The sequence below is a fragment of the Peromyscus eremicus genome, chromosome 8a (assembly GCF_949786415.1).
Source record: "Peromyscus eremicus chromosome 8a, PerEre_H2_v1, whole genome shotgun sequence".
Classification (NCBI taxonomy): Eukaryota; Metazoa; Chordata; class Mammalia; order Rodentia; family Cricetidae; genus Peromyscus; species Peromyscus eremicus.
Window position 1 is genome coordinate 8,224,120 of NC_081423.1, and position 72,089 is coordinate 8,296,208.

The window sequence follows — 72,089 nt, forward strand, 5'->3', positions numbered from 1 at the left end:
GGCTCTGAGAAAAGCTCAAAGTCTCTGTCCCTTAGTGATGATCACCTAGATCAAAGGCATACAAGAAGGTGCATCTTCTGAGATAACCAGGAAGCAATGGTATTGACGACAGAGTCCATCACAAACAAGCATGTAAAAGTCTATCCAGCTTATCAGCAAGGGAGATTAGAATTGACCATTGCTGTGCCCTGAACTTTGGCTCTGAGAATTCTGTTGTATTCTTCTTTCATGTCTAAAGTAGCCATCCACCTCCCTATATTTTGAGGGACCCCCTCCCCACATACACACACACAACAATGACTTAAGAATTTCTTCCAATTCAGCAGTTCAGAAAGGTCTTTTGGGAGGGTGAGGGGTGCTTTCCTTAGACTAGAATAATCAAAAAGCATGCAGAAATTCTCAGGGAACCATCACTGACAAAAGAGGTAGGAGGCCTCTTTTGTCAAGGAGCAGAACATAGACACAAGGAGAAAGGGAGTTTGGATAGGCAGGAGGGGACAGCACAGAACTGCTTTCATTGATTTTTTTTTTTTTATAATTTCCTCATTCAGTTAATCCTTTGCTCTTCCTGACTACAACATAAGTAAGTGTGATGGTTAATCTCAACTGTCAGCTTGATGAGATCTAGAGTTTGGACTTTGGACATGCCTCTGGGGAATTATCATAGTTAGGTTAATTGAGTTGTGAAGACCTGCCCACTGCGGGTGGGTACCACTCCCTGGGTCAGGGCCCCAACTGTAAACAAGAGAAAGTGAGAAGGGCACACTCATTATTTTATGCTTCTTGGCTGTGGATGTGATATGACACTTGAACTATGAACCAAAATAAATACTTATTTTCTCCCATAAGTATCTTTTGTCAGAGCATTTAATCATAGCACCAGGAAAAGTAAGACAATAAGCAATACGTTTTCTCTTTAGTAGTTGAGGAGACTGTGGCCCAGAGAGGTCCAAAATGTTGGCAAATGACAGAGAGGCTAGAGACAGAATGCCCATCCTCTGTATTCCTTTACCGCAGGCGTCCAGCCAGTGTGTGGAGGCTGCACACTCTCTTTCACTGCTGAAGATAGATGCTTGCTAAATGAAAGCCACGCTGTTTGTGTTTGCATTCTCTGCAAATGTTTTTGCTCAACAACAAAAAGGATGAGTAGTTGTGACAGAAACAGTGTGGCATACCAGTCTAAAATATTAATTACCTGTCCCATTACAAGAAATACTGGCCAGTCACCACTCCATGGTGGTGAACATGGCACACAGCATCCTAAAGTTGACACGCTTCCTTCTAACCTTGATGCTTAGCATCAACTTTTCCCTGTGGTAATATTTTGTCTAAATATTTTCACCTTGAAGCAAATGTGCTCCCTGCTTTTTGTACCATAATAACTCACAGTAGAAATGGAGTCCGGGAGAGCAGAAGAGGATAAGTTCCCCAAGTAAATCTCCTGCAATTCTTTTCAGCACCACAGGGAACCATCTCACCTTTTACAGCAGGGGAAGAAAACTGTCACTGTTGTTAGTGTCCCCTCATCCATCAGCCTGTGAAGCACTGCCCAATAAAATCAAAGCACCCTGTCAGATCAAGAACACTGCACAAACATGGCTTTCTGAATATAGGTCTTCAGAAGGGTGAGCCAGCCCTGCCCCTTTTCTGATACAAAGAGTGTCTCATCTTTAGGAATGGGACTTCCAGAGATACTCTTCCTTCTTGGCTGTGTGGCAGAAGGAACTTGCTTGACCTCTCTGATCTGGATTTCCCCCCCCCAAAAAAAGTAAGAATAATAGTATAAAAAGAGTACCTTCCTCACACAATTACATAAAAAATTCAAGAGTTGCATACAATAAAATATATACTCATCTGCATTAAAGGATAGTGTGGAAGTGCTATGTGAGTTATTAGCATTGTTGATATCATCATTATTAAATATTATCTTAGTGCTGCTGAGTAGAAAATGAAGATCTTACTCTCACTGTAGGTATTGGGCTGGTATGGGATAAATCATGGATTTTTTCCCCCAAGCTAAACATGCCCTGAGCAACACAGAAGCTGTGATTTTGCTTCATCACAGTCCATACTCAAATGAAGGGTGGTGCACCAGTTAGAATCACTCCTGTGTGGTTGGCCCAGTGCTCAAGAAAAACAAAGGTGAATCACTTGTGGTGTTCCATCATAAATGTCTGACCAAATGGAAGCACCAGCATCTGGCAGACAGGGTTAATAACAGACACAATTACCCAGACTGCAGCTTACAAAACACTCTCCCAGATATGGGTGGTCTGTAAATCAGCTCAAGAAGAAGGTAGAGAGATCACTGAGGGAGATGGAAGACAGAAGAGGGGCTTCTCCAAAAGAAGAACGTAGGTGCAGGGCAGAGAAGATTTGAGATACCATCTGTGGAGCAGTTTTCTCTGGACATGAAAAACCTTGTGTCACAATCCTTTCCCAAAAGACTCAGGGAGCATCTGAGAGCTGGGTGGTAGGAAGAATTTTAAGCATTGGAAATCACAGAAGACTTCTGCAGTATAGTGTCTTCTGAACCTGACTGGACTTTGCACACAAACTCACAGAGGCTGTGTTTGCCTGCACAAGATCATCCCAGTTAAAAATTCCAGTGTAGACATGGAAGAAACTCGAGGGGCCCCACATCTATCTGAGGAGCCAGTGGTGATTTGTAAATGCTGGAGGAAAGGTAGTTTTCTTTAGGAGTGTGGCCACTGACAGGGTGACCATGCTCCAGTGGATGGTCCTATGCCCACGTAGGTATGGGCATCACTAATTAGAATATAATTAGCATCACTAATCAAAATCATACAAAAAAAAAAAAACTTAAGAAGGTGTCAGGAAACTGGGTGGGGGACATAGGAGAGAAATGGTCCAGGCAGTGCTTGAAGTGGGGAATGAGGGAAGGATAAGATCAAAATACATTATATATTAATGAAATTTTTAAAGAATAAATAGCTTTTTAAAAACCTCATTGAGTACCCTTCTATCTAGACCATAGCACACTGTAATTCTTCTTCAGATGCCCACTTCCAATTGTACCAAAAATAAAGCCTTGTATCAAATAAAACGTTACCAGACCAAAAAAATGTTGACCCTTACACATTAATTGGTATCAGATTAAGAAACAGCCATACTGTTTGAAACCTGGGGCCTATGCGGGGTCGCTTGGCTCGGCCTGGGAGGAGGGGACTGGACCTACCTGGACTGAGTCTACCAGGTTGATCTCAGTCCGCGGGGAAGGCTTTGCCCTGGAGAAGATGGGAATGGGGGGCGGGCTGGGGGAAAGGTGAGGGGGCCGGGAGGGGGGAGAACAAGGGAATCCGTGGCTGATATGTAGAACTGAATTGTATTGCAAAATAAAAATTAAAAAAAAAAAAGAAAAAAAAGAAACAGCCATAAAAATAAGAATTATCCTCTAGGGGGGTGGGACAGCTTTATTAGTGAGTTTATCATGGGCTGTATGTACTTCCACGGAAAATTATAATGTGCTACCATTGTTCTCTATAAACAAATAGGGGATGCCTTATTACTTATGATCTTATTAGCCAAGAAAATAAAGCTAACCACATCAGATCTGTGTGGCAAGCAAAGATATGTATTCTTTGGGTTGTAACTTTGAAAATAGTAAGTATAGCCCATTGTGAGTGTCCCTACCTTCTTGGTCAGTAGGGTTACACTCATCAGTGACATACATGTTGAGGTCATGGGATTGGTCATACTGAGGACTGCCATCATGACTTTTTCTAGAACTATGAGTCAAAATAAACCCTTCCTTCCTTAAGTTGCCTCTGTCTGGGGTTTTGTTACAGCAACAAGCAGAGTAACTAATGCATCAACCCGTCAACAGTTTGGACAGGTCAAGTAATTGACAGAATGGAAGTATTAGAGGCTTACACATATCCTGCTCCTGCTGGAAATGGTCAGCCATTTTGTTGTGACTGGTTAGGGTCATGTGATTGAGGCTGGTTAGGGTCATGTGATGAACTCTGCCCAAACTATGAGGGAGTCAATCACTGGGGTACTGTTATGAGATCTTCTGTTTGGGTTTTTCTCAATTACACCAAAGAATCAAAACTTTGGGTTCTGGAAACTGCAGTCCTGATGTGATGTTTCTGCACAGCTCCACTGTAAAGTCTCTCTACCACAGCAGGCTTTCAATGAGCAGAAACCAAACTTGCCTTTTGTTACCACTCAGTGGCTCTGATGTACAGGGAACTGACACACATCCTCTGAGGAGTGATTGGAAGTGGACACACAGCTGGCTTTGAATCCCAGTGATAACAAACCAGCAAATCAGAAGGGAAGACTGAGGCATGATCTTGAGGAATGGAATGCCCAGTGGACCCTCTAACCTATCAGCAAAGGAGGAACTGCATATAACAGACTGTGGCAAACCACATGTCCAAGGCTGGAGCCCATAAACTTCTAATAAAGTTTTATTGGCACACATCCATCCTCATTCATTTATTCATTGTCCATGGCTGTTTTGTACAGGGTGGAAGAAATGCAAGAGAAACCATAGGACCTGTAAAAATCTAAAATATTTACAACCTGGCTCCTTTTAGATAAGATTTGCTGACCTCGGCAGGAGGATTCTGTGGAAGTGCCCTGCTTCCCTGAACAATCTAGTTAATAATGCAATTTGCTTGGAGTGCAGCACTCAGAGCAAGCAGCTGGTCCTACAACAGTAGTCACTGTGAAGGGGAAAAAAAAACTACTGAAAATGAGACACTGGGTTGAAACCTTACAAAGCATCTTTGACCTACTTCCCATTCCTCTTATCCTCAGAGCTCAAGGCCCCACGGCTCCTTCCTTGTTTATGCAATTGATACTTTGGTCTTGTCGGTGGGTCTTCCGGCTGGCAGAGAGGATCACAGGTGCAACTCCCTCTCACTGAAACAAAAGTTTTCTTCCTGTTCTCTCTGCTAAAATCTATTCAGGGCTCTGAACTGCAGGCCAGATAGCAGAATGACAAATTCTCAGTTTTAAAATAGTGGTCATGAGGTCACACCAAACAAGATGTTTTAAATTTTTTCATGTGTATATGTGTATGGTATATATGTGTAAATATTCCTGTGTGTGTTTGCACATGTGCCTGCAGACACATGTGTGTGAGCATGCACGTGAAGACCAGAAGTTGATGTCCTCAATTGCTCTCTACATTATGTCTGTATTTGTGGTGTGTGTGTGTGTTTGTGTGTGTGTGTGTGTGTGTGTGTGTGTGTGTGTGTGTGTGTGTGTGTCTGTATGTATGTATGGGCTCAGGTGTGCCTGTGAAGGCCAGAAGTTGAGAATGAGTTTCTTCCTTGATTACCTTCCATTTTATTAATGAGTCAAGGTCTCTTGCCAGAGTTATCTTTGCTCAGGTAACACCCCTCTCTACCTTTTGACTTTTGAGAGATTACTGGTGGCTGCCATACCTGCCTGGATTTTATGTGACTAATAGAGATATGAACTCTGGTTCTCGCATTTTCATGCCAAGCACTTTATCCATAGAGCCAGCTCCATGATAGCCTAATCAGCTTGGATGGCTAGCCATATCTGAATGCATGTGCACCCTTGAGTGTTTTTTCCATCTGCTCAATGGGACTTCATTGAGCACTGATCGTTTTTCTACATAAAATTATCTTACATAAATAATGCATTATATAAAGATATACCAAAAGAGAAATATAAACACCAAACCAGCCACAAACCTTTTATCTATAAAGCTCTCCTGCTGGCAAAATATGCAAGGGTAATGTTGGCACAAAGCTTGTAGGAGTAACCAAGGAACATTTGATTTGACTTAAGGCCAACTCTATGAGATGAAATCAATACCTAACATTGTGAGGGGGACCAAGAACCAGAGACTAGATAGCTCAGAGAGTAGAGTAAACCAAATATTACTGTTCTTAAAAAAATGTAGTGACAAAATGACTCCTAATGATATTCTGACCAGAGCCTTATTCGGCCATTGTCAAAGAAGCTTCCTCAAGCAGCAGATGGAAACAATACAGTGACCCATATCCAGATATCACACACAAAGAGACAGAACTGCCTTGGAGCACACAACTCTTTGGATGGAATATTTCCATCAAATCCCTCCCCTTAGATCTCAGGAAACCCCACAGAAGAGGAGGCAGAAAGAGTGTAAGAGCCAGAGGGGATGGAGAATACCAAGAAAACAAGGCCCTCCGAATCAACTGAGCAAAGTTCGTATGAACTCACAGAGGCTGAAGCAGCAAGCACAGGGCCTACACAGGTCTGCATCAGGTCCTCTGTGTATGTATGATGACTCTCAGTTTAGCCTTTTTATAGGACTCCTAAGTGTGTGAACGAGTGGGTCTCAGATTCTTGTGCCTTCTCTTGGGTTCTTTTCCTTCTGTTGGTTTATCTTGTCCAACTTTGATGTGATAGTTTTTGTTTTATCTTATTATATTTTGTTTTGTTTTGTTTTGTTGTTATCTCTTAGAAGCCTATTCTTTTCTAGTGAGAGACAAAAAGGGAGTGGATACTGAGGGGAGGGGAGGTGGAGAGGAACTGGGTGAAGTAGAGGGAGGGAGACTGTGGTCAGTCTCATATATTGTATGAGAAAATAATCTGTTTTTAATAACAAGGAGGAACTACCATTTGAGGGCTGGAGGGATGGCTCAGTGGTTAAGAGCACTGACTGCTAATCCAGAGAACTCAGGGTCTGATCCCAGAACCTGCCACATAGTGACTCACAGTTGTCTGTTAACTACTATTTCAGGAGATCCAAAGCCCTCTTCTGGCTTCTGTGGGCACTAGGCATGCATGTGGTGCACATACATACATACATACAGGAAAACACCCATACACATAAAATAAAATATCCAGAAACCTTTTGAAATTCTAATCATTTAAATGGAAAACTGAACACATGGCACACATGCACATGAATACATAAGTACATGTATACGTATTACTTTTTCCTTCTATTCTCGGCTAGCCCCTTTCATGTTCTTATTTTCTCATGATCCTTATCACCACTGACATTTGTATGTAGGTTCTCATTTGTAAGTGTCCTGACTGTCTAATCATTATGATGATGAGACAGGCATATAGGCATATCGAGTTCAAAATCTTATTCTTTGGATCTAGAACAAGAGTTGGAAAACTTTGTCTAGAAAATACTTAACAGTAAGTATTGAACCATACAGTTTCATGAGACTTCAACTCTGCTGTTGCAATGGAAGGACATATTTAAGGTCAATATGCAAATGAGTGGGTGTAGCTAGTCACATGGCAATAAAACTATTCTTACAGGTGGACATTGGCTGCTTCTGAGAGTCACAGTTTGCTGAGCTAAGATACACACCACTCCCTGACATTAAGTAGGTACCTCAAGATATCTGTTACATTATTGGGATTAATGAGAATCTCAGGTATGTGGTTAAGTCACAAAGACCATGTGCATCTAGTTAGATGCTATCGAAGATACAGAATCAATATGACAGGAAGATTTTTAACAGCCTAAAAAAAAAAAACACACAAGATGATGCTAATCACTTTCTAAGCATTACCTCTTTTAATCCTATCAATGAATTGAAGAACGCCCTAGTATTATCAATCCCATTCTATAGTTAGGCTAATCAAAGTTTAACATATTTAAGGAGCTTTTCCCTGAGTCCCATATACAGCAATGGAGTCCCAGGAACCCAGATGGAAAAATATGATTAAAATTATATGCACTGGAACTTGGGCAGCTAAGCTGTAAAGTGTCAGTCTAGCACATGTGGGGCTCTGTGTTCAATCCCAGGCACAAAGCCAGCTCTCTCAGAACCAGTCTCACATCTATTGCAGGAACCTCTATTGGCTGAGGTCCTTATTGAATATGCACCAAACTAACCAATGCAAACATTGGGTGGCTGTTAAAAAGTTCCCTCTCAGAACTTTGACTTTTGCATTTGGATAGCTGAAGGTTTGAAAATCCCCTTTTCCTCCTATTGGTTTACCTGGTCCAGCCTTGATATGAGGATATATGCCCAGTCTTATTGTAACTTGTTATGCTGCGTAGAAACTAGTGTTTGTTTCTTTGAACCCATTAGGCTTAATCTCCACATCTCAAGTCCTTTCAAATTTTCTAAAGAGTGACCTTTTCCTAGAGAGAACAGCTTGTTGGAACCAGGCTGAAAAACACATGCAGCCACCTGCGTTATCCACAAAGTGAGCAAGTCATTTACTTAGAAGATAAAAAATAATAATGATGTCGATTACGGTATGGCTAGAAGAGGCAAGCTGTTGCTGACAGGGTAATGTGTGGCTGTCAAACTTCAAAGCAGAGGCACACTGTGCAAAGGTGGGACACACATTCATATCCCATTTCCAAAGCAAGGTTCTCACACAAAGTGTGACTTAGTCACAAATGGGATAATTTGCATCTAAGGTCTGCCATCTCCATCTATGTCATGATTCTACAACAGCTTGTGAGCACTGGGAAGAAACTGGCCAGGAAAAGCTTAGCTTCATGTCCTAAGTTTCCAACTTTCTGTAAAAAAGAAATGTTTTCCTCTTCTTCATTACCCTCTACCCATTTCTTTCTTAGTCAGCTCATTCACAAGGGCAATCAGATTATTGATAAGGATAGATGTCCCTTAATATTCATTGAGTTCCATTTCTGAGGTGAACATGGATTATTGAATGATCAGTCACATGAAAGTTGTTAGCTTTAACAACTGGTTAGCTTTAACTGTCAACTTGACAGAGCCTATAACGATCTTAACCGAGGAATTTGTCTAGATCATATTGGCCTGTGGGGATATGTGGTGAGTGTCTTGATTATCACTTGATGTGGGAGGGCCCAGTCCATTGTGTGTATAGGATGATAGGTGAAGTGAAAGCCACCTTTCAGTCAGCTAAGAAGCATCCTCCCTGGTTCCTACTGTATTTCCTTGGCTGTAGTGAATTCTTTGGCTGTAGACAATGCTGTGTGGAATTTTACCTCTGAATAAGGAATTCTCTTCTGAAGAGGAGTGGGCACATGAGTATCTAATAGAAACAAAAACCTAAAGGATTCGGGCTTACTGGCAATCCCGTCTAATGGAACTAGTAAGCACCAAGATCAATGAGATCCTATCTCAAAAATTCAGCTGGAGAATGAAAGAGGAAGGTGTTCAACACTCACCTTGACCCCTACATATGCACACCTCCCCATACACACAATTACACACACACACACACACACACACACACACACACACACACACACACTCCTGATCAATTACAAATATTTTTGTCCTAGGACGGAAGGTAAGTTCAATAGATGCGGAGTCCTATGTGCTGCATACCGCTCCCTGTTTCTAACACAAAGTACAAGTAGTTGCTAAAGGAAGTCCCCACTTACTCTGTCTTGGGTGACCCAGACTGGGATATGCCTGGCTTTTGTCCTCAGCTCTCTAAGAAGCTAGTGGGCATGCTAAGCTATTTAACTTGCATAATATAATAGTTATGACATGGCACTAAAGAATATTACTTTATTCAATTTTATGATGCTTAGTGCCATAAGTGGGACTTAACTGTAGATGGGTGCATGGAATTAGTTTCTTTATAGATGATTAAAATAAAAAATGTCCTAAATTTGTTCCACCCTCCTGAAGCCATCCTCACAGTCTTAAGTGCCACCTCCTAATATTTTTACCGCTCTTTCCCTGGTGTTTCTGGAAATTGCTTTCTGAGTGTAAAAATAGTATGTGGTGCTGTAATTGAAATGACAAATGTAGAAATACCAGGGAGATGGCAAGAAGGAAGGAGAAGAAATGGCTCTGGGAGAGAAAAAAGAATTTCCAGCTAAACTGAACACAATTGCACACAAAACATTCAAAACCTGCCTTCTCCTTCTAAAGTGCTTCATACCTACACCCACTTGTTTCTGAATTCTGTTTTATAGTCATACAGGGAATGGGGTTCAGAGGGACACACATTTTTGGCAGTGGCACTATGGTTTGGCTATTCAACCCTTTACCATAGTCATTCCTATGTTCAGAGTTGGTATGACTATTCCTTTTATAATCTATAACATAATTTGAAATAAATCGGCTGAGAGCAAATGAGTGACTATTTTTCTTTTATTTATTAGTGAATGCTTAGGAAATTTTTATTAAAAGTAACTCAATACAAGAATCATACTAAAATACATACTATTTATCACTTTTCTGTACTCTGAACACACACTGTCTACTTGTGGGCTATTAATATGCTGTTTGCAGGATGAGGATGTAACTCTTTGATAGCATGTTCACTCAGCATGCAGGAAGCCCTGGGTTCAAATGCTAGTAACACACACACAGAGAAACACACAACAAGACTTATCATTCCTATTATGTGATTTATACTCCTTATAAAAATGCCCATGGGAGGCCCCAGCATAGAGTTCCAAGATTAACTGCTCTAATACACCTCAGTCTATCATTTTGGAGGTCCCTGGTGGGCCAGTTTTAAGCAGGGGATCGTTATTCTTGCCCTGCTCCCTAGACCTTCTGTGCGGAAGGCCCCACACTAGTTATTTAATTCTGTCTTGGAAAGCCAAGTTTTCTTTTTAAAAGCGCTGAAAGAAGACTCTACCATACTTCAACTACAGGAAGGTGAGTCTCCAGCTGTGTGTGAAGACCCTTGTCTGTAGCCTGCTTCTAGCCTTGTGCCAATGCTGTTGGTAGAACTTCACAAGAAGTGTGCTCACAGCAAGGACAGCTTCCTTGCTCCTCCTCTCTCTCCCTCTCCCTCCTTCTCTCCCTCCCTCCCCCCATCTCTCAGTCTCTCTCCCTCCCTCTCGCAATGTGAGAGAAACAACAGGAGTGCTAATTACACTTAATGCAACCTGGCACAACTTCTCAGGAGGTGGCACTCATCTGCAGAAGGTAACAGTTTAGATTTGCTGACTGAGGCTGGAGATCAAAGGATGGGTGTGAGAGACAGGGAAATATCTATTTTTTAATCCAGTAGCCATGGTGGGACTAACAACATCATTCACACTATAAACATACCAGTGGGAAGGCTTACTTTTATTATATACTTTATTAGGAAAATGTGTGGCACATGGGGGACTAGAAGAGAAGCTGCTGAATGTTCACATGAAGGGAGCAGATATTTTTGATGGAGCTGGCAGGATCATGGTGGGAAATCTATTGTTGGGTGTAGATTCATGTAAATATGGAATGCTTGGTTTCAACCCAGGAACTCCAATCCGAAAATGCAAATTTCTAGGAATGATAGTTAAGTAATAACATCTGATTTGCATGTTTATTTTTATGGGTGAGAACAGTAAAGCACACAATGAGGTTTCTGACTTGTCCAAGGTCCTGTGAATCCTGGGAAAATTGGAACCAGAAACTGGCCTCCTTGCAGGCAGAAGCTAATTTTTTTTCCTACCACATCATGCAGCCTGCCAGCAGGCATTGAATTCTGAGCATACAGCTCCCTTTGGGAAATGACTCTCTGTGGGTCCTATTCTTACTTAAGTGGCTCTCATAACTGGAGATGTGCCTTGGTTATCAGCCTGCTTCAAGCTATATGTTAAGCACAATTTTACAGATAAAGAAAGACACTGGCTAAGCCAACATTCAAAGGACCCAGGAACTTCAATGAAGTATGGAGACAGACTGATAATGAGTTAATACAGTTCTGAGGCTCAGCGCTCAGAAAACACTAGCCGATTGCTTACCATCTAAAGAAACTCATTTGCAATGACCCTTCTCTTACGGCAAAGTAAATGGAAATGCCTGCTTTCGTGTTATTGATAAAGACACTAGAGTTCAGAACATAAAAAGAGAAAATTATGTTCTGATCACAGAAGCAGCCTCTTGGCCACAGGTCTATCCACTGTGATGAATTCTGTGGAACATTAAGGGCCCACTCTGAGAGAAATCTTTTTTTATAATCCTATAGTTTAGTTAGGGAGATAAGGCATGTACTCATAAAGTAGCTGGAGACCACAGAGTATGTGAGAAAAAGATATTAATGTTGGCAGTAATTTCTTAAGGATGTGATATGTATAAAGATCAAGGGAAGCATTTTCTCCCTGGGTGTTGAGGGTCAACTGGGATGTGTAGTAATACTGTCCTCTTTGGTATGTGGTTGAGGGACTTGAGGTTTCTGGGAGTTTCACCTGACTGCTGGAGTTTATACTTCCCAAAGAACAGATCTGACAATGAATCATAGATGTGTCTGGTTTCCATAGTCTCCACCCACTGCTGATAGATCATATACTGGGATTCCCGTGAGTGCTTGAGAGTCTGCAGAATGCAGTTTGGTATCCAACACAATGACCGAAATTAACTGGCTCTGAAAGGGATGTTTCAAATGAACAATAATGAAGAAGACAGAGAGTAAGCCAGAATAGGAGCAAGTTAGGATGGCATTGACCATAATCGTAGCAAGACCAAGTGTATCATAAAAGCAGAGGCAGTCACACTCACTGGTTCAGTCCCAACAGGGGCCCAGTGGGCAGCAATGGAGACTGTAGGATCCCTTCACATGGATTTGGATTTAATACCGTCACTTCTAAAATTCTGCCATTAAGTCATTCACCTAATCAATATGTGTGGGGCCAGGTACTATTCAGAGTGCCCAGGACAGAGGAGCGAATAAAGCAAATCTTGTCTGCACTACATAGTATTAAAAGATACCCCCAGCAGTTGTAATTTCAATATGGAAACCAAACACCTCATTCAGGTGAATCCTTCCAGCTGCCACACAGGCAGCACTCAGTGTGAAGTGATAAGAGATGGGATTAGCAATCAAGATATTATTTTTTCACTGTTATTGCTCATTTTGTAATTATGCTACACTTTTTAGATAAAGAGTTTGGGGAACTTAAAGTTATCTCTGATTAAACACAAAATACTATTAATAAGGGGCTGGAGGGATGGCCCAGCAGTTAAGAGTACTTGGTGCTCTTTCAGAGGACCTGAGCTCAGTTCCCAGAACCCATATGGTAGCTCACAACCATCTCTAATTCCATTTCCAGGGGATCTGAGCCCTCTTATGGCCTCCAAAGGTAGAGATATACACACTGTGCACATGTACATATGTGGGCATTCACCCATACATGCAAAATTAAAACATTACTGCTCATTACCACATGCACATATGTCAAAATACTATGTCAGCTCTTTCTTTCTGTCTGTCTGTCTGTCTGTCTGTCTCTCTCTCTCTTTCTAAATATGTATTTTTGTTTATTTGGCCTTGAACTCAGAGATCCACCTGCCTCTGCCTCTTGAGTGCTAGGACTAAAGTGGTGCCCCAGTACTACCTGGCTAACTCTTTTATTATTTGTTTATTTACTTACTTACTTACTTACTTATTTGGTTTTTCAAGACAGGGTCTCTCTGTGTAGTTCTGGCTGTCCTGGAACTCACTCTGTAGACCAGGGTGGCTAAGTCTTTTATTTATTTATTTATTTATTTATTTATTTATTTATTTATTTATTTAAAAAACAAAAAAACAGGGTGTCTCTGTGTAGTCCTGGCTGTCCTGGAACTCACTCTATAGACCAGCCTGGCCTCAAACTCAGAGATCTGCCTGCCTCTGTCTTCTGAGTGCTGGGATTAAAGGCATGTACCAGCACAGCCTGACTCTAACTCTATGTTTTTTTTTTTTTAAGCTAAAAATATCTAGTGAAGAAAAGACAGTAAATGGATGGATATTTAGAATTGCCTCATGTGGCAAAATAGCCCTGATACTGGTGTGGCTATAAATACTTTATAGGATGTAGGAGACAATTCAGCCATTAAGAATACTTCCTGATTTTGCAGAGGTATTGAGTTCTGTTCCCAACACCCATGTCAGGTGACTCATGATTACCCAGTAACTCTAATTCCAAGAGACATGTTGCCCTCTCTGGCCTCTGTGAGCACTTGTGCACACATGGCATCATACATAAACACACACAAAAATAAGTAAATAAATAAATAAAATCATCTTAAAAACATGCTTAGAAGGTTGGTCCTGCCCTTTGCTCCAAACTTCAGTCTTTTCCCTTAGAAGCAGAGCTGTAGATATACCTAGCCTGCAAGAATACTATGAAATTAGAACTGACTATGCAGGTGAGCATGTTGCAACTGAGAGATTTTATCCACTGAGGTTGGGGTTATGTCTGGAGGTATATTGTGTTTGTTTATTGTGCCACTGGAACCATTGGGTAAAAGTCAGTAAGGGAACCTTGGAACAGCCTACACATATATTTGGCAGCCTTCCCTCCCTTCAAAATAATCATCTGACCCAAAATATAAATAGTATCAAGATTGGGAAACTCTGATATAAGAAAATCCTTTAGTGGAATGTCAAACATCTCATTGTAACCCAAACATTATCATTGTGTCACATAATATTATTACATATAATTATTATTAATTATTAGCAGTGGTACAACCATAATCTCTCTATATAAATATGAGGAAGCCATGGCCACAGATGTTAGAATTGGAATGATTATTGGCACTGCTGTCTCATTAGGTGAGAGTTACATATTTTAATCACCCAAACATCGGACAGCTTTCTTCTTTCTCCATCCATCTCCAAACTTCCTCTCACTCCAACCAAACTCTATCTAACTCTGGTTATGTTTCCATGCCATGGCTTATTTCTTTTAATTGGAGTTTTAGAATTAGTCCCCATGGAGTTTCCCCCTCAGGCAGGGCATCACAAAGCCTTAAAAAATATATTAAGTTAAAAGATGGAGTGAAAGACTAAAATAGAGCCACACGCCTCCCATTTGAAAGTATATTTGTTCATGTCAGGAGAATGAAGGCTGCATGAATTATTCATGAGAGTAACAGTTTATTGGCAAAATTGTTGTCTTTGGATGGTGTGCATTATGGAGTGAATAAATAATGTGGGTTGGATATTTTTAGGGACTGAAGAGTAAATCTGGGAAGAAAATTCGTAACAGGAAGGAAGGGGAGTTATGGCTAGAAGTGGCTGAGAACTCTCAGGGAAATATGCAGAGAACATAAAAATGGCCTCCACCAAGACGTAAGCTAGAAGCATACATAAAACCTGCTAATGGCTTAGCTTGTGTGTGTGTGTGTGTGTGTGTGTATGTGTGTGTGTGTACTTTCTCTGGTCAGCCAGGTGCATGGAACAAATGTAGGTGAAAACAAAACAAAACAAAACAAAAATCTGACCACTAAAGACTGGTGTCAACTCTGGTCAACTCTGTCCTAGCCTTTGCCTGGTTTGGCCTAGCATACTCCAAACATAGTGTGTCTTCTTCCATTCCTCTATGCAAATCAGACTGTGCCCCAATTCCAGGCCAGAGTGAGGAACCTCTTGCATTCTCTCTGCTATAATCTGCATCTGGAATGTCCCCAAAGCCTCATGTATGACAGGCTTTGTAGCCAGTTTGGCATTATCAGAGTAGAGGAAACTTTAAGAGACAGAGCGGTGTCAGAGGTCTTTGGGTCACGGGAGCATTCTCTTGAAGCATGGAGTTAGACCCAGGCTCTTCCTCTTCCTTTCTCTCTATCTCTGCTTTGCCATGTGTACCCACCATGCCATACATCCATAGACCCAAACCAATGGGACCAATCAGTGAGTGATGAAGTCTCTGAAACCACAAATCAAGATACACAGTTTTCTTTATCAGTTTTCTTAACTCAGGTATTTGTTACTACAACAGAAAGCTAACTGACATACTCTCTAAACTTCCTAGAATCTAGAGCAAACAACATTTTTCTGTGTGAGTGAGTCTTATCTGTGGGAATAGGAACACAAAATAGTCACTCACAGAAAAGCTGCTACTGAGGAGTGAACTTGAGTGCTGATTAATGCAATAGAAAGCAGATCCAGCTGCATCATCATATCCTTCAAACACATTAATGCCTCAGACTTTATTGGAACACTTTATATTTTCCCTTAAAGAAGAAAAAATAAGACACTCTTGATGAAAAACTGAAATCTAAGAAAGAATATGATGGCTCATTCCTGTCATTTTAGCACTTGGAGAGGTTGAAGCAGGAAGGCTGTTTTGTGTTTAAGGCCATCTAGGGTTACAGAGAGAGACAGAAACAGAGAAACAAAGAGACAGAGGGAGGGAGAGACAAAGGGACAGAGAGAAAGAAGAAAGGAAAATAAAGGTAGAAAAGAAAAGAGAAATAATTTCCACCCCAGTTGAACACATGAGTGAAACATCTCCCTGAGAGAAGGGTCATCAAACTTTCTTCATGAAGAACCAGAGGACAGTGCTTCTGGATTCACAGGCCAGGTGGTGGCTGCTGCACACTGCACTCTCTCCTCCCCGGGGAACACAAGAGCAAGCTCATTCAATACATACCAGTGGTGATCAAAGCTGTGTCTTGTAAATAGATTCTACATCAACAGGAGCCTGGCTGGGCTGGGTCTTCTGGCCTTAGTTTGAAGACCCCTAATGGATTAGATTCGTTGGCTAATTTGTTATAACAATTATGGCAATAAAGTATAGAAATGTATTCTCCTGTAGTTCTCAAGACCAGAAGTTCAGAATTGAGGTATTGGCACTTTCACAATCCTTCCACATAGCTTGTCTTGCCCCATCTAGCTTCTAGGGTATAGCTTGCCCTTGGCTCATGGCAGCACCACACTCTATATTTCAGTCATCATGTAGCCTCCTTTTGGCATTTGGATATGCTAAGATCTTCCTCTATTTCTCTTATATAGGGCTGTCGTTGGATTTAGCATCCTCTCCAATTTCTAGATCCTTATCTCATTACTTCGGCAAAGACACTGTTTACAAATCAAGTCCTATTTGGGGGGTTTAGGTTGATGTGAGCTATAAGTATTATTTAGCCCAGAACACTTGGTCTAAAAGAACTGAGTACTTGAAGCTGGGAATATGGCTCAGCTGGTAAAGTGCTTGCCTGTGTAGGACCCCCAGGATCCACATAAAAGTTGGACATATCATCATGCGCCTCTAATATTAATGCTGGATATGCAAAGACAGGCAGATTCCCAATGCTTACTGGCCAAATCCATGAAGTCTCAGGTTCAGTGAGAGAGTCTGCCTCAAAAAAAGCCATGGAGTGATAGAAGACACTCAATGTCCACTGACCTCTGTACTACACACACAGATGTGCCCCCAGGTACATACAACCACATGAACACATGTATACATAACACACACACACACACACACACACACACACACACACACACACACACACACTCACATACACATATACAAACCTACCAAAATAAATTCAAAGGAAATACAGAAGTCAGGTAACAGAAAGGACAAGCAAAAGCAAAAGAAGGACCATGGCTAGGAGGCACTTTTGTGGTTAGCTGAACACTAACCCTAAAACCTGACTTCACTCTGCCAGCATGGAAGACTAGTAAGTACCAGGCAGAGAGCCACGGAAGGTGCAGATGTCACCATCACAATGCCCTCAGAACAGAAGACAGACTCCTTAGAGAACCACGATAACTGGCTGCCACATCTGTACAGCCTCCCCACAAATACGTACTGGACAAATAATGAGATAAGCCACACCCTGGCCATGTGGCCATGTTCCTGGGGTGCCTGTCTTGAGTAGCCCTGCAGCTGCTCCTGAGAGTGGGTTGTTGACATCGTAGACATGGTAGATGGTATCTTCCTGACATGCTGCTGAGTCTTTCTAATGTCGAAGCTGAGACAAAGAGGCTGTTCACTCCTGCACGACTCTTGAGGTGAGTAAAGACATGTGGCTCATCACAATGACAATGGAAAATGAAAATGATAGACTACTTCTCAAGCATTCCTTAGCACTCTCTAGCCATATGAGCCCCACGTCTTCTCCCCAGCCATTTTTGCCAGTCTCCAAGCTCTGATCTACCTCATGCACATTCTCTCCCCATCCACATTGTACTGCTCTCTAAATCAGACTACAAATGTCCTTTCCTCTAGATTCCTAGTTTATTTCAACCTATGTCCATAGAACTCCATATGCAACCACACAGGCTATTTGCTGATCTGAGTGTTCTCTTTTTTCTTTTTTTTTTTATTAAGAGATTTTTCTTTTCGTTTTACATATCAAATGTGGATTCCCCTGTCCTTCCTCCTCCCACCCCCCAGCCTTCTCCCCACCCCCTATTCCCAACTCCTCCAAGGCAAGATCTCCCCTGGGGAGTCAGCAGAACCTGGTATATCCTGATCTCTCTCTCTCTCTCTCTCTCTCTCTCTCTCTCTCTCTCTCTCTCTCTCTCCTCGTCCTTCTATCTCTTTTTCTTTGCCCCTTTTCTTCTCCCTGCTGGTGTGTGTGTGTGTGTGTGTGTGTGTGTGTGTGTGTGTGTGTGTTTAGGAGGAATTATAAGTTATTAAAAGTTTCTATCTTGCAGCAGAGGATTTAGGAGGGGATCTTCATATATGTTACTCATTCTTATTCTTTTGTGGTTAGGATTTTTTTTTTTTTTTGTAATAGACACATACTATTTGTCATAGGAAAAATAAAACTAGGAAAATTTCTTCCAAACATTTTGCTGTGTGCAAACTGGTACCATGAACAAATTTATTGAGATCCTAGGTGAGTGAGAAGAGGGAGAGACTGGGGCCAGAGGAAGGAATAAGCAGAATGAAAAGATAAAACGGGCAGATCAGAGGGTGAGTAAAGCCGCTCAGCCACCTGCAAGGGGAAAACGGCACCAGACCAACCTTTTAATGCGTAGTCATAAAATATCCTCATCTGTGTGCCATTTTCCAAAGCCAAGTTTCTAGATATGTCTCTTTGCTCTGGATTGATAAGGTTACTAATCACCAGGGGACAAGGGCTCTCCACAGTGACATTTATACAATTCCCTGTCCCTTCATCCAAATCAAACAAGGTAATACTCAAAAGAAATTAGCTAGTAGACTCCTTGACGCTTCAGCACAAGTAAGTCAGAACCTTTCTAAAGCCCAGTTGACAGCTGTTGACATAAGCAAAATAAGACTGAAGAGGCCTGAGCTGCAGATACAGATGCTGCTTTAGGAATTATTTATATGTGCACCACTGTGCTTGCCAGATAAATACAGTGGGTGCTTTCCCTGCTCTGGACTCTCAGAGTAGTACAGGAAAGTCTGCAGAGCCATGCACTAGAATGGAATCATAGAGCTGCTAGCAGACATGCCCACGATCATCAAGTAAATGGTGCCCACAATGGAAATAAAGGCAGCTGCCTCAACCTCAGTGTATCTTTTGAGGATGACCAGACAGTTCCCCACATGCTACCAAAACTTTTAAGTCTGTGAAGAAGAGGAAGGATACAGAAAAGGGAGGGCATGGATAAGAGAAGGAACAAGAGAAGAAAGAAGATGATGCAAAGGAAGAAAAGACTGTGGAAAAGGAAAAAGAGGAAAATGAAGTTGAGTTTCCTTTCTCTCCTTGCCTTTATTAACTCAAGAATCATGATCGCAAGATTCCTATATATGCTTTATCATTGGCACAATGAGGTATAATAAAATCTGCTCATTAATATTTATGGGATTAGAGTGATATTGTAATAAGTATATTAATTTTAACCACCATATCTCTTTCTCTCATGTGTGCTCTTACTATCTTTTCTTCCCTTTCTCCATCCTGCTCTTCAAATCTCTCTCCTCCTCCTTCTCTCTCTCTCTCCACTATCTCCATACACACACACACACACACACACACACACACATATATATATATATATATATATATATATATATATATATATATATATAATTAAAGACATAAGCAAGTAGAGGAAAGCATGTAAGAGCCTGAGGTGGTGGAAAACTTCTGGGCACTGCAGGCCAGCTGTACATACAGACTCGCAGTGGTTGCCACAACATGCACAAAACCCGTGTAAGCTCAAGCCAGACCAAACTCCAGCATAGAGAGAGGAGATGGGCATACAATTCCACCCCTAGCCACGAAGTTATAGGCAATTATTAGCTGTGGGAAGAGAGACCAGTTTCTGGATGAATGTATCCGCTTGGCAAGCAGACCACTCTCCAGTGGAATAGCACACATCCAAGAGTATTTGGACAGCACAAATTTAGTTTGAAGTTTTCTTTTAAAAAATGACACAATGTTGGGTGAGTAGGAAAGGGGGTGTGAATTGGAGAAGAGTTCAGGGAGGGAGTGAATACGATCAAAATACATTGTATGATTTTTCTATATTGGTCTCCATCTGTTGCAAAAAGAAATTTCCTTGATGAGCAGCAAGGACTACAGTTATCTGTGGGTGTGAGGATAAATATTGAGAATGAAGAATTATATTGGTATAGTAAAGTGGTGGTGTAGATTCACCTCCAAGATCCAGGAATTTACTTGCCCCAGGCAGCGGGCCTCAACTCTATGCAAAGAACTGCAGGCAACTGAGGGATAATGGGAGTAGGGGTTGGGGATCCTCTTCCTCAGGGAAGAGTATGTTAATTGTTTATCAAATACCAAATGATCATCCATGAAAACATCAACATACAAGTGACATTATGTAACACTATACGGACTGAACACATTGTGTTTTTACATTTAGGAATGTAAAAAGTTATTAAAAATGCATGCATAAAACTCTCATAGTTAACATGTATCTGCATATTAACACATATATATAAAAGATGTATGCATGGATAGCTGAAAGGATTGGTGAATGGATGAGTATTTTGACAGATAAGTTGATGACAGACAGTATTTCACTTTGTTAGGTTAGTAACTAGACACCATTGCCCCACAACTGGACAACTTCACGTGGGGTGAGCAGCACTGACTTCACTGGCACGGCTTGTGGGGCTTGGCGGGTTTCCTCTGGCAGGAGGCCCACTCCCTTGTGAGGCGCTGGCTGCTTCTCTAAGAGAAGGAAACAGACTCTTGTTCTGGTAAATGTCGGCACCAGTGAGACAAACCTCGCTGGCTGGCTGTATGCTGGGAACAAACGTGCTTCTAGTGTTTCACTGCTTGGAAAACGAGACTTGGACAACCCCGACCCACTGAGCCTGGCTCTGGGGACACAGAACCTTTCTCATTGGGGCTGCTCCAAACACAAATCAGTTGAACCCGTTCCATCTGTGAAGTTTAGGGCTGACTAGAAGTTTCAAATACCTAATCTTTAAATTGACACCATCTTTCTGAAAGCTAGCCTGCCTGCTTGCAAGTGACTAGAGAGATGCTTCTACAAGCAGCTGCTGAAACTAAGAACAGGAAAGCTCCTTGGAAAAACTCACTCGTTTTTGTGGGTGTAAATCTGCTCGTTTTCAGTACCATTGTAAAACGGTCTCCAGAATTGTATGGTTCAGGTTGAAATGATGCTTCCTAGGCAAACTGTTCTGGTAAATGGCTCAACTGTCATGCACCCCAGTGTCTGCATTTGCAAAACGGGAGTAAATATTCTCCCAACTCATATACCCCAGTTAGTGGAGTGCTTTCCCACACATTATAGCGCCTTGGGCTTGATCCCCACATCACACAAACAGGGCCTGTTGTTACATGCACTGATAATCCTAGCACTCAGAAGGTGGAAACAGAAGGATCAGAAAGGCAAGGCCAGCCTCGGTTGCTTGAGATCTTATCTCAAAATCACCATCATCATCATTACCATCACCACCACCACCACCACCACCACCACCACCACCACCACCACCATCATCATCCTTATCATCAAACTCCAAAGGTAAGCAAAAGATGACAGGCAATAAAGGCCAATAACTGTTTTAGAGAGCTTTGCACTGGGCAGTAACTGTGTCTATATGAGTATCAGTGAGGACCATAGTGTCTTTAGGAGGTAGATGATGAATCTCTTTAATCCACTCTAAAGTAACACAAGAAGCATCAAGAAGTGCATCCTGTTACTTATATAAGTCCACAAGTAGGAGAACAAGGCACTGTAATTATCTCCAGTTCCTGATGAGCTATGGATAAATGGGCAAGGGAAGCCACAGAACAGATAATGAAAATCCCCAAACATATCTCTTCAACTGCCCCATCAAGTCTCCTGAGGCTCCTTTCTGAAGGATGGGACATAGGAGTAATTATGCTCCAACTACATGAATAACAGAAAACTCTGAGTGAGTGCTGTGCTTCTCCCTTCTCTGCCAAATTCCACTCCATATTCTTATGCACTGTTACAATATCTGCTTGAAAGTATGAAAACTAGGTGAGCACCTGAAGCGCTGAAAGGGTACAAAGTAAGAAGGATCAGCAATTGATTCAGAGAGCAGTGTCGACCTGCTGAGTTGAAGCCAGCATACCTCAGCATACCGTTCCTCATTCCACAGCCATGGCAGGCATTACTAATTGATCATGGCACTCCATCCTCTATGCATCCCTACTGAAGACAGGCATTGCCAGTTACCCATAGACAGAAAGTCACAGAAAATCATTTTAGCACCTGACAGTGGCCTTGATGATCTACAGTGAAGGTCTGCAAGTGAGTTAGGCACTTGGCAGCCAGGAACAACATGAACAGGCAGAACAGGAGCATGAGGAAGCCTGCAACACACTCAGAAAGGGAGTTAGCGTCTTTGTCATAAGTGCTAAATGTTTGTGAGTGATGGGAATGTCACAAAAGAACAAGACCAGGGAATGACTTCATTGTGTGAATACAATTGACATGAATTTCAAGGTCACATGGGGTTCAGAAGCCTGGAAACATTCAACTTCCTCAAACAGAAACAGACTTTTAAAACAGATAACATTCTAGATATAATGAGAAATTAGTTTTATAATCTTTACAAATGCCCCAAATATTCCTAACAGACACATGATCACAAATGCACAGATAATGCTGAGACATGTCAAGAAAAACACAAAACAATTAATTAGCGTGACAACTCCCCTGAAGGAAGTAATTCAAATATTGAGTGAAAAACAAAAGTAAAATAAAATGAAATCAGGAGGTGCCTACATTACCATAAATTAGTGAATATGATCAAAGCAAAGCCAAGGACTGTCTTTCTGTTCCCGGTGTGGGGAAACCCACAGTCTGTTTGTGCAGCTGGCATTCATGTGCTGAGAAAGCCCGGTTGTTCACTGGGAGAAAGGTGGGCAGGGAGTTCATGGGTTTCTCAAGGTGCCCACACCTGAGCAAAAATGCCTTGTGTGAATGGCATGGCCTCTAGCAAAGAAGAAGAAACGACAGCCAAAGGAGATGTTTGTCACTATAATAAGAAGCAGAGAACAGAGGACCAAGTGGAGGGAGGTTTGTGATCACGTCCTACCCTCCATCTCCAGAGCTCCAGTGCACACTCCAGAGAGTGGAGGCTCAGCTCTCACAGCAGCTCCATTACTTTTGGTCCTTAAGATGCTCCTGAATCCTGAATTCCTGGTACTGTCCTTTGAGGTGACCAGTGCTATTTCTCTTCCATTCTTGGTTCAGTTTAAACTATTTGCAGCTATATCAAGCAACTACATCCAAGATCCTGACACCACTTCCTCTATCTCTGGGCACACATTACTAAGTGACATCAGCATTCCTTCATGCTTGACTTTAGGCCTAGAGCAAAATTCCATACAGTGATGGAGCTGAGCTGAGAGTCGGCATGTCTGGCTGAAGGCCACATGCAGGAAGAGTCTTTTCTTCCCAGAAGCCTCAGGCCTTTTCCTCTTGAGGCATTCAGCTGTTTGAGTGGTGCTCACACCATTTAAGGAGGGTAATCTGCTTTACTCAGATTTCAGTGTTAATCATATCTCAAAAATGATTTCACAGTAACATCTAGATAGTGTTTGACCTCATATCTGGGAACTGTGACCAAACATAGTTGTCAGAAAAAAAATCAGCCACAATCAATCCCCTTTTCTCTCTTTTTTTCTTTGATTCCCTTCCCTTCTTTTTTGTTCTCTCTCTCTCTCTCTCTCTCTCTCTCTCTCTCTCTCTCTCTCTCTCTCTCTCTCTCTCTTTCTCTCTCTCTCTCTCTTTCTCCCTTCCTCCCTCCCTCCCTCCTCTCTCTCTTCTCTCTCTGAAGTTTTAGAATTTGAACAAGGTCCCTCATAGCTCACATTGGCCTTGAACTCACTATGTAGCTGAGAATGACCTCTAACTCCTCATTCTCCTGCCTGCACCTCCCAACATGGAGTGGAAACATTCTAAAACAGCATTGCATGGACTGACTGGTACTGGGCTTCCTCTGATTTCAAAACAGCCCTGTTTCCTCTCTGTGTTCTGCATGGGCACAACCTTCCCTTTGTCTGACATTCATTTCCAAATTGAAACAATATCTTGTGTAAACACATGTTTTCTCTGAATTCCTTTCATAACGAAGCAGAGGGCCTTTCTTTCTGCCTAAGATCCTGGGTAGTATTCTCAACAGCAAATGGTAGGTAGTGCTGACACACGAGAAAGTGATCTAGCTGGAAATGCTAAGGCTAGAAGGATGCTTGGTGAGACTCCTCCATTCTTCTGTGCTGAGAGGCACACCATCCCAACCCTCCATGCTTGTCAGAATCACTGAACCCTTGGCAGCATGATCAAATACAGCATGAGCAGCATGGGAAAGTGCCTCATACCCCCTTCAACACTCAGTCTCACAACACAGGGTGTATATTGCTTATAGGAAAAATGTTTTCTAAAAGGTATATTTTTGTTGTTGTAATGAAAATAGGTTATCATGTACACAGTAGGAATGTAAGTGAGTGAAACCTTTTGTGGAAGGCAGATCAGCAAAATCTATGAAGCTAAATTGATCTAGCTACTGCCTCTGCAAAAATTATTCTACAAATACACATGTACAAATACAGAAAAATGGAAGCATAAATATATGCAAGTTCTGAAACAGAAGAAAGTAAAAACCAATACAAACCGAATCAGTTACATTACTGGATGGATGGTGGTGGGGCACGCTTTTAATCCCAGCACTCTGGAGGCAGAGCCAGGTGGATCTCTGTGAGTTTGAAGCTAGCCTGGTCTACAAAGCAAGATCCAGGACAGGACAGGCACCAAAACTAAACAGAGAAACCCTGTCTCAAAAAAACCAATATACATATACATGTACACACACACACACACACACACACACACACACATCACTGAGAACACAGTAAATAAATATGAAAAACTATGAAGCTAGTAAAAATAATTAGTTCTAAAACCCTATATGGAAATATCACATAAATAGGTGTGTGTATATTCGTGTACATATGCACAAGCATGCACATGTGTGAATGTGTGTGTGTGTGTGTGTGTGTGTGTGCGCGCACAGGCATGTATGTTAGTGTTTGTGCATGTTAGTGCAGCAGATGAATGGCTACAGTTGGATGGATTGGATGGGGCAGGCAGGTAGGTGGTAGACATTTTATGGGAGGAGTCACTCTTAGAGAATATGGCTATTTATTTCATTCCTTACTCCTGATGTCTTTCACAAAAGCTGCTACCTCTGGGGATCTGATGAGGATATGAAATTCATGGTGTCAGAATTCTAGGAAAAACATCCTCAATTTTGTTTCCAATTTAATTATAAAACATTAATTTCATAGTAGCCTTTTCAAATACATGCATACAGAGAACAATTACAGGACTGTTCCAAAGCAGCAGGATTCATACAAGGTAGCCACATAGTTCAAGTCAATGTGCTATTTTGAGAATAGAGTTATTTAAAGCAAAGATGAAACCTCTATTTTACCACTCACCATTTAATGCTAAGCAAGTAATGACATTCTCAAATCTTAATTGAGCCATATTTCCAGCAGGTTTGATAATACATACTGCATTTTGGACACAGTGAATTAAATAAACACTACCCATAATGTTTAATATTGATGTTTAATTAGTATGCATTTGTGATACACACAAACAAACACACACACACACACACACACACACACACACAAATGGCAGTGGATTGTGTCATTTCCCAATGTATATTTTTAGCTTTTCTTTCCCCATTTTCTTGCAATTGCTCAATTGCAGTCAGTGCCTTCGAGATGCCTCTTTAACCCTGAGCAGGAACAACTGAACATGAATAGCAACTTCCTAAACTCAAAGCCATGCAGAAACAGCAGTCTGTGCCATGGTCCCATCCCTGAGCATCCAAACAAATGGCCTCTTGTGAGGTTAAGTTATAAGAACAAGAATGTTCTGGCTTCTCATGATGGAGCTTCACAGTTTAGCTTTCCATCGGAAATGCCTATCACACACATTAGCTGTGCTTTGTCTAATTTCCAAGCACAGATAGGGGGTGTTCATTCCATACCATCTACACCACAGCATACCAGCCTCCTCATAAGAGCTGGCTTGCAGAGCATCCTTTCTTTCTATGGAAAAGAGCTAGGCCTGCGACTTATAACTTGACTCTGGTTCTTTTTCCTTTCCTTTCATTCGTGATAGAGTCTCATGTAGCCCAGGCTGGTGTCAAGCTCACTATGATGGGAAGGATAACCTTGAGCTTCTGATCTTCCTGTCTCGACCTCCTGAGTGCTGTAGTTATGGTCAGTACCATGCCAGATTGTATGTGACTGCTAATCAACCCAAGGGTTTGTTTGTGCTGAGCAGGTGATCTACCAACCAAGCTGCACCTCCTGTGTAACCCTGACTATTTCTTAATCTCATAAGAGTTGACACATCATAGTGTTCAGGGAATGTCTTTTGGATGTTGAAATAAACCATCTAAAAGCAAAATAATCTTGAGTGTTTTTCCACCTACAAAAATGTCTGCATAAATTCTAGTTCATTAAGTCTCCTGGCAGAATATTTACACAACTCTGCTGTTTAAATATTAATAATGGAAGCAACAACAATGATGGCAATGATGGACAAATTGAAAGGTGACCCCACAGAGATGTCAAGACAATGCTTCTGCCTCTTTATTTCCATTCTGCCTATTTGTGAAGGAATGCTTTTGCTGGTGTTAGTGCCTAACTAGAATAATTTACATCTATCTCCTTCAATCTTGAATTGAGAGCAACGGTGTCTGATGATTGTCTTCTTTGAATCATATTCCTTGTATTTTTCCAGCTACAGTGACTTTGACAAAAAGCACAGCAAGAAAATAGACACTCCTTCCATCTACTAAATGCCTTTCCTCACTAACGCCAGCTTTTCCTGGAAGGTGGCACAGAGAGGAAAGAAGAAAATAAAAAGGTTACACTCATACACTGGCTGTAGAGACTAAATCAGATCATGTTTATTGATTTATTTCAATCAATAGACATGGGAAAGTTCAGGAGAATTGACCCGTGCCTCCAGGTATGCATTTGATAGAGGTTTTTGCTTTTGTTTTCTTACCCAAAGTTGAGTTACTGAAAAAAAAAAAAACAGTTAGGTCCACCAAGTGACACAGATAGATTATAGTGAACATGGGGAAAGGAGAAAACTCAATTTTATCTATTAACGTACCTATCTGTCTGTCTGTCTGCCTGTCTGTCTATCTATATATCATCTATCTATTTTAGTTTGAGCAGAGTATGACTTTAAAACAATAATTTGCACAAGATATTACGTAGTCCATACATTAAGAGGTGAAAACATTTTAGAAGCACAAGCCCATACCATAATCCCCTAGGATGAATGAATCATTATACTTCTCAAAAGTCTGCCCGAGCATTCTGGCTCCACAGCTTGGGTCCTAAAGTGAGGTACGGTGTCATGATGACACAAGCATGAACTGGAAGAGGCCATGCACCATGAACGCCAGGGGGAGAGGAAGCAACAAGTCTGGGACAAGAAATACTCTTCAAGGGCATATTCCCAGTGACCCACATCTCCCACCTCCCAAAAGCCCATCATTGGATTAGATAGCAATTCTGTTTCCCGCCTTTGCCTCCATGAATTAGGTCGCTGAAACCATTTCCACAGCATTATGTCAGCTAGAGTCTTCTGGGGGATGGTGAGTCTTCTCTGTGACCTTCAATTTTTGTTGACTTTTCTTGGAAAATAAAAAGTTCTACCATGTTTGGACACAACATGTCATCCCTTGACTTCAGAAAAGTTCAACTAACCTATTTTCTGTAGGAGCTAAACCAACAATTTTCTGTGCTAAATTCCTTCTCACTAATTTGAGAACTCACAAGACTACTGTCTTTCTGTGGCATGTCACCATAGAGAGGCCACTGCCAATGATGCAAATAAGATTCCATGAACTGTATTAGATGTTATTCCCAAGACTATATAACCAGCTACAACACCAAAACTTAGGGGCACTATTTTGTTAATGTTAAGATTTGAGTGGAAAACAAAACTGTAAGAGGGTGTTGACCTGTGTTGGTCAGGAAGAGTTGATGTATACTGCAATACTGCATTTTTAAATTTTTTTTACTTTTTGTCATCAAGGGGACTAAGAGTGGAATGAGGTAATGGACATGATGTGGTAGACAAGCCACATCTTCTTTCTTGTTTATCACCTTTTCCCTTTGTCTTTTGGTAGTAACACTTCTCTTTGCACTGAAATGCTTTCCCCACAGTGTGTATGTCACATCTAAGCTGACTCCAGAAGTGCTGCTATGTGACAGATACTCTCCCAGCCTGTGCGTTCGAATCTACTCTCCTTCTAACTCCAAGCATCTGTTCAGGACTGGGAATTTCCACTTTATATACTTTCTTCTTTTATTTAATTTTTAAAGATTTATATTATTTTAGATTGTGTGTGTGTGTGTGTGTGTGTGTGTGAGAGAGAGAGAGAGAGAGAGAGAGAGAGAGAGAGAGAGAGAGAGAGAGAGAGAGAGAGTTCACTTAATCACAGAGGCCAGGGGAGGAGAATCAAATCCTTGAGAACTGATCTTGGGTCCTCAGCAAGAACAGTACTTAGTCTTATCTCCAGCATTCTTATCACTTCAATATATTTTAACATCAACTCCTTTAATTATGATTTATGCATGTCTATTTGCATGCATGTGTGCTTTGTGGGGAAGGAGGCTGTGCAAATGTAGAGGTCAGAGCAGCTTGCAGAAGTCCCTTCTTTCACCATGCGGGTTCTGAGAATTTGAACTTCCGCTGCCAGACTTGGTGACAAGTGTTTTACATACTGCGCCATCTCACTGACTGAAATGCATGGAAGCTTTATAAGAGACCGTGTTGTTTTGTGAAACATGAGATATTAAGAACATGGCCGGGAGCCTGTATGACTGATCACATATTAAAATCTCCTGGTGAATACAGCCAGAACTGAGAACAGACTGCAATAGTTTGAATTGTAATGTGATGAACCCCTCAAAGGCTCATGTGTTGAATGCCTGGTCCTGAGCTGTGCTGCTGTTGAGAGGGGACACATCATGAGGGCATCTTCCTACTCTCCTTCTAACTCCAAGCATCTGCTCAGGACTGGGAATTTCCACTTTATATACTTTCTTCTTTTATTTAATTTTTAAAGATTTATTTTATTTTAGATTTTGTGTGTGTGTGTGTGTGTGTGTGTGTGTGTGTGTATGTGTGCTACATACACGTGAGTTCAGTTAATTCCTCATCAATGATTAATTCATTGCTAAAGGCTGCAAAGAAGTGTTGCCTAGTGGGGGAAATGGGTTACAGGGCAGGCCTTTAAAGCATCCTACCACCCGCCCCAGGGACCTTCCTCCTGTATTGCTATTTCTTAGTTGCCATGGGGCAAGTGGCCTCTTCCACCACATGCCCTCACCACCAAGGTAGTCTGTCTTACCTTAGGCTCACAGTAATGAGGCTAGTTTGCTTTGACGGAAACCTTTGGAAGAATGAGCCAAAATAAATTTTTCTCCTCTTAAGATGATTTCCCTCAGGCACATGTGACAAACAAAAGCTGAACAACACAGAGACTCAGAGGATGGAAAATGATATAATACATTGGCCACCCTGCTTGTGCTGGCTCTAGATCAACATTAATACACTGTAATTTCTGACTCTTAATTCCATGAACCGCGAAGTTTTATTCTTTAAACGATATAGACATGCACTGGAACTGAGTTTCTGTTACTTGAGAGGAAACGCATTCCAAGTCCAAGGAAAACTGAGAGAAACATGATCTAACTCCATGGAAAATGTTTCCAAATTCACTTTCTAGGGTGGTAAGCTACCTTAGAGAGGTAAATGTGCTTGCCACCAAGCCTGGTGACCTGATTCCTAGGAACCACAAGTTGGAAATAACTAGCTCCTGCAAGTTGTCCTTTGACTCACGTGTTTACACACACACACACACACACACACACACACACACACACAAATGCAACGAAACTGTTTTTAAAATTCACTTTCCCAAATAGGTCTGATTTGAACCAATTTAGTATCCATATCAGCAAAAATCTGCTTTTTCTTTGCACAACTTCCCAGATGAGATGGTCACCCAGGGTGTAACAAGAGCGTTTCTGAAAGTGGAGCAGGCTTTATAGTCTCTGTCATTTGAGGGAGGACACTTCTGGGCTAGCATAAAAATAATTTTGGAAGGAAGTGTATCCACTCTGTGAGAGTGTCTGCCAAGATTTGGCCTGACGTGATTTGAAATGGCTAAGACAATCAGCTTGAAAATTGAGGTTTCTAATGGGAACACCTACTCAGCCCTAATAATAGGGGAACTACCATCATAATTATAATGTGGTGCAGGCAGGTACATCATTAACTAACTTTTCTCAGCTACTGCAATTAGTGAACATCAATAGATTGAGTAAATTATTAATAACCCACACATGCTTCAACGCGCACTGCTGGGTCTGTTTGCTTCTTTTCAAGTAAGAAGCGAAAAGTTCACAGCTGATACCCAAACAATCTCTGATTGATTTCCACCACAACACCACCTGGACTTTAAAAATCATACTTCTTGGAGGCAACAATAGTCATTAGGAGTGAAGGAGTGAACAGAGAAGGAAATATCCTGGAAGTAAGAGTGTAATCTGCTGGAATGACCTCCTCTTAAGAGTTGATCAACAGCAGCCCTTTCCATACAATCTGGTACAATCACTTCTGTTGCCAACACTGTGTGACAGTCACGGTGGAAGGTGGTGAGGCTGTCACTTACACAGCATGGTGAGAATCGGTAGTTCTTTAACAGAGCCTAGAAACCCATAAGGTCTATGTGAGTCATAATAGTTTCATGAAGTCATAGGCCATTAAAATCCAGTGAGAACCGCCGGGCGGTGGTGGCGCATGCCTTTAATCCCAGCACTTGGGAGGCAGAGCCAGGCGGATCTCTGTGAGTTCGAGGCCAGCCTAGGCTACCAACTGAGTTCCAGGAGAGGCACAAAGCTACACAGAGAAACCCTGTCTCGAAAAACCAAAAAAAAAAAAAAAAAAAAAAAAATCCAGTGAGAACCATCCCATAAGTATCATGTGTGATCAAGAAGAAAAAGGGAATGGAAAGGAGGAAGAAAGGGGATAGGAGGGGAGGAAGGAGAGGAGATAAAAAAGAAGAGAAACATAAGGGGAGGAGGAAAAGATGAGAATGTAGGGGAAAGGAAAGAAAGGAAGGGGGAGGCAAGAAAAGGGAGGGGAGAGAGGGGAAGTTTGTCCAGAGAAAAGTTAAGGTACATAGGTTAAGGGACAAAGTCAGTAATGTGTCTTCTGTCTTTTGCACTTAAACTGCTGGAAAACAAGTGTTAAACAAATGTATTCCTTGTTCTTGGGTATGCATCAAGAAGTTGTTGATGTGAACTATAAACAGCCATGAAAGTCCTGTATTAGAGGAGGCATGGTAGAAAGAGGAGCTGGACCAAACACTTCAGCCCAGGGATGGAGGTCCACAGACAGGTTCCCTCAAGAACTATAATGTCTACTGTCTACTGGACTTTCAAAGTGTCACGACTGGGTTGTGGGGAAGATGAGGCAGAACAGGGGTAAGAGAAACACCATGCACAAAAGTCTCGATGTGAGAAAACCTTGGAACACCTTCAGAATGACTACCATCCTGACATTTGCAGCCCAGAAGGAATGGGGAGGGGCTGGCTAGGGTCCATATGGTTCCTGCCCGAGGTGACAGTGAAGCACGCCAGACTTCACATGAGAAGCAGATCAACAGGTCTGTGCATGCACAGTGGAGTGTAGAGGAACGCAGGAGAGAAGGAACCATGGGAGTTTGTACTAATTCACACAAATGATGAGGTGCTCCTCACCCAAGACTCACACGGAAACAGGACAGTGAATCAATAGACACATTTGTGGGGTTACTGGGGGATAAAACCCCAAGCTCCACTCCTTGCCCTACATCTCTGGGGGTGTGATTCTATTTTTAACTCCTTACTAGGCAAATATTCGCTGTAGCTACTCAGTGGGGTGAAAAGTACCAGGAAATCCAAAAATCCTATGGTCTGTGTAAAACATAGAAAGCTGGCACTGGGCATGATAATACAAGTCTGTAATTCCAGAACTTGGAAAGCTGAGGCAGGAGGATTGCTGGGTTACATGGTTAGACATAATCTCAAACAAAACAAAAATAAATACAAAATAAAGATGGAGATTTGGGTGTCCAGCACTAGAGATAAATTGCAGCACTTACTTCTCTCTTGCTTCTCTGCAAATTGAGTTTGCAGGGCTGGGAGATAGTTCCCTGAGTAAAGTAGTTGCCTTGCAAGCCTGAAGACCTAAGTTCAGATCCTAATAACCCATGTAATGGTGGGCACATTAGTGCATGCACATGTAATACCACTGAAAGCTAGAGACAAGTAGATCCCTGGGTGCTTACAGGCCATCTAGCCTGCCATGTTCAGCACAAGACCCTTCCACGAGGCATAGGGTAAGGACCAAAACCTGACCTGACATCTGCAGTTATGCTGTGTGCTATGGTACAGGTGCCTGCCTGCACTCAGACACAGGAACACACACACACACACACACACACACACACACACACACACACACACACGCAAGGGAATCTTTCAGAAGAAAAGATAAAATGTAGGGCTGGTGGACCAGAAGTTACTTTCTCTGAAAACAATCCATGAACCAAGAAAGGCAGTGAGCAATAAGGCTCCAGGTATGCCTATGTTCCTTCCTCCTTCAAAGGAACACAGCAGGTTGAACTCATTTTAAGCACATGCAGAGTTGCAGGCTGTCTACCTGTGAGCAGGAGGAGGAACGGAATAGGTGACCCTGGGGTCACTCTGCTACAACACACTCAGAGCCTGTCTGCAGCGAGAGCCCGAGGCTGCTGAATTCAGGATCAGTCTCAGGCAAGCTCTGCCTCCCAGGCCTCTCCGGGTTTCTGCTCAAACGACTGCCTCATTTTGAGATCATTCAAGCATGTTAAAACTGTAGACAGCAGAACTGCACATCTATTCAATGACCACTTAAACTATACAACTGGAATTTATCACAAGTACAAGGGGAAGGGTGAGTCGTTAGGAAATCAAACTTGGAAAATCTCCTCTCCATCAAACAGGCATGCTTTGTGTTGAGGGAACTGGGCACTGCAGCCTTAAGACACTTAATATGTGCAGTTTTCTCTCTGGGATGAGGAGAGATCTGAGGTAGAAATGTGCACAGAAAAGGAGGAGCCTGAGATAAGAAAATCAAAAGCATAGGATTATACAAAAATTAATTCTATCGCAGCCTGTGTAGCAGGCTTCTCGGAGTTTCCTTGTACTCGGTATTAAAAGGAAAACTCTCAGGGTGGGGAGGTCTTAGTTGGTAAAGTGCTTGCAATGCAGACACAAGGACATGAGTTTGATTGTCCCAAAACCCACACAAATAGCTGACATGGTGGCACAAGTGCTTTTTCTAGGCTGGGGAAAGCAGAGACAGGAGGCTCCCTGGGGCTCACTGGCCAGCAATTCTAGTCTAATGGGCAAGTACTGGTCAATGAAAGACCCTGATTCTGAAAAGAAAGTAGAAGGCTCTTGAGGAAGGTTGATCTCTGGCCTCTCCATCCATGTGCACACACATGAACAAACACACATACACACAAACTTCTATAGACAATAGCCATAGTCCTTTCAATGTCACCCATCTGTATTAAGGTTCTGTTTCCATAGCTGCTGCTCTGGCAGACATTTAATGCTCTTAGGATCTGGATCCTGGGAGCTAAAGATGAAAGATACTATGTTTGTTGTTGTTGTTTAGGTTTCTGTTTGTTTGGCTAGTTTGTTTTTCTCTAAACTGGTTGTATCTGTTTCTTAAGAAATGGCTGTGGCTACTTTCTCTGGCCATCAAACAGAATCCTTTCTTTTAATCTCTGATCTCATGGGGGAAGTTCCTACCCCTGTCTGCCTCCCAGATGACTGCATAGCATTCAGCTGGAAAACCTTTCTTGGAAAGCTTTTGCCCATGGCCAAGCCTTCACCCTTGCCTTATTCCAACAGTCACTCCTGTGGAGCACTGGTACCATGTCACCCTTGCTTTGTTTCAATGAAGAGCTTAAAAAGATGAAAAAGAAGTAGCTAAAGCTAACCCCAATGACCTATGCAGCATAGCTCTCTCTAGTGTCAGAAAGGACTCTGTGTTCAAGATCACTAGCCAACCTGCTCTGCTTGGGGTCAAAGAACTGATGGGCTGATAGGGACTCAGGGGTTCCTCTCCAAGCTCGTTGCAAAGGTGAGACACTACAGTCCCGAGGAGCCATCCATTTCAGTGCTAGAGAGATGCAGCACATGATATTGACAATTCCTACCCAAGAGCTTGAACTCAATCTCCAATCAAATGGAGATGCAGTTTGAGCTAGGACAGGCCTTTCACCCTCTCATGTGCACCCTACTCTACACCTCCTGCCTGTGAGCTGGACAGGCTGACACAGGCTTAGACAGGCAGGACCCATTTTAAAAGCCATCTCTGGTCCTTTGGAACTGTTCAGAGAGTAGCAGAGCAAGGAGTTTTAATCATAGAGCTCTTAGCCCTCAGTCGGGTGTCAGCAGCAGATGGGGTAGATGGTGGAAGAGGAAGAGAGAAAGGAATGACTGCCAAGTAGCTGCGGAGATGAATACCCGGCCACTGCAGCTACACATGGCATGTGCCATGGACTTCAGGGATGGAGCTTTTGAAGATCAGTGTGTTTATGAAAGGTCACAGGCAGGAGCCATGGAGCAGAGTGAGGAGGGGAAAGGGAGAGAGAGGGACATGGAGATGGAAAGGAGGAAGTGAGGGTCGAGATAGAGCAACTAGAAGGAGAGCAGAAAGAGAAACAGGGAGAGAGAAGGAGAAAGAAAAGGGGAGAGGAGTAAGAAAGGAAAGAGCAAAGGCTAGAGCTGTTAAAAGACAGATTTAAACATGGCCCTGATGCAATCTTGTTATGGCTTATTTCACTGATAAATGTGAAGCTTAAGCTTCCACTTATTTTTAAATTTCAAGAGCCTCCTGAGTGGGCAGGGTTCATAGTACAGTTGGTTGAGTGTCTGCCTTACATGCATGAAATCTTGGGTTCGATCCACAACATGCATAAATCTGGCACAATGTTATACACACCCATAGTTCCAGCACTTCAGAAGTGGAATCAGGAAGACCAGAAATTTAAGGTCATCTTTGGTAACACAGTGAGTCTGAGATCAAGCTGGGCTGCACAAAACACTGTCACAAATGAACCAACAAACAAACCTTCATTAACACTTAAGAGGTAAACAAGAGGCTCTGAGAAGAGGGCAGATCCCGAATACTCTCATCACCATAATCCACAAAGGTTTGAGCATAAAGTTCTGTACAGATCTTGATTTGAACTTCTCTTACAGCCAATAAATATGCATGGTCCTGGGAAAGAGGTACCTGGAGGGGGCCTCTGGCTAAAAACACCCTGTGTATAGGTGCAGACGTTGGTACTAGGGAGGACAATCTGTAAAGCTACAGCTGATGTTCTCAGGATTTACAAGAAGGTACAAGTTAAAGGAAGAGATGCTGGCAGACCCATTGCAGAATTTGCATCTCCTCCCCTCTGTGAGACAAGCTGAAAGGGGCTGACTTTCATGCAGGCAAAGGCACAGAGAGACACTGCATTATGGGAGACCCCAGGGAGACACAAACCTAACGCTGCTTAAAGGCAACCTTCAGCTCTCACCTTCCTGGACCATAAAGACGCCTTTATTCCAAGGCTTGAATTGCTATTGATTTAAGGCTGTTTCATTGCAATGCAGGGAAACCTTTTATGCTCTCCGATGTAAGTGGGAGGAGTTTAAACAGGGACAGTGGAGGAGTTCCGTGCTAGTGACGCCATCATTGATAGAAGGCTCCAAGGACAGGATGGGCTCTCCACAGGACCCCTAAGAGTCTAGTCTCTTACTCTATTATGCTGGGAGTGTTCCATGTGGTGGTAGCACTGGGTATGTGGTGGCAGCACTGGGCATGTGCAAGGACAAGAGTGTCAACTTTGTAAGTGGCTCTGCAAGGGCTGGAGCTGTTTCTGGCCCTTCCTTGGTGGAGGGTCTTGGCCTTCCTTAAGTGTTCAAAAGCCTCTGGGACACTTTCCCTCCCTAGTGAGGAAAACTTTGAAATGAGAAAAGGACTCCACTCCTGTTTTCCCTAAAAACGATAATTTTCCCAAAGGAGAGAGATCCATGGCTTATTAGCAGGATGGGTAAAGCCTGCAAAGACTGTCTTCTCCCATGGGAAAAAACTTAAGAGGGCTCAACCCTAAGCTCTGCCTTTATAGCCGCTAAATGGTGCTCAGGGCTCTGAAGTCCGTGTGACACTTTAGAGAAAGCCAGGATTTGCCTTCAGGAAAACTTAGTCAAATCTTTCTAATACGCATAAATATATATTACTCTGTGAAATCCCATGGTGTGTGCATATAGATGTGTATGGTGTGTCAGATGTTGCATGTATGTGTCTATACAAGTGTGTGTAAGTGTATATGTGTACATGCATGTGTATATGTGTGTGTATATATATATATATATATATATATATATATATATATATATATATGTGTGTGTGTGTGTGTGTGTGTGTGTGTGTGTGTGTGTGGCGGACATATGTATATGTGTGAACATATGCAGGTGTTTGTAAGTATATAGGTATGCATAGGCATATGTGTGTGTGTGTGTGTGTGTGTGTGTGTGTGTGTGTGTGTATGTGTGTCTAGGTACCTGTATGCTTTTATGTGTATCTAAGTGTGTTTGTGTGTTTTTAGCAGCCCTCCCAGACTTGAAGTGCTGATCCACGGTGTTGCTCTGTAAATAATGGTAAATAATATAGATGAAGAAATAATCCATGAAGGAGCATCTTTTGCAGGGAAGATCTTCTGAGATGCTGTTCAGTGTCAGCACAGGGATGAGCCCCCAGTCTCTAGATGTGTGCTCCCCTCCAAGGACAAAAAAAAGGATTAAAAGGCTGAGTGAGGAGCAGCTCTGGAGAGCAGCGACCCCATCAGTACAAGGTGCTGTTATTTTTATTTTTATTGGTACTTCTGCTGCCTTCGGGGGAGGGTGTAGGATATGAGAATATGGCTAATTTTCTGCTTGACTCCAGACACATTTTAAATTACTCAGCCACATTTTATTTTAAATTGACTAATAAAGAAACCCTACACCCCACACCATCTCATATTTCCTTGGGTCATTTAATGTTCCCACCTTCTAGAGTGACTCAGTTCTGACAATGAGGTTGGGTGTGTGTGTAGGAGAAAACTGTCTGATGCATCATCTATCTATCTATCTATCTATCTATCATCTAGCTTTTATCTATATCTCTCACACAATCTCTTCACCTTGCATTTTTCTCTATATTTGTCCTTTCCTATCATCTCTCATTTTTTGGTGCATACATGTTCCTGTGTGTGTACATATGAGTGCCCATGTGGAGGCCTGAAGTTGATAAGTTGATTTATTTTCTTTATATACTGTTTTGCATTTTCAGTTGTGTGGGGTTTCAACAGCAGGTTTGTATGTGTGTTTGGGTGTGTATGTGGGGGTACATTTGCTGGTTTATGTGCAGCTGTGCACCTATGCATACGTGTGTGTAGGTGGATGTTGGAGATCTTCCTCAATTGCTCTCCACTTTATTTATTGAAGCAGGGTTTCTCAATGAACCTGAAACTGGCCAATTCCAGCCAGTCAAGTTAACCAACTTACTCCAAAGATCCCCTATCTTTACCCCCTGTAGTTGAGATTACAGGCAGTGGTCTTACCTGTCCAGCTGTTAAGTGAGTTTTGGGGAGCCAAACTCTTGTTCTCATACCTGGATGACAAGTGCTTTATCCATTGAACCATCTCCTCGGTCACCTTCATTTTATGTTTTGAGACAATCTCTCACTGAACCTGGAGTTCACTGATTTGTGGAGCCCCAGGGATCCACTGACCTCTGTCTTGCCATAGCTGGGGTTATAGGCATGTACCACTGCACCTGGCTTTTCCTGTGGGTTCTGGAGGCCTGAACTCAGCTTCTCCCTCTGGCACAGCAAACACTTGACTGACTGGGAACTGCCCCAGCCTTCCAGTTACCTTTCACTGTCTCCCTCTTTTGCTCTCTATTTGTCCAATCCTGAACACAGAGCTGACAGCTGGAGTCACTCTGAATCAGACTCTTTGCCTTTATGCTCTCCTAAAGTGGGGGGAGGAGTAAAATGGGAAAAAAGTGTGTGTGGCTTTTTGCTTTCCCCTACATAAAAATAAATGGAAAACATTTTGCAAATGTCAAATGCTGTATAAAAGGGAAAAATATGAAGGACACTGGACACATAAACAATGATACTAACGACAAATTTTACCTCTCTGAAACCACTTGCAACCACCCAATTCCAATTTGGAAATTTTATCTCAAGGGTCAATAAACAGCTCTATCATAGAAAGAGTATATTCTCAAAGAAAAATCCTCCTCAGATGTGTCCAAAGATGAAATTGAGAAAAACAAAAAGACCACTCAGGTTGGGCCTTTACTTTTAATCATTCATTCATCCAACAGTATTTGAAGCAAGCCCATATATTCCTAATGCTGTAAGACACTGGGAGCACCACATACAGAACATTAGAGGTGGCCTGCCTGAATGCAGCATGCTTGGGAAAGGAGACAGATAATTGAGGTATGCATATGCAAACAAGATAATGGCTCATTATGGTATTGCAAAACAGAGTGCTTGACTGACTGTCCAGAAGGTATGAAGATAAGGGAACAGTCCCCTTGGAAAATAGTATTGTAGAGACCAAAAGCAAAGAAAGGGCCAGACACGTGGAGAACAGTGCTAAGGAGAGTGAGTGTGAATACTCAGACACACAACACAATTTTGGAATGTTCCAAAAACCACCAGGCAGCTAGTATGGCTCCCATTCAGGAGTCGAGAGAAGAGCAACACAAAATGAGGCCAATAAGGAACCCAGAGTATGACCCTCCCTTGCGGGCCTGGCTAGGCTTTGGTTCTTCTGTTTTATGATTTATTTTATTTTTATTATGTGTGCACATATGTGTGTGTGAATGTATGTCATATGTGTGTGCCTGTGGAGGCCAGAGAGAGCTTTAGCTCCTCTGTAACTGGAATACAACACTGCCCAGCACGTGTTGTGAGGGAAAGCAATAACGCAGCCTGCCTCCATCTTAGGCTTGAACACCATCTTACAGTAAAGACAAACTAGGTTCCTTCCTGTTTATGGTTAAACCTCTGTTTCTCAAGGATTGGGCAATGCCCTACATGTCACCTTAACTACAAATGTTCCTGTACTGCCTATTCCAGGAAATGGCAACCATGTCTTTGGGAAGTTCCACAGGGAACAGCTGTAATCTGGGTTCAAAAGGTTGTTATGACTATCTTATTATGGCCACCTTGTTGTTATGACTACCTTGTTATGACCATTTTGCAACCATATCTTTGTTTCAGGAGGTTATTATGAGCAACTTGTTATGCTTGTATTCTGCTTCTGTAACCTTCCCTACTGGTTTGCCAAATCCTCCATTTGGAAACCCCCTACTCCTGAACTATAAAAACCTTTATCTTTTCCAAGTCTAGTGCTGATCTCTTTCCACTTTTAGGGAGAGATAGTCCACATACACGAATTAAAAAAAAAAAGCTTGCTTAATTAATTTGGCCCTGATGATTTGGGTTGGTGGTCTTTCTCTCCACATTTTTTGGGTTAACAAAAATAACTTGGGTCCTTTGGCAGAGCAGCAATTGCTTTTAACCCTTGAGCCATCAGGACAGGGTGTTTCTATGATAACATGGAAACTCACTGGAGCTTTGGATTGCAAAGCTTGTTGGGGGATGTGTTAGTTTCCACTGTGGCAGCAGCCTGACTCTTCTGCCAAATCAGTTACACCATCACCTGTCCCCTTAAAAGTGCCTGCCAGAGCACAGCTCACTCTCTTGTCTCTTTTCTCTCTTGCCTCTTACTCCTCTATTACCCCTCTTGTTCCTTTCTTGCCTTTCTTCTTCTTCTTGTCTCTCTGTCTGTCTGCCTGCTTCTCTCATGTCCCCACTGTGACATGGTCTTTCACTCTCCCCCTCCCCCAATAATCCACTTGCACTGACTCTGTTGTGCAGGGCAGCATGGCATGTTTGCTTAGTGGTGTACCTTAGCAGGGCCCACCGAAATGTGCCCACTTCGTCTTTCTTTTTTATTTATCACTACAGGGTGGCATTGTTTAGTTAGCATCATGGAAGTCTATCCAAGTTTTTGTGTGTTGGAGGCTTGGTCTCAGGATAGCAGTGTTGAGGTATATGGACTTTCTAACAGTGAGGCCTTGTGGGTTATCTTTGGCTGAGTGGAATCTCATACTCAGCATAGACTGGGAGATTCCTTGTAGGACCCTGGTTAGGTCCTATGGCAGTGTTGTTACAAAGGCAGGAGCCCAACGTCACCCAAGCTCTCTTCCATTCCAGTTCAGGATGATGAGATTGATGCCTTTCAAAGGTTGCCCTAGCTAATGTATGAAACTATGAGGGAAGAGACACCAATGGATGCTAAGTTTATAGTCAGAAAGCTAAAAGAGTCGTCACACCAAAAATAGTGGCTCTGATCAGGCTGATGATGATGAGAGAGACAGAGACAGAGAAACAGAGACAGAGTCAGAAGACAGAGACTGTGAGAGACAGAGACTGACTCATTTACCCATGAATTAGATGACAAAGCAGAAGAAAGGAGGATTCAGAGACAACAGAAGCTCAGAAACACATCTTGTGTATTTTGTTCTTGTAAAGACCAATCACATGGGAATGCCAAGGTCAGATTATTTTAACTCATTTTAAGGAAGAATGATGTTGGCCTGTCTACCACCACTCCTTTACCAGGCCTGAACTGGAAGAAAAAAATAAGTGATGCTTGGCCCTGGTCCTAAACAGGACATTGATACCACCTCCTAATAGATTCAGAAAATATCATGGAAAAGGGAGCAGAAACAATGTAAGAGCTAGGAGGTATGGAGGCATTCCACCAAAGGACTTCCGAGCATGAGCTGCCTGTTGTAATCATAAAGTTCATACACATGATCAGAACTAGCAGGAGCCTCAAATACTGTATCACAAGTGGGGAAGAATGCATGAGCTCTACTCTTCCCTGAGATGTTGACTCTTGGGACTTAGTCAGGGCTGGGAAAGATGCAGTCTATGACCTCCCATGGTGCAGTACATGACCTCCCACCCGTGTGAATGCAGGCAAGCCTAACTAAACTCAGTGGGTCACCCAAAAGAAAGGAAGGGCATGAAAATCAGAGAGGACTTCTCGGAAGGAGGGAAGGTGTCGAGGGAAGTGAAGGGGTGTCAGAGAGGAAATGGCCTGAGAGCCATTGGAATTCATTATCTGTAGATATGAAGCTGTCAAAGCAGAACTAAACAAGCAAGAAGAAAATAAACCATCAAGAGCTCCCTCTAACAAAGTCCAATTCCTATGCCTTATGATTTCACAGATGCCTGCATATGTACCTTTATAACACCCGCCATCATTTTCATTAAATTCTTGCATGACAAGGTAAACTAGCTCTCCTGAGCAGCATTCTGAGGCTCATCAGAGAAGAGCTCTAGTCAGTCCTGGTCATCTTTGTATTCACAGAACCAAGTTCTGTGTCTGGCATCTGTGGGCTCTGTGGAGCCAATAAACATCAGAGTAGATGACCTGGAATTAACTCTCTGAGTCTCTCAGATATGAAGGACAGAAAGTAATCTGAGCCCAGCACCAACACCCACCCATCATTTCCTGGTCTTCTCTCAGGATCCTCCTACTCCCTCCCCAGCAGACTGTAAGTCTAGACACACCATTCAGAGACATCCGGAGCCTCCTTGAGTGAGATGACTCATAGCTGGCTCACAAACCACCCGGAGTTCCCGGGGTCTGCTGAGGGTGGCTTCCTGGCAAAGCTCTGGAGGGAGGAGGCTTCCTCTGAGTTTGACTTCCAACTGAGCTTCATCCTCACACCCTCCTTTTCTCTCCCACTCCTACCTTGGGATCTGAGCCTTGGAAGCCAAGCATGAAATGGCAATTTCCTATGGAATCATTTCACAAAAGAACTTCACAGGACTCTGCTCATGGAAAATTCATAGTAGAAGAGGGGCCTGGAAGCCAGGTATGAAAATGCAAATAAAATAAAATAAAACACACAAGGCACTGGGCAGCATCATGCCACATTCTCTATAAGTAATATCTGAGTCATCTCTTGGTCCTCCCACTCCCAATCCAATAATTCTTGTACAAGTTATCACTGAGAATTTGTGCTTTAAGTGTTTTAAGATAGGAGACATTGATTCAGATACTACCAACAAATTGGCATAGGAGTGGGAACAAGTTCATTCATTCATTCATGAAAAATAAACATGGTGCTTTCAAATAAGTTCATGCATTCATTCACAACTTTTAGCCTCTTTAAAACAAAACAATTAGCTTACAAAACAGTAGTGTTCCTTCTGACATTTCCACACATACTGAGTTTTAGTTGACCCACCCCTTCCCACTCTGCTCCATTCATCCTCCCCCACCATCCCTACCTAACTCCCCACCCCCAGTACTTTCCCTTCTACTTTAATATCCCAAGTCTTTCATGGGCTTCTCTACTGCTGTCCTTTAAAGTATCTGTCTCAAACCTTCTGGGTTAATTTCTAGTTTGCTACATGGATTCTCACTCCCACAGGAGTATACATACACCTTCTAGAACCACCTATTTAGGAAGGTAGATAATATAGCAACACACACACACACACACACACACACACACACACACACAGTAAGGGACATATAAAAATGAAGAATGTCTGTAGTATAGAGTTGTGATGCGGGAGAGTAGGTATGAAGATAGAATGGTCAGACAAGGTGACAAGGAAAAGGCTAAGTGAAAAGAGGTGGCCTTTAAAACAGCTGGTAAAAGTGTGAAGGAATCTGTTATTCAGAGAATGAGAAGAAAGGAGGGAAGGAGAGAAGGAGGAAAGAAAAAAAAGTGGGGGGAGAGATGAAGAATGGAGAGAGAAGAAGAAAGAGAAGAAGAAAGAGATTAACTTTCTTTAGGCTATACAAGAGATTCCAGTTACTAATAAGAGAATAAAAGTCTGTAAATTTAGTCAGCAGCAGAAACTTGGAGGGAGGGGGAGTGCAGGTACAAAGTCCCAGTGTCAACTAAGTGGTTAAATGATTGCGATGTGCCTCTGTGGTAAATTGCTTGCCTAGCATGCATAAAATGTTGGGCAATTCAGCAATGCAAAACAAACAAACAAACAAACAACAAAACTGAACAAAGTATTTGATTCTCAGAAAAGTGGCTTGCAAACCTAAGTCCAGTCTCTGGTGATATACATAGTCTCCTCCCTCTGTCTCTCAAGGGGTCCCTGACTGGGAAATAGAAGTGTCCATAAGTACCAAATTCAAATTAATCTTGCTTAGAAATGATATAGAGCATATAGATTCTTATTCTTTTTCCTTTTTAATCATTACAAGAGTTAGAGACATTGGACATCCTTGCCTGTGTGTTGCCAATAAGAAAATGTCCCAGAAAAATGATGTAACCTGTACACATGACAGAGTGGCGAAGCCAAGCTTTCCACCAGACTAAAAGCAGCCTTGGCCCTGAGCACTGTAATAGTGTCAGAGATGTCTTGCTGCAGCCCTTTATATTCTCAACCTCTCTCTCGACTACCCAGTTACTCTCTTCATTCCAGAGGTTCACCTCTATGCCTTCCTTCTCCAGTCTACTCTTCAAACCCAAGCTCAACATCTGCATTACCTGATTACCCATCTAGTGTCCACAGCACTCTCATTTCCTCCATGGCAATGCTTCAGACCTCTGAGTCTCCCTTCTTTCTAAAGACTCTTTTTTTAAAAAAATCAAGACTGAGATAAAACTTCTGTTGTGCAACCTTGGGAAAGTGTGATGGTTAGTTTTGTCAACTCAATGTAACATAGAATTACCTGTGAAGAGGGGCTCAGTGAGAGGTATCCACATCTTGTTGGCCTATGGGCATATCTATGAGGGATTGTCTTCAGTTAATTAATGTAGGAAAACTCAGCCCACCGGGAGTGAAACCATTCCCTAGGTAGGGGCTACTGAACTGTGTGATAGTGGGAGAAGTTACACTGAGCAACATAAGCAAACATGTGAGCAAGTATGTGTTTGTTCTCTCTTCCTTTCACTATGGATATGAAATGACTAGAGGTCTGAAGTTCCTGTCTTAACTTTCTCACAACGTTTGACTGTAGTCTGGAACTGTAAGACAAAATCAACTTGTCTTTCTCCTAAGTTGCTTTTAGGCAGGGTGCTTTATCACAGATACAGAAATGCAATTGGAATAGCACATTACTGATCCTCTCTCTACCTTCCCCCCCTCACAGTTGACCAGGAAAACAGAAGCTACCTCACTAGGATGTTCTGAGAGAAGCATTGGGTATTACACATCCAGCTAACCATTCAGCACTGCATTCAACAAGCAGCAGGTATTAATAGACATTAGCTAGAAGATGAACTGAACAGTATTGCTGGTTATTGATGAGCTTCCAGTCTAGGTCACTGCAGTGGAATTTTTACTCTGCTGTTTGCCTGTCTTCCTCATAGCTTGTCCCTTGGGTTATAGTGTCAACAATGGTCTAGACAATCAGCTGTCCCTATTCTGAGATTCTCTTGTGTTTCTGGTGATAGCCAGATTGGGTTTTTGAAAGTCTCTGATGACTTCTGTTCACCAAATAAAGCAACACAGTTGAGTAAAGATTGAACTGGTACAGCTGGCTTCATGTGTACCAGTTCTGCTGCTCCATCATTCTTTAGCTAGTCAATCTTGGGCACATTCTCAAACTTCTCTGAGCCTTAGCTTCTCATTGGTAGGAAAAAAAACCCCTCCTATTTCATGATGTAAAGAGGATAGTGTTCAGTTGACCCACAGAGCACAGAAGTCTTAATTATTCCATAGGAATGTAAGTCAGTAATGACCAGTTCCCACAAACAGAACAAGAAGGAAAAAGGCCAGGCGGTGGTGGTGCACGCCTTTAATCCCAGCACTCGGGAGGCAGAACCAGGCTGATCTCTGTGAGTTCAAGACCAGCCTGGGCTACCAAGTGAGTTCCAGGAAAGACACAAAGCTACACAGAGAAACCCTGTTTCGAAAAACCAAACCCCCTCCCCCCTCAAAAAAAGGAAAGAGAAAGGATCCTATCATAGCCCTCCAGCTACTTCTCCTCCTGCCCAGGCCTATAGTGGAATTTTGGATGTGAAAGAATTATCCATTGTCGAGTTAATTCCTGGAGTACAGGGAGAACATTCACTATCAGAATGTAGCACACTCAGCACTGTAATCTTATCTAGCAACACCAAGTGGAACTTCCTATTAAGGGAAACTCTGTGTGCATCATATTCAATATGGTGGCAATTAGGCACAAAGGACCACACACTACATGCATTGCAGCCTGGCTGAATCTGAGTGATGAGTTTCATTTAAATTAAAATCATTTTCTATTTGTGTAGCTACTGTGACCACTAGCTGCCATGTGGACACTACAAAAAGGACTAATCTTAGTTCAATTTCTTGCAAATGAAAGGGCAAGGGGGGAGGATGGCTCATTGAGCAGAAACACTAGCATCTCTCTAGCATCCAGATAAAAAGCCAGGCGTGGGTATGTTTGCCTGTTATCCTAGCACTGGGGGAAAGAGACCAGGAGATCCTAAGGGTTTCATGGCCAGACAGTCCAGCTAAAATCACAAGCTTCTGCTTCAGTAAGAGATCCTGTCCAAAAGTAATAAAGTGCAAGTAATGGAGGAAGACACTGAATATCTGACTTTGGGTATACAGGAGAAGATACAGACATGTGAACTCATGTGCATGCAATGCACACATATATAATACCATACATTATATATAGCATGTGTGTATCACACACCACCACCACCACCACCACCACCACCACCACCACCACCACCACCATTACCACCACTACAAAAACCACACATGCATCACACTCACAAAGAAAGTTCTTCCGACTTTGTAATTGAGATCTTACCCTGAAGCCCCAGCCAGAAGGCCAATAATCTAAAGAGACATTCCTGTCCCTTCCTACAGCTGTCTGATCTTTTTTTCATTTGCAAAATAACTGTGTTTAACAGGCAAGCAGGAGTTTGCAGCTTGAAGTTCATACCTGAAGGAAAGGCACAAGAGGCTTCTTCACCATCTGTCACAGTCACAGACCTAGCTCTCTGCCAGACCCCAAAGGATAGAGATCTGACCCCCAAACTCCTGATTCTTCTTTCTTTAAAAAAATGGGGAAATTTAAGGTCCATTATCATCTGGCCACAGTTTAATTAAAAAAAAAAGCTGAAAAAAAAAAAAAAAACAGCAATCAAACAAAAACAGTGAGAATGGAATCACTCTGGGCACAGGTCTTCTTTCTCCCAGGAAAGTACTAGCTAACTCATCTCACAGTTCAATCTACATCTGTCTCCAGCACTGGCTCACTTCAGATGGCTACGTGCATGGCAGGGAGAAGTTAGGTTTCTTTCTTCTGTGTGCCCAGGTTTGTTGAAAGTGTAATGAACCCCATTTTTCTTCCAATTCCTGTTTCCTAATTTCTTTGGAATACAATAAACAGAGAGGGCACTGGTTTTTGTGCATAAGAGTTCCGTATCAGAGTCCCTCTGCATCCCCCGCTGCCGACATTTTCATCTGGAAGGTGTTTGGTGTTTCATACAGCTCAGCCATAAGCACTGCTTTGAGGACACTAAGTACTGTTTTTGGACTTCACTGAGCAGTCCCATACTTTTCAGGAAGTTCATCTGAATCAAAACAATAGCAGCAAAAAGAGAAACTCCCACCTTTGGCTAGAGTGATAGCCCAGCTGGCAAAGTGACTATAGCATAGACATGAGGTCTTGAGTTCAATCCCCGGATGTCATGTATAAAACCCAGGCATGGTGGTGCATCTCATAATCACAACAATGTATAGGTAGAGAAAAGTGGATCCCAATGGCTTGCCGGCCAGCCAACTAGCCTAATAGATGAGATTCAGGACTCAATGACATAGGGAGATGATTAGCAGTTAAAGGCATTTGCTGCCAAGCCTGATATCCTGGCTTAAATCTCCTGGGATCTACCTCACAGGCTTGTGCACACATACACAAATAAATAATTAGTAAGTAAGTAAGTAAATAAATAAATAATGTGATCTTGGATTTTAGGTGAGATGCTCAGTGCATAGTCCATCCTGTTACCAAGCCTGATGACCTGAGACCAGTGCCTCGGACTCATGGTAGATAGAAAGAGCCCCCTCATGCAGTCCTCTGATCTCACACAGAAGCCTGGCATGTGTCCTCCACACACACACAAATACACACAGTATAAGCAAATAGAACCACAGCAGCAGCAGCAACAACAACAATAAACTCCAATGGACAGCACACGAAGAGTAACAGTGCCTGTGGTTGTTCTCTGGCTCCACACGCCTTCGCACATGTGTGCACCCACACAGCATTAACACATGGGTAAGTACATTCCCTCTCTCTCTCTCTCTCTCTCTCTCTCTCTCTCTCTCTCTCTCTCTCCCTCCCTCTCTCTCTCTCTCTCTCTCTCTCTCATGCATTTTGGAGAAAGGCAACTCCAGTGGCCTAAATCAGATGGAGCGGCGTGCCCCACACAAGCAGAACTACCAGCTTTCAGAGGTGTGTTTGAATGACTCGAGGTCCACAACTTGAAAAAGAACACTACTCTGTCAAAAAGACCAAAGCAAGTAGCGCGGGGCCGGGTGAATGATTACACACTGTTAACTGAAAAATGTTAATCATGTCATATTAGGAGGGTGACAGGGTTAAACTGGGGAAAATTTCAATTCACTCAGGCCTTATCTCTTGTTGCAACAAACCAGGTGATTAATCCCCAATATTCTTCGGGGATGCAGCGGACAGTAGCAATTAAATTAACAGCTACAGAGTTTATGCTCAGAGATTCAAAAATGAAAGCCAGAAACACTTTAATTTTTCACAAGTTGTTACCTTAATTATCTTCTTATTGCTCTGTCTCTTTTCCCTCATTACAAAAACACACCCCTAAGAATTCATGGGTCCCTTTAATTTGCCAGAGCTCAGAAGCAGTGTAAGAAATGTCATCAAAGGTACAGACCCATAAATCTTACTTTGTGTGTACTCCTGGAAAACAAATCGTTCTGCTGTGCCTAGTCCCTGTGCTCAGTCTGTCAAGGCTGCAAGTTCCCACTCACTGGCAAGCGCAGGTCTGCCTGTAAACCCGGGCCCAAGGCAGGGCTATGTTGACTTAAAATTAGCTTAATATTCCCTCTGTCTGTCTCTGTCTCTGTCTCTTTCTATGTCTCTGTCTCTCTCTGTCTCTGTCTGTGTGTGTGTGTGTGTGTGTGTGTGTGTGAGCGAGAGAGAGAGAGAGAGAGAGAGAGAGAGAGAGAGAGAGAGAGAGAGAGATATGGATGTCTGCTATCTTCCTCAATTGCCTCTCCACCTTGTTTTTTTGAGACCAGATATCCCACTGAATCTAGCAAGCACCAATTCAGGTAGTGTATCTGGCCAGCAAGCCCTAGGGGACACAGTGCTGGGTTACAGGTGCCTCCTGCCATGCTCAGATTTTTATGTGGGTGCTGGGGAGAGCCAAGTCCTCATTCTGTGCAGCAAGCACTCTGCTGATTGAGTTGTCTCTTTGGGCTGTGTGTGTGTGTGTGTGTGTGTGTGTGTGTGTGTGTGTGTGTGTGTGTGTTTCCTTAGACTGATAGCTGCACTGTCAGCAAGGCAACTCACTCTGTAAAGATCAATCACCTCTCCTAGGATGCAGCTAATCAAAATTGAAAAAAAAAAAGCATAGGAGAGAAACCCACCAACAATCAGGGCAAGGGAGAGAACGGCACCTCCCGATGCCTTAGCTGTTCCCCGGGCAGCTGTGCACTGGAACTGTAACCAGTACAAGCTATCTGCATGTTGTGTAGGTCCTTAACAGGGATTCGGCAGCCCTCTGTAAATTGAGCTCAGCATCCACACCATCTCCACCAGCAGCACCCTCACTCTGCACCAACCACACTTGGTGCAGCAGCAGGGATTCTAAACAGGCTCTGGCCCTGCCAATGAGAGTTCAGTGCATTTCTTTCCTTTTCTTTGCAAAAGACCATTTTCTGACCAAGGAATTGGGGGAATCGATGATCATTAAGGAAATAGACCAGCGATTTGGAAACTGTATGGAATTAAAAACAAACCTAACACCTTAGCCTGAGCTGAAAACAGGGATGGGGTCTAATGACTGTGAATCTGACTTGGAGAGGGGGCACAAGTACTTAACAGGAATTGAATGGATGGCACCCCCAGTGCCTCAAGAAGCTATCTCCATCACTGTAAATCCTCTCTCCGAGTGATATGAACAGCTGTGACTGTTCCCTAGACCAGGGCCGCGTCTTTTGCTTAGTCTACTTTCTGCATTCCCAAAGTTGCACAGCAAAATACCATCTCCCCAGAGAGAATCCTCACAACAAATTATTAGCAGAGTTCTATTGATCATCACCCAAATGGCAAAAAGAAAAAATCTCAATAAATTTCATCTGGACCTTTACGGAAACCTCAAAAATGCATTATGCCTCTCTCTGCTGACCACCGTTTTTATGATCGCTATTGTATTTGCAGGGCAGTCAATTTTATACAGCATAACAAACTGCCAAGTGCTAACGCGATTCCCTCCATTACTGGGGCCCATGGATTAAATTTAGTGAGGCACAATATCAGACTTCAAATATTGCAAGGCTTGGAATTGAATGCCGCGGAACCTAATGTTATCAGCCTGACAGACACACTGACATATTAAGTAGAGGATCATGTATTCATATTTGGAGCTGATGTTATGTTTCTGTTTAGCTGTATATTTTTGGATTAGCCATGATATTTCAAAATGAACACTGTGTTCTCCAGTACAAGAGAAGAGACACACAAAAAAAATCCTTTCTCTGCTCTCCATTCTTTGCCATCCCCCCTCTACCTCACCCCTTGGCAGATCAATTAGTAATGTTCTTAATGACGACTCACACATCTACGGAAACAGTAAGTGCACCGCAGATAAATGTCATCTGAAAAATCAGCAGTTTATTGTTTTCTTCTTGCCTTCCACCGGTGTCAGGTGTCAATACATTCTAAAATCACGTCTCTGTGAATAAAAGGAAACCGCTCTTTGCTGCTAATCATATCTACCTCTCCCGTCTTAAGCAGAGCTGCTTTTCTGTTTGTTTTTTTCCTTCCTTGCCATTGATTCTTTGTTTATTACAACAAAAGGTGTTAAGATGAGGGAATTGCTGTGCAACATTTTTCTTTTATCCCAGTGTCATTCAACCGTCTTAGCCACTTCTCCATGGAAAGAAGATTCTGAGCCCCGCACCGATCTTCAGTTCCTACATTCATCTCTCAGAAAAACTCACTGACCCACAGACAGAGCACACCCCAACAGCCAAAGCTTGTCACTATTTCTCTCAAATCCTTGCATGCAAAGTAATATTCTGCCCCAAATATAATTTCTCTGACAATGAATATAATTTAAAAAAATTATATGGTCGCTCTTCTCGTCTTTTTTTTTCCTAAAGTCTTGGAAATCTGATACTCAACTCTCTTTCTAGGTCATTAATTCCGATATTAAAAACTGCATTTTGTATGCATATAAATCATGATATCAGAACCTGGTTTTGCAAGAATGAGGTCACTTCTGAGAATCAAAGAAGTAAGAGGGAATGGGACAACTGATGGCTTATTCTCTATTTTTAGTCCATGGATTTATCAGCCATAAGAGCCAAAATGTAGTCTGTGTGCAGGGGACATTCCATGCAGTTCCAGGACACTGCTGCAGATTTCATAGTTGCTAAGATATGCGTGTATATGTATCTATTTATATGCATATATATTTCAATTTTGATGACCTTACTGTTAAGAGTTAGCTTACTCAGAAAAGCTAGATATGGGGCATTCCACATGAGTTTGATATTCTTAAGGAATATTGTGATGATTAGCTTTAATTGCCAATGTGACTGTGATGTTTGCTTTTAAATAGCAACTTGCCACAAGTGGGAATCATGTAAATGGGAAGTGAGCCAAAAGGCATGATTCTTCCATGGTTTCTGACTCCAGGTTCCTACCTTGAGTTCCTGCCATGACTTTATTCACTGATGGATTTTGGACATGGAAGTCTAAGCCAAATAAACCATTTTCTCCCCTAGCTCCTTTTGGTCAGAGTGTTCACCACAGTGATAGATATGAAGTTAGAATACCCATGTTGTAACGACAGCAGGATCTCCTTATTCGTTACTATACTATTTGTCATATCTATATGAACTGTCTATCCATCAGTGGTTAGCAATTCGCTTCCACCTCTCAAGTCCGAATTCTGCATTAAATATGGGTGTACCAGGTATCTGTATGTTTTGAAGCTCCCCAAGTGATCCTAGTGTGATGATGTGTTGAACAGCTACCTCCTTCTGTTATTGATGAGACCCTCCCTCCTAGAAATACAGCACAGCCATCTCAAAGTTACTCTACTTCAGTACTTGATTTCATGTATCTCAAATATTCTGTTTGCAGATCACAAATCAAACCCCATCAGAGAACCTAAGAAGCTCGATTGTGTGACGGCTCCTCGTCAGATGATTACTGTCTCCCAGAGAGAGAAGACGGTACTAGAGGTCGTGCCTGTCTCCCTGCCATCAACTTCATGTGCCAGCCATGCTCCTCATATGATAGACTGAGCCTTCAGCTGGGAGGAATGGTACACAAAGAGGTCTCCATGCTCAGAGTTAAACTCCAGCCCTAGCCACTTCCACACCTGAAAGCTGCATCACTTGGAGTGACTTATTTCAACCCTCCACCTCCTACGAAATGGAGATTATAAAACCTATCTTTGTGGCGCAATAGAGACAAAGTGGCAATCCAGGACCAGGGACAGAAGTGGCCACCATCTGAGCAGAAGCTATTATTCTGAGGATAAAAAAGACCATCTGAAGACATCAAGTTCTTCCTTTAAAAATACCCATCTGATTAAAACTAAGAGAATCAATCTCTTCTTTTTACAGCCCATGTGTCTACTATATGCAGGACTGATCTCCAGACTGAATACAGTAATTTCTGCCCATGGATCCCCTGATGATCTCTTTTTCATGGAATTCTAGAATCCTGTGTGTGTGTGTGTGTGTGTGTGTGTGTGTGTGTGTGTGTGTGCGTGCGCGCGCGCTCACTTGAGCACATGTGGATGTGTGTGCTCATGTGTGCATGCATGCAGATATGTGGTGGCCAGAAAACAAATTTGGCTTGCATTCCTCAGTCATTGTCACTGTCCACATTTTGAAAATAGTGATTTTTTTTTTTTTAGGTATATTTGTGTTTTGCCTTCATGTATGTGTATATACGACATGCATGTTTGGTGTGCTCAGAAGCAGATAATATATCCCTTGGCATTGGAATCACAGATGGCTGTGAGCCACCATGTGGGTGCTGACAACCAACCTCAGGTCCTCTGCAAGAGTAGTAAGTGCTCTTAACTGCTATTCAATTTTCTTGCCCCTCTTTTGAAAAATATTTATTTTGTGAGTGATTTGTCTACATGTATGTGTGTGTACTACATGTGTGTCTGAAGCTCACAGAACTCAGAAGAGGGTAATGGATCCCCTGGAACTGGAGTTATAAGACAGCTGTGAGCCACCATGTAGGTGCTGGGCACTGACATCAAGTCTTCTGCAAGAGCAGCAATTGCTCTTGTCAGCTGAGCCTCTCCAGCTTCCACTTCCAACTCTTTTTGAGACAGGGTCTCTCACTGGCCAGTGAATCACCAAGTAGGCTGGGCTAGCTGGCAAGGAAACCAAGGGGATCCACCTGTCTCCATTTCACACCAACAGGAATGCAATCACATGCTACGATTCTTGGCCATGTGCATTGGAGGATGCCAGCCCTACATGCATGACCTTGTGTCTACAGACTGAGAAACAATACAAGATTACTCTCAGAAGCCACTATGCTTGGGGAGCCTTGTTGCTCAGCAATACAACTAACACATGCAAGAAATTTTTACCTACATATCACATTAAAATGCAGCTGATAGAGTCGGCATGGATAGATTTATATTTCAAAGCACTCAGATAGTAATCCTGGTTTTTAAGATTATTGCAAGAATTGAAAGAAATAATGAGTTCGCATATGCAAAGGGATTATAACAGTTACTGATATTTAACACACACAATTATTCTTTGAAAGAAATCATTCCGGGTTTTGTTTTCTGCTTCAGATTATAAGGATGGAGGTGTATGTGTTTGTTTTCAGCTAGGGCTAACCATTTGGAGGAAAATAAGCCTGGAGCTGTGGCATTACTTCAGATTCTTTCCCTATCCAGGAAAAGCCTGCCGGAGTGGGAAGTCAGCAGAGAAAAGATGAGCCAAAAAAGAGAAAGGAAACATATTTCAGGCAGAGCATTTGAACAGCTGGACCCTCCGTTCACGCAATATCCTCCTGCAATGTGCCTGAGCTGTGATTCGGCACAGCTTGCAGCTCAAGGTGTACTGCTTCATGTGTTGCTTGATGAAATCCTTACAGTCTTGCAAACCACCTTTGATTTGAGTCTACCCATGTTAACAAGATTGGTCAGACTACAGCCAGCCTCTGAGGGGTACAGAGAAAAAATGTAGATGCTCTGGTTCCTTTTCTGTTACTGTGACAAACACCATGACTAAAAGTCACTCATAGGAAGGAAGGGGTATTTCAGCTTACACATCTCGGTCATAAGCCATCATTGAGGGAAGTCAGGGTAACACTCAGACAGGAGCTTAAGCAGAAATCTTAGAGGAATGTTGCTTGCTGACTCAGTTGCCAGTTCAAGGTTAGCTGGAGTTTTTATACACCCCAGGGGGGCCACTTGCCCATAGAATGGTGCCACCCCCAGTGGGATGGTCTCCTGTGCCAATTAACAGTCAAGACAACCCTTCACAGATATGCCTACAGGCCAGTCTGATCTGAGCTGTGCAACTCCTCAACTGAGACTCCATGTTAGGTTGTTCTAGGCTGTGCCCAGCTGACAGTTAGAGCTAACTAGGACAGTAGATGAGCCAAAGCTCTGAAAAGTATCATACTCAAAGTCCACTGAAAAATTCTTGTTCACCTGGGGAGATGACTCAGTTGGAAAAGCACTTGCTGTGAAAGTTTTAGGACCTGAGTTGGATCCCCAGGACCCACATAAAAGGACAGACACTGGTAATAACGAGACAGAAGGCAGAAACTACTGGCTCCCTGCAGTTCCCTGGCCACCCAGTCAAACCCACCTGGCAAAATTCTAGGCCAATGATACTATCTCGAACAAAGTACTATCAAAATACTATCTCAAACAAAAAGTGGAAGGCAGCCAAAGAACAATGCTCAAGGCTGTCCTCTGACCTTCACATGTACATATGTACACCCTGCCATACACAAACATACACACACATGCATACACACACACACACACACACACACACACACACACACACACACACCCCTCATTTTTCCCTTAGATATGCAACTATTTGAAACTCTCATCCCATCCTAAGTCGTCATTTCATTCATTCCTGAATTGATCCTCAAATTATCCACACCTTGGTACAGAGCCAATGAATTTAGTAGCAACACACACATAGACACATACAGATACACACACACAGACATACAGACACACAAGGACACAGAGACACACATAGGCACAAGGACACACACAGACTCACACACATACAGACACAAGAACAACACAGAAACATTCCTCACCCCCCAAAGACACTTAGAAAGACAGATGCAAAGAAACAGAGGCACACAGACATAAACACACAAACCCACACAGACACACAAATAGACACATGTACACAGATATATACAACATCCACATGACCCCTGAAACCATTAAGAAGGTAAGTCTCTTTCATCAGAACCTGTTCTTCAATTCCTTAAACATAACAAGATATTTATTTCTTCATTCTTTGTAAAGTAGTATTGTAGGATAGGGGTGATAGTCATATAACATGTAATTAGGATCAGATCAGCCTCTGCTGCAAATATTTCTAAGCAGTCTCGGTCTAGCAAAAATATTTGATGAGTGAGTCACTCTTAATATTATCGTTGTATTGTGGTTATTTTCAATACCATCTCCTCTTTTGCCTCCACAGGAGTATGGCACATTGTGTTCTATGGATAATACAACATATTGCTGACAACAGAATGAATAAAGGAAAACGGAAAACGCTGAGTAAAGGTTTCATGTTTGTAGGCGCCATCTGTGGCTCTCTCATCCAGAGCTCTTCCTCTGATACTGTAGTTAGACCCAGAGGGGTGGGAGAAAGACCACTGTTTAGGACTACATGAAATAACCACCTTGACCAATGTCTAGATAAAAGGGGAGGGGGGGCAGTAAGGACTAGCCATAGTACCTTTCTCCAAAATAAAAATTAAAGGGAAAGAAAATCTTTCTTCATGACCATTTAAGGCTGAGATGGAAACAAAGAAAGACTTTTAAAAGAGTAACTTGAGCAAATTTCAGCAATGCTGTGTGCCTCAGTTTCCCCTGTGGAGTTAGAAATCCATCTCATAATAACATAGTGAGGATGAAGAAGGTGTGCACATAGACGTCTTTAGTACTTTCATGACAAACCCGTAAGATGTGTTTATCCTCATGCTCAGTGGAAACATAAGAGAACTGCTCAGCATCCAGTTTTTGAATGGAAAACTAGACACTTAAACAGAACTTCTGTTCTTGAACCAGCAGATGCCAGACAGAGATTGGTATTTGACATTTGCTGAGCAAGAATTTGCCTGGACCTTGGTAATGACCTGTAAGCATGACCTCACTTTAAACCCAGCCCCAGTGGGGGAAGGAGGCATTTCTGTGACCACTGCATAGATAATAGCATCAAGGTTTAGACTACACAAGCAACTCACCCAAAGTCCTGCATCTGGCAAGTGATAGAACTGGGAATTGAGCTCAGGCATATTACCCCCCTCCCAATGTACACATAGAATCGCCCTGTAGCAACATTTCTCTTCCTCCCATGAGCATAAATTTTCTCATATCTTTTTTTTTTCTTTAAATTCCTCACATTCAACAGAGAGCTCCCTTTATCCAAAGCACAGTTGGGCTTTGGGTAAGCCGCCCCCTCCTTTTCATAGGTAAATGTCTACCCCAGAGTCAATGAGGAGTAGGGCTCCAAGCTTCCCAGTCCCCTGAAGTGAGCTAATGGCACCATTTCTTCATGGGCTCACATTTTAATTAGCTCATAAGTCTGTCACTGGCTGGTGAAATATTTATTTCTCAGGAATACACTTCAGTAATTTATGAATCAGCACACTGTAAAAATGGGATATGGACTGTTTCTCTGCTGGCTGCCATTTCTACCTGAAGGGAAGCTTCCACACTGTCATCTGAATGCCCAAGCCTGAGTCCTTTCTTGCATTTAGGGACTCATTTGGTTGCTTTTCTGTTTTGAGAAAGGGAATATTTTTATATTAATATTTTGAAATAAGATGTGATGAAAGTTGGTCATAATAAATAACCTTGTTGGAGATGGCATTAAATTTCTTTTAAAAAAATACAGAGAGGTGGCTGCACAAACATGACAGCATGGCATCTGATCCCCAGTGCCCACATAAAAGATAGACACAGAGATGTGGGGCCTTTAATCCAGTGCTAGGGAGTCAAAAGAGATGGGCAGATACCTGGAGTGTATTAGTTAGTAGCCTAGCTATTCTGTGAACTCCAGGTTCAGTGAGAGACCCTGTCTCAAAAAATAAGGTGGGGAGAAATGAAGGAAGACACCTGGCTTCCCTCACATGTTCACTGTCTTACCTGACTCACTTGCATATTCACGTATGTGCGTCCATATGAACACCTACATACACCACACACATACACACAAGCTTTCAAGTCGCTGTTACAAAGAAAGAAAGCAGAGGAGAGAGGAACTCAGAGATGGAGGAAGGAAAGGAAGCATATACTAGAGTAATTGAGGAAGGAGTGTACCATACGTATTTCAAATGATAGTACTGTAGCACAATATCTGTATTCAAACATCTGTCTCACAGATGTTTGTATTTGAATTATATATATACAAATTACAGATGCGAATAACATCATCTATCTGTTTAATTTTTAAAGATTATGTGCTTGGATACTTAACCTGCATGCATGTCTGTGTACCGTGTGCATGCCTCGTGCCCACAGAGACCAGGTAAGAGCATCAGATTCCTGCAACTAGTATTACAGGCAGTTGTGAGCTGCCATGTGGGTGCTGGGATGAGAACTGAACTCAAGTCCTCTGCAAAAGCAACAAGGGCTCTTAGCCTTTGAGCCGTCTCCACCGCAAATATCTGCTTTATTTACAAACCTATTAAAGACTCTCTTCATATTTAGTGAGAGTATAAAACAGTACAGCCATTTGTGGCCAGTGTGATTTCTCAGCAGTTAAAGGTGCTTTTTGTTCACAGCCTGATGACATGAATTTGATTCCCCTAAACACACATAGTAGAAGGAAAAAATAGTCTCTATGAAGATTTCCTCTAGTCTCCATATATACACCAATGCATGCCACCCCTTTCCCCACATATGTACATTCTCTCTCTCTCTCTCTCTCTCTCTCTCTCTCTCTCTCTCTCTCTCTCTCTCTCTCACACACACACACACACACACACACACACACATACACACACACACACACACACCACATTAAATTATAAACAGAATAAAAACAAAACAGCACAACCTCATTGGAAGGTCATGTGAATGTATGTGTAATGTTTATAAAGGTCTGTCCTTTGTAGTAATCGTTGAAATAAGGTAAGTAGAGAGTCAGAAAACTTGTATGTAAGGACCTGTATAGTATAGTACCTACTGATGGGGCTGTGGCAAAAGCATACCCTTCCACTCTTGTTCCTTCCTTGTCCTCCTGCAGCCTGTGTGTGTGTGTGTGTGTGTGTGTGTGTGTGTGTGTGTGTGTGTGATATTCTTAAGACATAAAATTGATATAGTCATCACCTCTCATCCCATGAGAAAACATTGGTGGCCCCTTATATCACCTGTTATAAATATAAAGCAGTGTAGTTCAAAAACTTCTAGTCATCAATTGCAATGTGTCATTAAATATCAATACAAAATTAGTCCCGGGAATCCATGAGTTCTCAACTTGCAAAATCAACTGATTTTTGACCAAGATTATATCTTTTTAAAACCTATTCCCTTCACTCTTGACATGCCCTGGTTTCCTAGATATTACAATACACCGATAAATTATGCAAAATTTATATTTTTTGGGTGTCTTAAGAATTCTAGGCATTAAAGAGTATAGAAGGATGCATGCAGGTAATATATTCAGTGTTGCTCCTCAGCTAATTAATATATTGTCATTAATTTTAGTGTATTTTTAAAATATTCTATAAAAAAATCACAAATGAGGTTGGTGAATGACATGAACACTTTTATCTGTTAGCTTGAAATATGTTAGTGTACTCTGCAAATAAGTAACAGTAGCCAGGCCTGGTGGCCACGCCTTTAACCCCAGCACTGGGGAGGCAGAAGCAGGCTAATCTCTGAGTTCAAGGCCAGCCTGGTCTACAGAGTGAGTTTCAGGACAGCCTGGGCTACAGGAAGAAACACTGTCTTGATAAACAACAACAAAAAGTAACCGTCATATAAATCAATTAAAATACGTTAAAAACAAAACGTTTGCTTCAAACACTTGCTTCTAAAATAATAACATGGCTTAGAAGCCCCAACACATCCCATACTCTCCCTGTTTCCTTTTCTGTTGTCTGTCTGCCTCACCTCCCTACTGCCCACTTCAAACTCCGTTCATCAGCGGCATTGGACTTGAAGAGTTCTGCAGACACATCATGATTTTGGCTGCTTTTTAACTCAGTGTTTGGTAAACTGTCCCCTCCTTTACCCATACTTTTCAAACTCTTTCTCAGCTGATAGACTCAGCTTAGATAACTCTTCCTCCCAGAAATCTTCTCTCAGAAGCTGCTCTCAGAGAGCCTCACGTTTCCTTTGTCTATTACACATCGTGGATTATTTAAATCACCATTGGCCATTCCCATTAGTCTCACCAGGCCTTGAGGTGATGGTCTTCGTCCTGTGTGTCATGATATGCCTAGTAGCAAGCCTGGTAAGGAGAGGGTTATCAGTGACCATCAGTCAAATGCGTGGTAGGCACTCCCAGAGTCCTCTTTGTCTTCCTTCACCCGAACAGTGAGTAGAGAGCTGCTTAATGACCCCTCTAATGGAAGCCCTGCTGGAATCCCATCATGTCAACGTGAACTGCATTTTCCAACTCTGCGGTCCTTGACTGGTGCTAGGGGTTTTATTCTTCTTTTTTCAAAACATTCAGTTTTAAGCTTTAATAGATTTGTTGAATGGAAATGTACAGTAAGCTGGAGCAGCAACAAGCCCAGAGCTCGACTATTTATTGCCTGTTTATTTGCTTGTGAAGTGAGGATTCAGTCCAATAAATCGGAATAAAGTTTATTCATTGCAATAAATTGGTTTGAGAGGGGAAATTTGGAAGAGGAGAGATGCTGGTGCCTTTGACTGTGAGGCTGCCAACCCCACTGGGAACCCTGACCGTGAACTATAATACATTTGCCTCAAAAGCACTTTGGAAAACTCTCCAGATTCATGTTCCCTTTGAGAGAATGAGATCTTGCCCTTCCCTCTTAAACATATCTATCAACAATGGTGGTGAGTGTTGGCCTGTGTGCACAGACATCCTCTTTGTCTGTATTTGAGAAGGTGGGAATCATGCTCGAAACACAATGGATATGGCAAAAAGGATGGGCCAATAGTGCGTTACTCAAAGAAGTGAATTCCAAATGGCTGTCTATGCCTCTGTTTCTTTATCTATAAAATAGACATATACTGGTACCACCTTGAGAAGGCTGCTGTGAAGACTGAGTGAAGAGATGCACATGGCACATTGGGCTCCGTTCCTGCGCCTCACTTTCTGCTCATATTTACATGAGCAGGAAAGAGTTATCATTATAACTTAACATGTACCTGTTTCAACATTTAGTCATTTAGTCTTCAATAAATTTCATTCCATTTCTGTTTCTCAGTGCATCACAGGGTAGGTATTGTTCTCTCTCTCTCTCTCTCTCTCTCTCTCTCTCTCTCTCTCTCTCTCTCTCTGTGTGTGTGTGTGTGTGTGTGTGTGTGTGTGTGTGTGTGTCTGTGTGTCTGTGTATCTGTTTGAGTGTCATGTTCTTGTATACGTTTATGCATGCTCACCTGTGAACGCAGGTGCACCATGTGTACGTGTGGAAGTCCAATGCTAATCTGGGATTCTTCCTGATCACTTTCAGCCTTGTTCTTTGAGGTAGTCTTTGCTTGGACTTGGAGTATGTTGATAAGATGAGGGCAGCTTGTTTGGTCCGGGGATCCCTTGCCTCTGCCTTCTGAAAGCTGGAATTATACACAGGCTGCCATGTGTCCCTTAAATTTATTTGAGTTCTTGGGTTTCTGAGCTCCAGTCTTCAAACCTCCTTATTTTAACCCCCAAGTCCTATCGTATCCCTCAAGATAGACATTTAATGAGTGTAGTGGGTAGTCTTTATGATAGTCCTCAGTGACCTCTGCTGTTATGTCAGTCCCTCCACTTCAAAATGAACCAGATTAATTAATTGAATTAATGAACAGAATAAAGTATAAACATGGAATTTCATTGGTAAGATCAGATAATGAAACAACCATTTCCTCTTTGTGGGAGTCCTCATTCTCTCTTGAACTGCTTAGCCTAGGGGAAACCAGGAACCCTGCCTTGAGCAAGCATTCTAGAAAGGCCCATATAAAAAACTTGACAATAGAACTTCTAAGTCTTGTAGCAGTCACAACAGAGAGCTTAGAGGTGTATCCCAGCCTAGTCCAGTCTTGGCAACCTGTTAGCCCCAGCCCCAGCTATCAAAATCACTCAGAAAAGAGGCTCAGATTCTTGGCTCACAGACACTGGCCTCGAACTCCTGATCTGCTTATGGCCACCTCTCATGTGCTGGATTGTAAACATGTACAACTAGACCCAAAAATAAAATGTCAGCTTTTTTATTTTTCATAAGAAAATGAGCTTCACAGAGGTAGCGCTTTTGTGCACAATTTTCATTGCTGTATAGCTGAAGTCCAAAAATGATCCTGGAAATCAGCACACATTCAAAATGATGTTTCCTCTATGAATGATCAGAGGTCACCTTAAAGGCTCACTGTGGCCAGGATGTTTATCCATCACCTGGTCCTCTTTTATGAACAATAAAAAAAAAAAAAACACTCCACAGGGAAAGATGGCACACACATGTTATCCTAGCAACTCCAGAGGCTGAGACAAGAGAATTGCAAAATAGAGACTAACCTGAGCTAAACTGTAAGACATTGTCTTAAAAACAAACAAACAAACAAATGAAAACAACAGGAGAAAAGAAAAACAAAACAAATATAACAACTCCAGAAGAACATAAACCTGCCTTTTACATTAAAGCCATGGAACGGAATGCAGAACAGACCACTGGAGCCCACCATGTTAGGCAACATCAACGAGACTCAGAAGGACAGCTATCTCATGCTTTCTCTTATATACAGAATCCAGGTTTAACCAGGAAAAGACATGCAAGTAGAAGGGAGTGCTTTGTGAAGAGGAAGGGGCCCAGAATTGTGGGAGGGGAGGATAAGACAGAGTACTAAGGGTGAGTATGATCAGAGTATATCCTGCATATATATGAAAATATTATTATGAAACTCATTATTGTGTGTAATGAATATATGCTAATAAAATGAAAAATAATACAAAAGGTATATCTTTTAAAATCCCATTGGAGGAACATTAAGTAACACCATTTTTAAGCAATCAGTTCAGTATACTGGTGCACTGAAGAAGCATTCCTTATATAGCTAATGTTTAAAGTCTTATCTAGATTGTTTCAAAGCCAATCAACCCTCCCTTACCCAGACACTTGGTTTGCTCCAACTTCAAACTCCAACCAATTCGCATGGGGTATTTATCACTTCTGCATGCTTTGACTCTATGTAGGTCACATGGGTGACCACATCTAAGTCTAAAGACAGCTGGGAAAGAACCAGGGATTGATGTCAGCATCAGCAGGAATGAAGCCACACAGTGTCACACCAGGCCCAGGCCTTCTCCTCCAATCCTCTATGCACTGGAGTTCGTGTGTGTGTGTGTGTGTGTGTGTGTGTGTGTGTGTGTGTGTGCTTATACACATGTATATGAAGGCATATTTGTATGTTTGCAACACGTATGTGGAAGTCAGAAAATCTCAGCTGTTATTCCTCAATTGCCTTCTATCTTGATTTTGGAGACAGAGATTTTCAGGGGCCAGTTAGCTTAGGTTAGGTTAGGGAGCTTAAGGATCCTCTGTCTCCAGGTACTCAGGACTGGGATCCCACCACCACACCAGGCTTCCCCCCACCCTAAACTGGGCTTTGCGCTTAAATCCAGATCTTCCTTGCCAACAATTTACTGACTGAGCCGTCTTCCCTGCCTCAAGTCAGTCCATTGTACATTAGGAATCCCAAACTGGGAGTGGAGTGTGAAGGGACAAGTTTCAGAGCCTGAGGAAGCTCCTTCCAGCACAGAAGGGAAGGGGGCAGGAGGCTCCTTTCTGCTTTGAAGGGACTGTGCCCAGGAGGGGAAGGTGTCTGGGAACCATTCAAATGACAGAGAGAAAGATTGGGGCTGCAGGAGATGAATCAGTGGCACTCAATTTCTCATTAGGCTCAGGGCGCCACTTGCATTTGGAAGCATGTGCCAGTGCTGATTTCCACATTGCCAGAGTGTTTCTCCAAGTGATTAACACTCATGCATGCTTCCATGCAAACTACATGGCCCACTGGGTACCTTTATTAAAGCATAGAGAAGGAACACACTTCCTTCCCAAGGGTAGGAATTTAGAGTGTCAGGAGACATTGGATACCCCTAACAAAAAGGTCATGCTGTGTGTGTGTGTGTGTGTGTGTGTGTGTGTGTGTGTGTGTGTGTACTGACCCAGGAAATAGCCTATGGAGGTTGGAGGAGGACACTGGGTCTCTTCTTATATCATTTTCTGCATTATTCTGTTGAGCCCAGAGCTCAACATTTTTTTTATTAGATCTACCTGTCTCCATCCTTCTCCCAGTCCTGGGGTTACAGATATAAACCGGTGTACCTGGCATTTACATGGGTGCTGGGGAGCTGGCGTCAGGTCCTCATGCATACATAGCATTCATTCTTACTCACTGGGATATCTCTCCAGCCCTTAAAAATACTCTTCCAAAAATATCCATATCCACAGATATGCAAGTATTGAGTTGGTCATAAAATATTACAGATAATTGTCAAAACATGGTAGTGAAAGCTCATAAGGTTTTTCAATAACAGAACAAGTATGAAAATAAATTATGATTCAGTCAAATAATCTATATAAGGAGTATATATTGGCTTAATATAAGCAAAATATGGGCTGGAGTAACTCAGTAAGTAAAGCTCTTGCCTTGCAAACATGAGGAGCTGAGTTAGATGCCCCACACCAAACATAGGACACAGTGGTGAATATTTATAATCTCAGCTCCTGAGAGATAGAGATGGGAGGGTCTCTTGGGCTCAGTGGCCAACAAGTCTAACCTACTTGGTGAGTTTTTGGCCAATAAGAGAACATGCCTCAAAAATCCAAGGTGGACAGCATCTGAAGAACAATAGGGTTTAACAACTGTCCTCTACACACATGCACACACATTCATAGACAACACACACACACACACACATACACTCAAATACACAAGCAAAATATCTCTCTACATATTCATGTACAAGCATGTCCACTATGCATTCACTAAGGTTGAGAGAGAAGAAACTATGCTACGGTATTCAACATGAAAATCATACACATTGTACATCTTCAACTAGACTTGAACTTGAAGAACAATATATTGTTGCTTTTGTGGGCTTACATGGTCCGATGCCAATAATAACACATGATTCTGTAATACACTACCACATAGAGAGGTGCTGGATGACACTGTGAACAGGAGAAGGGCTCCCAGCAAAGAAAGAAATGCAACTTTAGCTCTTCACTTTATAAGCATCTTCATTGTTGAAATATCTCACAGCAGTCCTTTGCACTGAGCTGTGTGATAAAATTAGCACCAGAGTACAGAAAAGCTAAGAATTGCAGAGCATCTCTGTGTGGGATCATGATGAAATTTGTCATCTAGGGTCTCTCTGTAAGTCAGTCCCAGGAATGTCTGTACACAGGGTTGGTCTCTTCCAAGAGAGCTTAGGTTAATTCTTTACTTTTAGATAAACAAGTAAATATTATTTGTTTATAGAGAGCTGATTTTTGAATTGATGGAGCCAGTAGCTATATTTCATCACGCACCCTATCCAGCTCTGGATAGTATCTCTATGTGGAGTCAAGTGGGTCTAAGTTCCTGTTTATATGAAGTCATCATCAACAACTTCCAGGCTCCTTATGGAGGTGCAAATATCATCAGAGAGGGACATTTGATTCCTTCCAAAGGACATCAATTAAATCAACTAAGCAGCATAAGCAGCATTGCAACACAGTCAACATTGGTTCCTCTCACTACAAGTCTCATGCTACACAAATATTAAAACAGATGCCCAGAAAATATGAGATGATTTTCCCTTTGTCCAACAGCAAACTGAAGCAAACACAGCTCAAACCTGGTATTCTACATCAGGTTACTGAAAGCTTAATTCCCCCTCCTCCTCTCTGTGCACTCATCTGTGTATGGGTATGTGCTCTACCACATGCAAGCACACATTATAGACTGAAAGGAGATTTAAGAGAAGCTTTATTTCCATACTCAAGGTTTTCAAAACTATCTATAAACAGAGTAGAGCTTTTAGGTCCTGCATAGGCGCCCATCAGGCTTTGACTCCATGGACAACATGTCTTTGAAAGATCATTCTGCTGACAGTAAATGATATATGACACATAGAGATGTAGAAAGCCAGGGAGGTTCTGATTTCTTCTCATCAGTGACATTAATAATGAATGACTCAGACTAGTGTACAAGATCATAGAGTACTTTTTGTTTCCATCAAATGCCTCTCTCCTTTGCTTCCTTTCCTCCTCCTCTTCTCTCTTTCTCCATCTCTCTCCACCCAGTCTATCTCTGACTATCATCTATCTATCTGTCTGTCTGTCTGCCTGCCTGTCTATTTATCTATCTATCATCTCTCCTTTCCTATATCCTACCTACCTTCTGTCCTTCCTGTCTGCCTTCTCTCCTCTCCTTCATCCCTTACTGTGTCTCACTGATGTCCACTGTGCATGTATCAAACCATATCTGTCCTTTCAGGGTTAAACCTTTGAGAATGCAGTGTGAGAATCCACTCTATTAATTGTGAATGAGACCACCTGCAGTAGCTGAGAGTCCACAGTCAGCAGCTTTTCAATTCAGTGGATCAATCTCTGTGTGGATGGTAGTGCTGGAATTAAAAAGTTTATTTCCCTCCTTTGGGAGAAGAAAAATCAAATAAACTAGCCAACACCTTGAAGATAAAAAGGATTCAAAATAGCAACCAGAATAGTTTTATAAATAGTTTTATAAAGATCAAGTCCTTTTGGAATAATCTAATCTTCCACAGGAAAAGTTTGATATGAAGCAGAAGTAGGAACCATTTTTATCCCAGCAAACCCTCAGTGACTTGCGGGGAAGACTCCCTGGATGCAGGGGCATTGCTTCCTCTGCTTTAACACACAGGGGACGAGCTGATAAAACTGATATATTCAGCAAGTCTTCCATTCCTCGCTGCCCTTCCCCCAGCAGCACATTCCACACTTGCACGCTTTTAAAAATATAATATAATCAAAGGAAGCATTATTCTTACAAAGCCTATTAAAAGAGCCAAGTAAATTCATACAGGACAATAAAGATGATTTATTTACCAGGAGGAAAAATTGGTAGGGGAAATAGTGTGGCTGAACCTCATCTACAAAATCAGGTTCCCATAGAATATTAATCTTCATTGATTAGCTGGGAAGAAGCACTATACTCAGACGTTGACTTGCATGGCATAAGTTAATTCAGATGCATCCGTTTGACAAAGCCCCATCTGATCACATTGAACTCCTTAATTCTGAGCATTGCAGAATATTCTATTTGCTTCTTGAAAACATCAATTTATGTCCAACAACATCTGTAGGAAAATGAGATTTGCCAAATGTCTCAAAATAGGAAACCACAGCTCTTGGCTTTTAGAGAACAGTGGATTTTATTAATCTTTTTTCTTTCTTTCATTGCATAATGCCATGTGAGGATAATAAGAAAATAAAAGGAATCTAGACTCTCCCTTAAAAAATACTGTACAATATAATTCCAGGGGTTGTATGGATATGCTAGTGTCTTTCTATGACCTCAAATTAAAAATTCTAATTTCATATTACAGATACCTCTGGGAGAAACACCCAATCCTAAGCATTCTTCACTGCTCTGGGGACTAGAATAAATATAAACATTTCAGCCCTAAGTCAATGATTTGTCTCCTAAATCTCTGTGTAACATGATTTACACAATGAACAAAAATATCAGAAGTCTTCTGTGACTATTATTGCTAGGTTCTATTCTGTTAGCCTCTGTTTCATTTACCTGTGCGAAGTAGTTTATGTTCCTTTGTGTCCAAATTAATACCTCAAATGTCACCAGAGAAACTACACTGATGTCAGTAGAGATATGGCTCCTTATTAACAACTATATGCGTGAGGGTCTTGGATTTTAAAGCTAAAACAAGGAACCACATGTTCTCATGCTAATCTTACATGTGAGCTTCTCTGTAATTGTGTTCACGTCTTGGTTCCACTCACACTTCCTGTCACAGGAAAATGACTTAACTTCACTTTCCCTCATGTTTTCATCATATGTGGGTGGGTGTTCTATGTGTGTATGAGTGCACATATTTGTGTGCTTGCATGTGGAGGCCATAGGTCAATTTCAGGTTCTGACCCTCAGGCACTATCCACCTTGTCTAACTAAGACAGGGTTTCTCATTTGCTGGAGCTCACCAAGTAGGCAAGACTAACTGGCCAGTGGGTCCCAGGGACCCACCAGCCTCTCTCACCAGCACTGGCATTACAAGCATGTGCTACCAAGCTTGGCTTTTGTACACGGGTTTTAGGCCTTGAACTCAGTTCCTCGTGCTTGCAAGGCAAACTGCAATGACGGAGCCATCTCTCCAGCCCATATAGATAATTTTATTAATGATTTATCTCAGCAGGTTTGTAAATAAAGAGGTGAGTGGGAAGCCATCTACCCTGTGAGATGAGCAGGGCTATGTTACTTACTAGCAACTCTCCTCAATCATTTCATTGTCATTTGTCTGTGGGGTTATATGGATAGAAGCCTCTGCCACCTGTGTGACTTCAGGGAGGCAGTCGTGAGCATTATTACCCCATCATATAGCATAGCAACTGTGTCAGAAGAATGTTGGTCTGACATTCTTAAACAATGAATGAATAAATGTATAGGGATGATCTTCTTTCTTCCACATTAAATATTTCAAAGCTTAAATCTCTGGCACCTAAATAGAAGTCCCATTTCTACATGCTGACATTGACTTTAGCATCCTATCTTTTTAGGCTAGACTTGCTTCCTGGGCTCTGTGAAGTACCACCCTCTCCTTTTCCAGTCTTTAGCCATGCAGACTTTCCCTTAGCTAAGCCGCTCCTGGCCCACAGGCACCCACCCTCACCGGCTCATAGAGCATCACTTTTCAGGTGAGCTTTATCCCAGGGGGCTCATTTTCCTTCAGTTACAAATGGTTCTGAGTGTTCTGAGAAGCAAGAGGAAAATCCTCCATTCATTGGCTAGAAGCAAACCTAATGGAAGGGGGCAATTGCAAGACTTCTCTCTCCTCTCCTTTGTTTAGGGGCATGATAAAGGAGGGAGACCTAATAGCAAGCTCAGGAGACATTTGCATAAAATAGATATAAGAATCCCAAGATAAACATGAAAATAATCTACCTCTGTCCTTTGTAGACCTATTTAATAATTTGTTTCCTAAACCAAACACCCAATAATGCACCTTGTAAATATTTAAAATAAGAGGTCATTGTCTGACCACCCTCTCTGCTTAGAACCAACTTTTCAAAACATAATGGTGTTTGCCATTTCTTCCTAATGGTGTTAAATATTGAGGTAGGTGAGAGAGAGAGAGAGAGAGAGAGAGAGAGAGAGAGAGAGAGAGAGAGAGGGAGAGAGAGAGAGAGAGGGACTTTTCCATTCAATTGGCAATGGAAACCTGCCATTCATACTGCTGCTTGTTATGATTTTCCCCTTCACCATGTGTCTGAGAGTTACTTCAATATCAGTGCAGCCTAGTGACCTTATTCTGCTTATAGCTGCAGAGTACTCTATCATAAAAACATATCATGTCTTGCTTCTCCATTTGGTGGGCACAACCAAGTAAGCTGCCACAAGCCCCATGACACATCTCTGCATGTGGCTGGGTCAATCTCTAAGGAAAGTTTCTACCTCTGCAAAGGATGTACACATTCATAATTGTAACAGATATTGCTGGATTTTATTAATTTAAACTCCTATCATATTTATAGTAAATGATATGTATTTAACAGCTTCCAGGGTATAATGTTCAAGCATTCTAACACATACAAACAGGTGAGATAAAGGGCTCACCCTGTCCATCACACTATATCATACACCTAAAAACTTACATCAAAGACACTAAACACTCATCAAGTGCTTACTGGATAAACCACATGAGTAAAAGAGGAAACGTTGGCCTCAATATATCTTAATATCTAAAAGGCATATGTTACCCTGTTCAGCTAGGAAGATCTTCAGAGACTTTGCCAAAAACAGACTTACACATATAAAGACACTCTTCCCTGTCAATGCAGAGGGCTGCACACATGTGTGGACAGCTTCAGTAGGGGTTGGATGTTTACCCTTCTCCCAAAACCTGTGACTTCAGAGTCCATGCTCACAATGACCCAAGGTTGTTACAAATCATCAGAGATTAAATTGTATTGAGCACAACTTTAGTTAAGTACACCTTACTGTATTCTAACTGGTCATCCATGCATCTTATTTCCAGGATCAGAATGATTACACAGCATCTCCCCTCAGCGCATCCCTCTGTCACTCTCCCACAATCTTTAGTCACTGTCACCCTCCTGCCACACTTTCTAGGTCAATTGTAGCTTCTAAAGAAGAATGCACATCCAGGAAAAGAGGAGGAGAACTTAATGTTTTCTGTGCTGGAAAGATTCTCATCCCTTCACAGCCATGCAGACATGTCCTAATTTTTATCTACAGAAAATGAAGTGACTATTATTAAGTAATTTTGTTGATACATTCTAGGCACAGAAAGGTAAGGAGGAAAACCCAGTCTGAATCCCTTTATAAAGAGTTCTAGAAAGGGGAAACTAAAGTCTATTTTGATTTGCTGGGCATTGTCTCCTGATGAAAGGATTCAGAGAGAGGGGCTAGGTTAATTTAAGACTTACAGTCTACACCATCTCTTCTCTATAAGCAGCTTCACATTTCAACAGCATAGCTTATGTTATGTCCTCTATTGTGTTGGAAGGTGGGTATGAGAGGTGAAGAGAATTTAAAATCTTAGAGTCTCAGACAGTTCTTACTAGCCACTATCTCCCATACATGAATGCTGCTGTTGTCATAACTTAATCTTGGCCACACTTTTCATATAGTCGTGGCTAGATATCTCCTAAAATATTAAGTTCCTCTCAACTTATGCTGGGATTATAGCCTGATAAACTAATCATAAGTTGAAAACATAAAGGAAAAGGATGCATCTAGCCTAACAAACAGGGGAATTTAGTCTAGCCTAACTTAAATGTATTCAGAACATTGACACTAGGATATACCTGGGCAAAAATAATCTAAGGCAAAACCTATTCTATGATTATTTAACGTGTGTTATTGAATATCTGTACCCCAAACTTCTGGTAACAACAGGACTCCTTGGAGTTTACTCCCATGATTTTAGAGGTGACCGGGGTCACTATTTATAAGAGAGGATCAGATTAGGTATTGATAGCTTAGGGAAAAATCAGAATTCAACACCAGAAATGTTGTGTCCACTGAAGTCATATCACTTAACATCATTACAAAATAAAATAATTATCAGTTAGAACAAGTAAATCGAAGACTGTAGTATCAGTATTTGCAAGGGCTGATTCAAAATTGCTTTATTTATCTAGTGGTTTTAGATTTTCCATGTGCAAAACACAAAAGGAAATTAAGTTCTATTTTTATTATCACTGTTAGTAGTAATAAAGGGAAATTTGGGAGATATTTTTCCTGTTTAAAGGTTTATTACTCTGTGTGTGTGTGTGTGTGTGTGTGTGTGTGTGTGTGTGTGTGTGTGTGTGTCTATGCACCTGTATTTGTGAACCCACACAAGCCAGAAGAGGGTGTCAGAGTGATAAGCAGTGATAAGCTGCCTAGCATGTGTGCTGGGAATTGAACTTGGGAACTTAGGTCCTCTGCAAGAGTAGCAAGCATTCTTATCTGCCGAGTCATCTCTTCTGCCTCCTTTCTCCCTTTTACAACTAAATAAAACTCTTGTTGGAGAATGGCCAGAATTCAATTTTCAGATTACTATTTTCTTTGCATCCGACCTCCTAACAATCATCTCCAAAGCCCAATCCAGTTACTGACTGCTTCTTCTGAGCACAGAAACATTCTGTGATAGCTTTCACAGGTAAAAAATACAATTATTTTATTCTTTGCACAATTGTCCTCCAGAACAGTCAGGAGGTTTCAATTGTCCACGTGAATCCTAGCACAAAGGAGGACATTTCAAACACTGTCTTAAGTCAGTGCTATTTTTTCATGGCTGAAATTTAAAAGTACTTTAGGCAACAGATCTGGGGATTTCCGAAACGCTGTTTGGCATCTTAGATGTTGGGACGGTTAATCTTGATTGCACTTTGAAGCATTTATAACCATACAAACAAGTCTCTCGGTTTGTCTGTGAAGGATTGCCTAAACTGTAGTAACTTGGGTGAGAAGACCCACCCAGAATGGGAGTGCTATTGTTCCAGAGGCTGAGCTCCACACTAAATGAACAGAGACGATGAGCTGGGCACCAGCCCTCATCTCTCTCTGAAATTTGATTATGGACACATGTGACCCACCTCAAGCTCCTGCCTTTCTGCCCTCCCTGCCATGATGGATTACATCTCCTGGAACAGGGAGCCAAGATCAATCCTCCCTTTTTAAAATTGCTTTCGTCAGGTATTTTCAAAGTTCAATGAGACAAGCAATTAATGCAGATATATTTCTGTACAAATTTCAGTGCCACCATGCTTGTTGATTATATCCTGTGTGAAACATAATGACCTTTACTATTTTATATTATTATATAAGTAATACATATGACAGTGGAAAATTTAAGGGCAGTGTTAAGCAAAAATCAGCCATATTACTAGCTATGAACTCTTTCAAAGGTATGTGAGGGTATGTGCATTTGCTCCTTTATGAATACCTAAGTACTTAAATTCATGCTCAGATATTTATAAATATATTATTTACATGTAGAATTAGATAGTTACAAAGCCCTAGCTCTGAAGACCGACTTACTGGGTTTAAATAATAGTTCTCTGTTACTCAATCGCTCAGCAATTTGGAAGCTCTGTAGACTCTATTAACTTCACATTCATAATAGACGTAACAGTAATCATTTTCTCATAAGGTTACTGGGTCTTAACTATATGCCATGTGTCCTGATTAGCATTAACTGTCAACCTGACACAGCCTGAGAATCATATGAGAGGAGAATTCAAGTGAGGAATTGCCTAGATCAAATTGGCCTGTGGGCATGTCTGTGGGTGATTGTCTTGACTGTTAATTAATGTAAGAGAGCCCAGCCCACTGTGGGTGGCACTATCCCAGGCAGGCATTCCTGAACTATGTAAAAAAGCTAGTTTAGTATAACTGACCCTGTGAGCTATCTGGCAAGCATCCCCCTCCATGGTTCCTGCTATACTTCCTTGGTTCTGAAG

General features: G+C 42.0%; 1 long non-coding RNA gene across 1 annotated transcript; it reads left to right on the plus strand.

Annotated features, from left to right (window-relative positions):
* Positions 1–17,379: 17,379 nt before the first annotated feature.
* On the plus strand, positions 17,380–38,728 carry LOC131915843 (uncharacterized). Its single transcript, XR_009380453.1, has 3 exons — positions 17,380–17,640; positions 36,925–37,069; positions 38,593–38,728. It is a non-coding gene; the product is annotated as an uncharacterized LOC131915843 (long non-coding RNA).
* Positions 38,729–72,089: the final 33,361 nt, after the last annotated feature.